We start from the raw sequence: 72,089 nt of genomic DNA, 5'->3' as shown, positions 1-72,089 counted from the left end.
TATACATGTTGAGTCTATACCTTGTTATACCTGATTATAGAGCCGATCAGCTCTATACTTGATAGTCTGTCACTGAGAGTACTGCAACGACGGAGACATATATGTCTGACTACTCTAGTGTACTAGATGAGTGTGGTTGCACCCAGAGGTTGATCCGCGAGGTTACAACACTCATGTGGCGCTTGTACTGAGCATGACTTATCAGATGACCCTTTACCAGTCATCACGGTTGCATGCATCATATACATATGTTTACTCATGTTTATGTACTGAGCATTAACGCTCACATCCTAGTTATTATCTTGGACATCCCATTCCACGGGGCAGGTCGCAGGATGGACGGAGCTGGTGGTTCAAGGCAGGGCTAAGGAGCAGGAGCCTTGGGTGGATCTTTTATCAGCAGGACTCTTTATAACTATATAAATGTTTTAGATAGTTTACTTTTAAGTTATTTCGATATAGTTGTATCACTACAGTATTAAGCCTTGAACTTTTGTACTAAGCTGTTATGTAAATTATGGGTTATGTTTCTGCACGTTTTTCTCTGTTTAGTATTTATGCTTTAATTATGTTTAATGCATGCCATAGTTTTCAGTTAGTAGGTGATTCAATGCTGGGTCACTACATAGTGTTGGTGCCCAAGTCCTCGGGCAAGTGGCGTATGTGCGTGGACTTCCGAGATTTGAACAAAACATGTCCAAAATACTGCTAGCCCTACACCAAGTAGATCAACTTGTCGACTCTATAGCCGGGCATGAGCTGGTTAGCTTCCTGGATGCCTACCAGGGATATCACCAAATTCCCCTGGCCAAGGAGGACCAGGATAAAGTGAGTTTTGTCACCTCCACAGGGACTTGCTGTTATGTGGTAATGTCATTCGGACTCAAAAATGCTAGCGCTACCTATCAAAGGTTATTGGAAAAGGTATTATTGATTACCATGTATCAGTCTAATTACAGTTTGTTTTAATAAAACATGGTTTTCTGTTTCATATTGTTATCTTGATTTGTCTTTAGAGTTTATTTCGCGGACGAAATATCTAAAGGTGGGGAGAATGTAGTAACCCAAAGTTCATTTTAAGATAATAATATGATAAACATGTTGGAAAACGCGGCTCTCAGATCAATCACGATTGATACCCGGTGCAGCGGAAGTTTAAAAATTTTATTATGGAATAATTCCATAGTGTGAGTATCAACCGTTTAACGATTAAATTATAAGTGTGTGTAAAATTAAATAACTATTATTAAATTTTACCTTCAATCTCGAAGCGAGATTATTGGACACCACACAGATTTCTCTGCGCTTCTTGTATCTCCCTGGAACTGATGAACAAGCTTTCCTTCAATCAGGTCCACGAATAGAGGTTTAATCCCTCTGATAGATTGCACTAGAAAATCTATCAGAAGTTTTCTACGAAGAGAATAAACGAATTTGATTCGCTATTTCAGACTGCAATTCAAAATCACAGACCGGAATTTCTCACGCAGAGAAGGGAGGGGGCGGCCGAATTTGAGAGAGAGGAGGCTAGGGTTTTCGAAAAACCTGTCTCAAATTATGACCTGTTGTATGTAATTTCTGTACTGTAATAACTTATTTATAATGCAGGCCACTAACACCTTAGGGCCCATTAGTCATAAGTTGAGGCCCGACAAGCAAAGCCCGCATGTTCAGAAATTAATATAAAATTCATCGTGACTCCGATTGATAAACCGATTTTACCAATGTGCACAGAAACCATTTCTGCACATTTTAAAGTCAAGATAAATTTTCCTGAATCCGAATTCAGTGGTTTCCAAAAATGTACATCCCTATGTCATTTTAGGAAATCCTACTCCCTTACTCTTATTTAAGAAGTCCAACTTCTTTATTCATTAAATTTAACTCTTTAAATTTAACTATCTCAACGGGGATTAAAAACTCCATTACACTGTGTGACCCTCAATGGTTCAGGGATACAGCTAGCCGTGGGCTCACAACTCCTTGTGACTCGGAACAACGATTTCCGACTTGCCCAACGAATCATGGTAAAGCGCCTAGCAACATCTCCCCATGATTCCCTAGGTATCACTGATAGTGCCTACAAGAACCAGTAGATTTTGGTTAGCGTACAGTACGGTCCCTTCATCCATATATCCCGATCGAATCAACAACCATTGGTATATCGAGAGTCGCTCAAGATTCGATAACTATGCAATACATCTTGAAGATCAAATTAGTGACATCGCATGTGCTACTAAGAAACCATTTCTTAAATCACATCAAGTACTCTGGCCAGAGATTTGTCACACTAATACCTCCTCAGATCGCATAGGATATCCACACTCGCAAGTATGTGGTGAATCCTTGACAACAATGCATCGACTCCTATATGTGTTGTAACTGTACCCAATCCCGACACCTGATGACCCCCATAGAGTCGGTAAACGAGTCAAAGCACAGTACTAGCATATAGAGTCTCCATGATGTTTCAAGTAGTAAGGACTAATGGTGTACAACCAAAACCGCGGACTTTATCCACTCGATAAGTGATAACCACTTGGAAAGTCCGGATAGGGTAGTTCGATTATTCATCCTATGAATATCCATTTGCATGCTTCGAACATCTCCATGTTCCCTACCAATGAAACGTGGTACTCCGCATCGCAAATGCTAGTCTCAAACTCGAGCGATCCTTATCCTTATTATCGGATGGCTCAATCGACTAGGAACAGTTTAGAATATACAGTGACTATAAGATGTATTTCATGATAGACATCCCCATGTTCTACCACATCTTACATACACTATAGTATATTCAAGGTCTTTATCAAAACAACAATAGTATATCACAATATAACAATATGAAGAAAGATAAAGTCATTGCCATTAATAAAAGTGTAAGTTACATTAAACAAAAGATCGTTTGTACAAAGAGTCATCAAAGCCCATAGCCACAAGTTGGCTCACTGGGCACCCACTCTTTCAATCTCCCACTTGCCCTATAGCCAACTAGTCATACTACGTAGACCCATTGCTTCGCGATGTTTGTCAAACAATGGTCCTGGCAAGGGCTTAGTAAGCGGATCAGCGATATTGTCTGCAGAGGCCACTCGTTCGACAGTGATGTCTCCTCTTTCCACAATCTCCCGGATGATGTGGTATTTCCTCAGTACGTGTTTGGATCTTTGATGAGACCTTGGTTCCTTTGCTTGAGAAACGGCACCCGTGTTGTCACAGTACACCGGGACTGGACCAACAAATTTAGGAATGACGCCCAACTCTTGGACGAACTTCCTCATCCAAACGGCCTCTTTAGCAGCAGCTGATGCTGCAATGTATTCAGCCTCAGTGGTGGAATCCGCTGTGGTGTCCTGCTTGGAACTCTTCCAAGAGACAGCACCGCCATTGAGCATGAACACAAATCCAGAGGTTGACTTCGAGTCATCCACGTCACTTTGGAAGCTAGAGTCGGTATAGCCTTCCAATTTCAAATCTCGTCCTCCATATACCATGAACATATTCTTAGTCCTTCGTAAGTACTTAAGAATGTCCTTCACGGCTTTCCAATGCATTTGACCAGGATTAGCCTGATATCTGCTCGTGACACTCAGAGCAAATACTACATCCGGTCTGGTAGATATCATCCCATACATGATACTACCTATAGCTGACGCATATGGTACATGTGTCATATTCTCTATCTCTGCATCAGTCTTGGGACACATAGACTTGGATAAAGAAACTCCATGACACATGGGTAGATGTCCTCTCTTGGACCCATCCATTGAAAACCGTTTCAATATGGTGTCGATGTAGGTTGATTGAGTGAGTCCTATCATTCTCTTAGATCTATCTCTATAGATCTGTATCCCAAGAATGTAGGATGCCTCACCCAAATCCTTCATCGAGAATCTACCTGATAACCATATCTTTGTTGACTGCAACATCCCTACATCATTCCCAATGAGTAGGATGTCATCAACATAAAGTACTAAGAATGTCACAGCATCCTTAACTACTTTCTTGTACACGCACGGTTCCTTCGGGTTCTTGATGAAACCAAAATCTTTTATTGTTTCATCAAATTTCTGGTTCCAACTTCTTGATGCTTGTTTTAGACCATAAATTGATCTCTGAAGCTTGCATATCTTATGCTCGCTTCCCATGGATGTGAACCCCTCAGGCTGCCTCATATAGATTTCTTCCTTAATGTCTCCATTAAGAAAAGCAGTCTTCACATCCATTTGCCATATCTCATAGTCATACCATGCAGCTATGGCAATAAGGATTCTTATGGACTTGAACATTGCAACTGGTGAAAAGGTTTCATCATAGTCAACTCCTTGTCTTTGAGTGTAACCTTTCGCCACCAATCGCGCCTTGTAGGTCAATACCTTACCATCAGGCCCAAGCTTTCTCTTGTAGATCCATTTACACCCTATTGGAACAATTCCATCGGGAGGATCTACTAAAGACCAAACTTGGTTTGTATGCATCGAATCTAATTCTGACTGCATAGCTTCAAGCCATAAATTTGAATCCGTATCAGAAATTGCTTCCTTGAAGTTTCTTGGATCACATCCAATGTCAGGTTCATCTTGATCCCCTTCAAGAAGAAGACCATATCGAACAGGAGGTCTAGAAGTCCTCTCGGATCTTCTAGGTTCAGGCGTGTCCAGTAATGGTTCCTGAGGCGTAGGATCGTTATTTTGTATTTCGGGTTCTTCTCGAACTTCTTCGAGTTCCATCATCTCGCCTTTCTTATCCAATAAGAACTCCTTCTCCAAGAAGGTGGCATTCCTAGAAACAAACACCTTTGTTTCAGCAGGATAATAGAAATAATATCCGATTGAATTCTTTGGATACCCTACAAAATAACATAAGCTGGATCGACTATCCAACTTATCTCCCACTGTCTGCTTCACGTAAGCAGGACATCCTCAAATCCTTAAGTACGAATACTTAGGAGCTTTGCCATTCCATAACTCGTATGGTGTTTTGTCCACTACTTTAGTGTGGACGTTGTTCAACAACAATACCGCCGTTTCAAGCGCATAGCCCCAAAACGAAGGTGGAAGTTCAGTGAAGCTCATCATGGATCAAACCATGTCCAACAAAGTTCGATTACGACGCTCCGATACACCATTAAGCTGTGGTGTCATAGGAGGAGTCCACTGAGAGAGAATCTCATTCTCTTTTAGATAGTCCAAAAAATCGGTACTTAAGTATTCTCCACCTCGATCCGATCGAAGTGCTTTAATACTTTTACCTAGCTTATTTTCTACTTCAGCCTTGAATTCTTTGAACTTTTCAAATGCTTCATACTTATATTTCATTAAATATAAATACCCATACCTTGAATAATCATCAGTAAAGGTAATGAAGTAGGTGTGGCCATGTTGAGTCCCAACTCTAAATGGACCACAAACATCTGTATGGATCAAATCCAACAGATTTTGACTACGCTCAGGTTTCCCCTTAAAAGGAGATTTAGTCATTTTCCCTTTTAGGCATGATTCACAAGTAGGTAGAGAGTTAATATCAGACATATCAAACATGCCCTCTCCCACTAGCTTGTTCATCCTCCTTGAGGAAATATGACCTAGTCTAGCGTGCCAAAGGTTTGCCGGGTTTTTGCTATCGATTTTCCTTTTGTTTGTTGTTGCCGGTTTATCAGCATAATTTATTGGAACGTCTTTTAGTTTTAAGTTGTATAGATCGTTTTCAAGTTGTCCATTTCCAATCAAACATTCATTCTTGTAAATATTGCAAATCCCATTCACAAAATTGCAAGAATAACTATCTCTATCAAGCATAGAAACAGAAATAATGTTTTTAATCAAATCTGGAACAAATAAAACATCTCTCAAAAAAAACTTAAAATTGTTCTGCAAAAATGTCTCCTATAGCTTTGGATTTATCTCTGGAATCATTCCCGAGCCTTGACTGGGTCTCACCCATCCTTAGCCTATTACTTCTTGTCATCATTTGCAACTCATTGCAAATATGAGATCTACATCTGGTATCCAATACCCAAGAAGTAGTAGTATTAAGAAAAACATTTTAATGTAAAACATACCCTTTGCAGTTCGCAACTGCTTGAGGTATTCCTTGCAGTTACGTTTCCAATGACCGGGTTTCTTGCAGTGATGGCAAACTTGTTTAGACTTGTCCAATTTTGCATGTAATATTTGGCCTTGAGATCATGGTCCAACCATTTCTCTAGTTCGGCCAACCTTTCGGTAGTTACATCAGCCGGGGCTGTTTTCGGAGAAGCCTTTTCTAACACTTTAGAAAATCTTTTCCGAACTTAGGACAATCTTAACTTATGGAATCATTCTGTATTGTTTGCGCCAATAAGTTTGTTTTGTTGGAGAATAGAAACATGTGGATTACTGAGATGAAACAGACAATTATCGATGATTGTTTAAGCAATTTACTAAGACATAAAATAGGCGAATTTAATTTTATGAATCTCACTCCCACTATTTTAACGATTTCACTACCCTCTAGTGAAAACGGGAAACTTTTTCCTTAGTGAGAACATGGAGTCCAATTGACAAACTTATGGTCCCGAATAATATCAGCCAACCATAATTCTCAAAAGGTAGAGCCCAATTGCTTCCAAAGCAACCCCCATGTATTTACCTCATGTCCAATAAGGGCCCAATAATATGACGCCGTTTATAGTGACATGTCAAGATGACCCATCAATATTAAGTTGTGATGGACGGTCGCCATGTGGATCCCCCAATAATATGAGCCGATCCCATGGGAGTTCCACCCAAATTACAACATGTGTCGATCCAATGTACAGCTTTCCGACGGACGGGCCCCCCCAATAATATGACCCGAACCGTATCCGCGGGTAGCATCACATACATTGACCGTTGATGGAAGGTAGGAACATTTAAACAAATTTAAATTTCCTTTATTTATCTTGATATCAATTTTAAATCATATTTAAAATGAGGGATTTTTAATTATGAAAATTTGTCTCATCATTTTTCAATTTATTGTATGCTTGCCGGATTCATACAATTATGTCTAAAACATGCATACAATCATAATATCATATATTATATATAGGATGATCGATTCCATTTCTAATTGACTCGTGGTTGCCAATCACGAGTCTTAGTCCAATCCTAGGTAATATGCAGTATGCAATGCAATCCTATTACATTAGCTTCCAATTTACATTTCTTCGTCTTTATTGTCTGCTGGGCCCACCATCTTCAAATCTTGATCTCCCACTAAATCTAATGTATTTACAATAAATAGCAATGACAAGTAGGGGATACATTTTAGGGGTGGGAACGGGCCATAAACCAAGCCCACTTTTATTACATATGACATTCATATTGGGCCATAAACCAGGCCCATTAATAAAACCAACAACAATAAAACAAATGTAAATTCCTAACATACACCTACAAAATTGGTCATGGCAATCGATCATCCTTATCCAATTACATTTAATTCAAAATTAATTTATTGGATATCATGCATATGGCAATTTAAATTTAAACAGGATAAAATCATATTTTATATATAAAATCATATTTTACATATAAAATCATATTTTACCTTTTATTAAATAAAATCATATTTTATCTACAGAATCTAATTTTATAGATAAAATCATATTTACTTAATATATACATAAGATCAAATCTTATCATCAATTGTACCAAAAATAATTGATTTCAAAATTCAATTTAAGGATAAAATATTAAAATTTTCCAAAAATTCAAATTTATCCAAAAATCAATTTTAAAATTTTCGGACTCGAACAATTCGATCCGATGCCTCGTGAACCAATCAAAAACAATTTTTGACCGGACCAAAAATAAAATTTTAACACATTAAAATTAATTTAAATAAAAAAATAATTTTTCCCGCGGGCCGCCCGGGACACTCCCGGGCCGGCCCGCACCCGGGGGCGCGGGCCGGGGCAGCCCGGCTGCCCCTTTAGGGCAGCGACAATCGCTGCCCTGGCGGCGCCTGGCGCCGCCTCTGGGCGGCGCCGTGCGCCGCCCTGGGCGGCGCTGTGCGCCCCCTTTGGGCGGCGCCGTGCGCCGCCCGGGGCAGCGACCGTCGCTGCCCCACCGGGCAGCGATCCAATCGCTGCCCGGGTTTTGCCCGGAAAAAAAAAATTTTTTTTATTTAAAATATTTATTTTGTTTTAAAAAACCAAGACTCAAAAATTAATGTACAATCGATTAATTTAATAGTTTGATCTGAGCAACCTGGCTCTGATACCACTGTTGGAAAAAACGCGGCTCTCAGATCAATCACGATTGATACCCGGTGCAGCGGAAGTTTAAAAATTTTATTATGGAACAATTCCATAGTGTGAGTATCAACCGTTTAACGATTAAATTATAAGTGTGTGTAAAATTAAATAACTATTATTAAATTTTACCTTCAATCTCGAAGCGAGATTATTGGACACCACACAGATTTCTCTGCGCTTCTTGTATCTCCCTGGAACTGATGAACAAGCTTTCCTTCAATCAGGTCCACGAATAGAGGTTTAATCCCTCTGATAGATTGCACTAGAAAATCTATCAGAAGTTTTCTACGAAGAGAATAAACGAATTTGATTCGCTATTTCAGACTGCAATTCAAAATCACAGACCGGAATTTCTCACGCAGAGAAGGGAGGGGGCGGCCGAATTTGAGAGAGAGGAGGCTAGGGTTTTCGAAAAACCTGTCTCAAATTATGACCTGTTGTATGTAATTTCTGTACTGTAATAACTTATTTATAATGCAGGCCACTAACACCTTAGGGCCCATTAGTCATAAGTTGAGGCCCGACAAGCAAAGCCCGCATGTTCAGAAATTAATATAAAATTCATCGTGACTCCGATTGATAAACCGATTTTACCAATGTGCACAGAAACCATTTCTGCACATTTTAAAGTCAAGATAAATTTTCCTGAATCCGAATTCAGTGGTTTCCAAAAATGTACATCCCTATGTCATTTTAGGAAATCCTACTCCCTTACTCTTATTTAAGAAGTCCAACTTCTTTATTCATTAAATTTAACTCTTTAAATTTAACTATCTCAACGGGGATTAAAAACTCCATTACACTGTGTGACCCTCAATGGTTCAGGGATACAGCTAGCCGTGGGCTCACAACTCCTTGTGACTCGGAACAACGATTTCCGACTTGCCCAACGAATCATGGTAAAGCGCCTAGCAACATCGCCCCATGATTCCCTAGGTATCACTGATAGTGCCTACAAGAACCAGTAGATTTTGGTTAGCGTACAGTACGGTCCCTTCATCCATATATCCCGATCGAATCAACAACCATTGGTATATCAAGAGTCGCTCAAGATTCGATAACTATGCAATACATCTTGAAGATCAAATTAGTGACATCGCATGTGCTACTAAGAAACCATTTCTTAAATCACATCAAGTACTCTGGCCAGAGATTTGTCACACTAATATCTCCTCAGAACGCATAGGATATCCACACTCGCAAGTATGTGGTGAATCCTTGACAACAATGCATCGACTCCTATATGTGTTGTAACTGTACCCAATCCCGACACCTGATGACCCCCATAGAGTCGGTAAACGAGTCAAAGCACAGTACTAGCATATAGAGTCTCCATGATATTTCAAGTAGTAAGGACTAATGGTGTACAACCAAAACCGCGGACTTTATCCACTCGATAAGTGATAACCACTTGGAAAGTCCGGATAGGGTAGTTCGATTATTCATCCTATGAATATCCATTTGCATGCTTCGAACATCTCCATGTTCCCTACCAATGAAACGTGGTAATCCGCATCGCAAATGCTAGTCTCAAACTCGAGCGATCCTTATCCTTATTATCGGACGGCTCAATCGACTAGGAACAGTTTAGAATATACAGTGACTATAAGATGTATTTCATGATAGACATCCCCATGTTCTACCACATCTTACATACACTATAGTATATTCAAGGTCTTTATCAAAACAACAATAGTATATCACAATATAACAATATGAAGAAAGATAAAGTCATTGCCATTAATAAAAGTGTAAGTTACATTAAACAAAAGATCGTTTGTACAAAGAGTCATCAAAGCCCATAGCCACAAGTTGGCTCACTGGGCACCCACTCTTTCAAAACATGATTGAGGGTTAGTATTTAACCAATTCAATGGCTTAATTGGGCTTCATAAGTAAGAATTGGACTTCCAAAGTTTGGGCCTAATCGGACGGTCCGAACCCAGCATGATCGGAATCTCCGATTTTGATTTTATTACTTCGGAGGAAAGGCAGGATCGGACGATCCAATCCAAGAACGAACTGTTCGATCTTCCCCCGGCCAGCCAGTCAAGATGACTAAGCCTTGATTTTTGACATGTGTCCAAGATTCAGCATATCGGACGGTCCGATCTCGAGTTCGGACGCTCCGATCGTCCCACGTCATGCATGCAGAATTCGGACTCTCCGAACTCGAAACGGAGGCTCCGAACTTGGCCGAGATTTGACTATAAATAGGGGTCTTCGGAGTTTATTTAAGAAAAAGAATTTCGAGTTTCCTTCTTCAGTTATATATAATGTGAGGTATACACTTGAGGGCCCTATCGATTAATAGAGAGGTTCTGGAATAACAAAGGTGTTGTTATAGTCCTCCAAAGGGCTTACTACGGACGAAGGTATGGTCCGGGAATCTTATTAAGTTTTGGGAGTATTTATTAGCTTAGTTAAGAGTTGTAGAATTTGTGTAGTGATATGGTGAACTTTTGAATATAGGCTTGGAACCTAGGTCTTACTAGACTTGAACTAGCCTAAAGGTACGTACACATTGACTGAGATTTTCAGCGAGTATACATGTTTATATGTTGCATTTACTTGGTATTATCATGTGGCATGATGTATGTTTTACTGCATTCTATATTCATATATCATATGCACATACAGGTTGAGTTTATACCTTGATATACCTTGACTATAGAGTCGTTCAGCTCTATACTTGTATATAGTCTATCACTGGGAGTACCGCGACGACGGGGACATTTATGTCTGATTACTTCGGTGTACTAGACGATTGTGGTTGTATCCAGAAATTGATCCAAGAGGTTGCAGCACTCATGTGGCACCTGTACTAAGCATGACTTATCAGATAACCCGTTACTAGTCATCACGATTGCATGCATCATATACATATGTTTACTCATATTTATGTACTGGGCGTTAATCGCTCACGTCCTAGTTATTATCTTGGACACCCCATTCCATGGGGCAAGTCGCAGGATGGACGGAGCTGGTATTTCGTGGCAGGACTAGGAGCAGAAGCTTTCAGTGGGCATTTCATACAGCAGGATTCGATATAGATGTATAATGTTTCAAACAGTTTTATTTTAAGTCTTTTCGATATAGTTGTATCACTACTAAGTTTAAGCTTTGAACTATTGTATTAAGTTTAATATGTAAATTATGGGTTATATTTCCGAATGTTTTACTCTGTTAAGTCATGATTATGTTTTAATTAAGATTAATGCATGTCATAGTTGTTAGTTAGTACGTAGGTGATTCAATGCAGGGTCACTACACCTGTTATCCCAATCTTTTCATTTTTCTTCAACACCAATTCATAACCCTGTCTAACACTATGATCTCTCAAAACCTCCCTAAATTCTTGTGCACTCTTAAATATCATGCCCACAAAAATTGAAAAATTCTTCATATCTTGTCCATCTTTGAAAGTGGGATGCTTAGGTTACTCTTCGTCAGATCCCTTCATACTTAGGTCATCATCTTCCTCATCTACCTCACTACACCATTCAAAGTCAGCTCTGGTTTCACTTGTCTTCCTCCTTTCACCTACTTTACTCTTTACTCTTTTCCTTTTTCTCAATTCTCAATTTGTTCTTCTTTGAGAACCCATCACCCTCAGTATTCAAACTCTCAACAAATATATCTTCATCATTGCTCGATTGAACATCCTCCAAACCTCCAGATGATGCAGCTGAATAACTTTCATCTGTCTAGAATAAAAAATGCCATCATCTCCACCACTACAAACATTAGGAGGATCAGGGTTATGGGGGTTTGGATTTTGAAAAGGAAGAGTTTGGTGATTACTGTCAAAAATATCATCAAATGAGGAAAGGTCTTGATTCAAATATTGGTCTGAAGGATCAAATTCAGAAAAAACAAGACTAGAACAATCATATATTTCAATAGTATTCATATCATTTTGATGCCCATGGTTCAAAAACATGAGTTTCAAAATTAGTTTGATTACAATCATTCTCAAGTACTTGGTCAGAGGCTAGAATTTTAGGATCAAATTCATTCCCAAGTACTTGAGTAGAGGCTGGAATTTTAGGATCAAATTCATTCTCAATTACTTGAGTAGAGGCTGGAATTTTAGGATCTTTGTGTACAGAAGCATTCTCCAACTGTGGATTCTCTCAAATTCTATATGAACAGGTGAAGATTCATTTTTGTTAGCATCCTTTTATATTCAATATAACCCACGAGACCGGAATTAACAAATGCCTCAATAGGTACAATATTTCCTTATATTGGGTCTAACACCATTTCAGGTTCTAGCATTGTCTCTTCAATCCATATGGTTACTAAGTCTTAATCCTTATATAACAAATACATATTTGTCACATCCAAATCTCCATAAATATTTACCAAACCGTGTTCAATTACTACACTTGTAATTCTATATATATATATATATATATATATATTAAATTTAAAATTCATCTTATTTAATCATACAGCTTGTACAGAGCATATAAATCCAAAAAATTTAAACTTGTCGAAATTCACATTTTTAAACTCGTGCTTAACCCCTCCAACATAAATTATTTTCGGATACTTACTCTTCGGATTAACCTAAAACTTACCTCCATACCATACATTAAAATTAATCGACAGATCCATTGTGTAAGAGAAATTGAACCTGGAACTGTACCCAATTTGGGAGTAATAACGCCAAATATTGGCGATTGCGGTCACATTAATTTGGGGATTAGGGTTTCTTTCATATTGCGGTCACATTGAATTGGAAAATTGTGATATGCAAGAAATGTGTCAAGAACGATGACAAGAAAAAATAATAATTTATTGGGTTTTAAAATTTTAATTAAGGCAAAAAATTCTTTACCAAATTAAATATAATGATAAAATCTGAAAAATTAAAATGGGGCACGTGAGCCACTGATTTAAGAACAAAGGGTGTATTTAACTTATTTATTTTTAATAGAAGGTTTTATGTTTTTTTGATGTTTCACAAGGATAAAAATGCTATTATCTCCGGGCCCGTCTTCTTCCTTTACTTGGATATTTCTTCTATTTTCTCCGCCTTGATTTGATCTTGTACTATTAGAACTACTATGATCATGGAAAAGACCAAGACATTAGCTAAACACTATATATTCGAGTGATGTTTATATATCTTTTATATATTGACAATACGAGAACAAGTTCCAACGTCGTGTATCAAAATTGCGTGTTGGATTTGGTAACATCTTGTGGTTCATCGGTCTCAGGCAAGTTTTGAAAAGGACGATAGACTGTGTGCGTACGAAATTGATTATGATTCGTTTGAAAGATAATTTGGATGTTTGTTGATAATGAAAATTACGTGATACATATATATATCATCACGAAAATAACATTGAAAAATTCCAGATTTTATTTATATTATAGAAGAGAACCCACTGCATGACTAGTAGTACCGATCCCCCAAAACAGCATATGTACGTAGCACCGGGGACGTAGTCAGATATTTTTTTTTACCCAGTGATGGCTTTTCCGATTGAAAGCTAAAATAATATAAATTAAATATTTTAAAAATAAAATATAATAAAAAAACTAATGTATAACCAAGAAATACTTGCAAAACATTTAATGGTAAAAATATAAACTGCTGAATATACGATGTTTCAAGTGCACTGACTCCGAAAAATTCTTGGTGGTTGTAAAAGAAATAAGTTTCACATATATACATACAAAATTTTCCTCTTCAATCAATATCCTTACAATATACTCGAAAGAAAAAAATGATGTTTCAAGTAATATAGATTAGAGTATATAAAAAAAATCACATGTGAATGACTAAAAAAATACCTAATCAGGTATAATAAAAGAATGAAGAAATTTTCTTGTCAAAAAAAAAAAGAATGGAGAAATTTTAAAATGCAAAAATATTTGTTTCAAATGAAGAAAATGCAAAAATGACATATAAAATTATAGAAAATAAATCATTTCAAAAAGATATATATCAGAAAGTTTGTTTCACAATTATTTTCTAGAAACCAACGATTTCACACATTAATTAAATTAAGCGGTTAAAAAAAACAAAATATAATTTAAAGAAACACAAAATTCCAAATAAAAAATTAAACGTTAGGAGGGAGTGAGTGAGAATAAACTTGAATGGAAAAATTAAATTAAGAAGATGTGTTTCATCTGCTTAATTCGCTTTTTTTTGAAAAAAGAATTTATAAATCAAACAACGCATCTCCCACAAATATATTTCAAAAAACTAGTTGAACCAAGTCTACACAAATATGTTTCAAAAAATAGATTGGACCAAGTATTGGGCTAAACAAAAAATTTAGGATCGGCTGATATTACAATATAATCTTAAATAATTAAATATAAAATATAACTAATAAATTTTTTTTTTTAACAAGGCAGGAGACCCATCTCAGCCTTTGGTGTGGCTCGGTCCCTTAGCACTTGATCAAATTAAGAAAGCGAAAAAAGAAAAAGAAAAAACAACTAAAAATGATCAATCTATTGCTTCTCTTGATCTTGCCACTTCTTTTCTTCTTCCTCTTCAACAACCAGAAAAAACAACCAAGAACCCTTTATCCGCCATCTCCTCGGGGCCTCCCCATAATAGGAAACCTGCACCAGTTCCAGACCTCCAATCCTCACCTCTATCTCTTCAAACTATCCCAAAAGCATGGTCCTCTCATGTACATGAAGCTGGGGAAAGTTCGAGTTCTCGTGGTTTCTTCGGCTAAAATGGCGAAAGAAGTTTTAAAAACACACGACCTCGCCTTCTGCAGCAGGCCGCCTTTTGTTTCCTGGCACAAACTAACCTACGGTAGATTGGATATAGCTTTCTCCCCTTACAGCGATTCTTGGAGGGAGTTGAGAAAGATTTGTGTTCTTCATTTGTTCAGCAACAAACAGGTCCAATCTTTCCGGTCCATGCGGGAAGATGAAGTGTCCCGAATGATCAAGAATCTAGCAGCCTCTGCTTCTTCCGGTGAAGACAATTGTGTGAATCTGAGCGTCACCATGTTGAACTTGACGAGTACTTTGATATGTAGGATTGCTTTCGGCAAAAGATTCGATGAAAATGAATCGGAAAGGCGGAGATTCGACAAACTTATGATTGAATCTCAGGCTATGCAGGGCGGCTTCTTTGTTTCTGATTATTTGCCTTGGTTCGGTTGGGTGGATAAGTTATCAGGGATGCTATCCAGGCTTGACAAGTGTTTCAGAGACATGGATAGATTCTATCAAGAGTTGATTGATGAACATTTGGATTCCAATTACAAGGATAAATTAATGAATTCTGCAAACAATATTCTTGGTCTGTTGATTCAGCTGAAGGAGCAGAAGTTGTGTTCCATTGATTTGACTTGGGATCATATCAAGGCTGTCCTCTTTGTAAGCTATTCCTTCTCATTTTGTTTCCTGTTCATAGAGAATAATTAATTAAAAATGGAAAATGAAAAATGAAATTAAGACACACAGCAAGAGCAAGGGTTATATACTGTATCGTATCGAAAACAATATATGGTATCGAAACCAAGATATAAGGAAATATATCTATATCTATATATATATTAATATCGTATCAAAACATTCATTATGCCGAGTTTCGGTATACCGAAATTTTTGTGATATATAACTAACATATCGATTATATTGAAATTTACCGAAATTTTTTGTGGTATATCGAGATTTCGGTACAATATCAATATATACTACTTTATACTGAAAAAAACAATATATATTTTTTTAATTTATAGCTTTATTATTTAAAAATATTATATATATATATATAATAATAATAATAATATATCTTTTAATTTAATTTATGTATATTATTTCGATATTTCAATATATATAAAATATTTTCATATTTTATACTATTGTCGGGCCGAAAATTTTGGTATCACTGCGGTATCGTAATGAATTCTTCGGGATATTGAAATTTTCAATAAATTCTATATATATATATTTTATTAAGATAGACTCAATATACAAATAATTTCGTGTTTTTGCTCCATCTCCTACTCTCTCAAGGTTCTGAGACGAAGCTTAACAAGTCACTCTCCCATACACGTGTCATATGCTTTTTCATTTTAGTCAAGTTACCAAATTATATTACTCATCACTTTTTGCAAAATTGAAATAAATTCCAAAATCAGTCAAATAATTTGGCCTTTTGTTTTTGACCCTTGCATTTGTCGACTTTGATTTTTAGAACAATGAATTTGCTTCTTTCCCATTTTTTTAAGTATTTTCCATTTGAATGTTGATATGGTGTTTGATATTGTTGTGACATCCGAGATCATATCAACAATTACATTAAAAATAATAATAATAATAATAATAATAATAATAATAATAATAATAATAATAAAGTAGATCATGAAACATGATTTATTTTATTAAAACCTAACCAATTTGATTTATCAATGACCAAATCGAAATTTGACCAATTTGTAGGACAATTTTGTGAATTTCTACTTTCATATTAACCTGTAAAAACAAAAAGAGTTTGATATTTTTCGTTACATTTTTTTAAGGATATATTTGTTGCTGGAACGGATACAAGTGCAGCAGTGACTGTCTGGGCGATGACTGCTCTTATAAAAAATCCTAATGCAATGAAAAAATTACAAATGGAACTCAGGGAAACCATAGGAAATAATGGCTTTGTAAATGAAAATGATGTGCCTAAACTTCCCTATTTGAAAGCAGTCATAAAGGAGACATTAAGATTGTATCCACCAGCTCCAATTTTGTTACCTAGAAAATCTTTAGAAGAATGCATCATAGAAGGCTATACGATCCCACCTAAGACATTGCTTTACATCAATGCATGGGCTATTGCAAGAGATCCGCAGTGCTGGGAAAACCCGAACGAGTTTTTGCCAGAGAGATTCTTGAATAGCTCTATCGATGTAATCGGGCAAGATTTTGAAGTTATCCCTTTTGGAGCTGGAAGAAGGGGGTGTCCTGGAATATCCATGGGACTTGCCGCTGTGGATATCATGCTTGCAAATCTCGTTTATTCGTTTGATTGGGAGCTGCCTAAGGGAGTCAGTAAAGAAGATATTGATTATGATGTTTTGCCTGGGATCACCATGCACAAGAAAAATCCACTTTGCCTTTCACCAATAAATTATGTTTGTGCTTGAAGTATATTTTCATCATGTTGGATGACATTATTGGAGTATTTTAAGTTTATATTGTGTATTATCTTTTGTATATTTTTATATATCTTGTTTCCTTTCATATCTTATAACTTTTTTTTTAATTTCTTAGGTTATATATAAAAATGCATCTTGTATCATTCTTTGAAATATATGAAAATTATATTATCTCAATAGTTTCTATATGCTATCAGAGCTCCTGGCCTATGCTATTAATTATAAATCTAACCCTAGCTTTGAAGTTGTTTCCTCCCCCGCTCCTCCATATTTTTTTCTCTCTTCCAATGTCCCTATGGCCACCTCCACTATCGGTGCTACACCTGCTACTCTGATCTCCTTCAATGTTGCTGCTCATACGGAATTGAAGATAAAATCCTCCAATTATCTCTCGGGATGTCTGCAGTTCACAATCCTCCTTAATGGTCCTAATTTGCTTGGATTTTTTGATATTTCTCATCCATGTTCGGCCAAATTCAACACTGTCTCCAGAAGTGAGACGATTAATCCTTTGTAACCCTCCTGGATCTGCCAAGACCAACTCATATTAAACATCGTCATTGGATCGTTGTCTTTAATTTGAATCCATTTATTGTGACTGCTCACACATCTGCAGATGCCTAGAACATCCTTGCTCTCACCTATGAAAAAACCCACTCATGGCCGCATAACGCAACTAAAAACACAACTTCGCAATCCGGTCAAATTAAAGGTTATCAATCCATCACCGAGTTCATGCAGGTTATCAAATCAAAGTTTGATGAACTCAATCTCATGAATGCGCCCATTGATGTTGAAGACATCACCATCAAAGTTCTTAATGGTTTGGACGATGATTATAAGGAGCTTTCTCATGTCATCCAGGCTCGGGACACTGTAATCTAATTTGTTGACTTGCATGAGAAGCTCCTCAATCATGAAGCTCCTATCACAGCTTGTCGGGTCTCAAGTCTCTCTTTCGGCCACCGATCATCATCCTACGCAAAAATCGCTGGAAACTACCACCTGCTACAGCCCAATTGTTGCAACCACATATTAAGAACTCAATTATATTTCAAATAAAATAGAAATAATTCCGAAAGATAACCTATGTGCATATACCCTAGTCTAAGCTATTATTTCCCTAGCCAAAATGCTAGTTACAATATACAAAAGAGAAATAACCTAATGAGAAAATAACTCCCTGCCTCACGAATGTATGTATTGCATCTCTTTTTGGATTTTCTAAGACTTTATAACTAATGGGATTGTTTTATTCTAGGCCCACCATACATAGTATCTTACAATACTCCCTCTTTGAGAATAGCCTTGTCCTCAAGGTTATGTCTTGGACATTGACTCTTGTTCTTTTCTTTTGAAAAAATATTCTTGGAAGCACTGGGTTATCCTCTTTCAAAGATAGGGATCGACCAATCTAGCAAGATCTTTTAGTAGAATAGTAGTCTTATTTTTTTCAACCAATCTTGGTGTCTTATCTCCAATTCATACTTAGTGTCACACTCCGAAACTGGGCCTATTTTACATCGACGTTATTTAACGTTTTCACATTAAACAAAAAACCTCGGTTTTCAAATACCAGTCTATTCATTCATGAAAATTGAAATGCATTGTCGTTCATAAACTTAATTTATAATTTCTTTACAATTCATAAACGAATAACATAATTCGATCCATAAGTGATCAATAACAGAGTCTTAATGCAGCGAACGTAAAATGAATCTAATTAGTATTCTTATTCTTATTCACCAGCCCCAAAACTGAATTTTCTCATCTTCATCTACTCTTTTCTCGTTCTTATCTGAGATGTTTTTGGGTGGGTGAGTGATATAATCATCACTCAGTAAATGAGAGAAATCATCCAAGCTTTTGAAATCATTTTAAAAGTAATCTCATATGCATAAACATATCAAAACAGAAGAGAGAATACATAAATTTGGTAATCAGTAATAACAGTAATCAGTGTTATGATGCACTAAACTGGCTTATCGATTCATGGCTAACTGATATCAGTCTTTTATATGTTAACCTCTAAAGGGTGAAATCAATAATCAGTAATCGGTAGTATTTAGAATACACATTCCTACCACCAATTCACAAGATTAAGTGCATCAGAAATCAGTAGTTCAGTTTTTGTAAAATCAGAATTTTGAATACAATAACACGCTGGAATCAGTTTTAAAACAAATAAACAGAAATTCGGTACTATAAAAATGCCCACTTATAGGATATTGCTAAAATATTTCGGTTTCCTTGGAGTTTTTCTTCGCTTACCCAGCTGAACGATCAATTGGAGTCCCTCAATTGAATATCTTGACAGCCTACTTTCTCGTTTTATGCTGTGTTTTTTGTTAGAGTTTGTGTAATCTTTTCTCATAATCTGAATGCTTATAAGCAGAATTCTAACTGTTAAGCTTCCTATTTATTGCTCTTAATTACCATAATTTTGAGTTAATACGTCGGTTACAAATCTAAGTAACTGCCATCTGGGATTTCAATCTAGCTACTCATCAGTCTCGTGGAGCTGAACTGGTCTTGATCAACTGGTCATTTCAGTTCACCTCAATTCAGTCTACTTCATTTCAGTTTACCTCAGTTCAGTTTACCTCAATTCAGTCTATGTAATGCCCCAAAAAATACTCAATTAAATAATTTATGAGAATTGGGATTAAATTTCTAACTTTCATAAATTAAAGGACTGAAATTGAAGTTTGGAATAATCAGGGACTGTATTTCAAATTTGGGAGAGTTTTAAGGACTAAAATGCAAATTGGCTAGACAATACACTTAATGCGAATTAAGTGTTGTTTCCAAATCATTCCCATCTTCACAACTTCACCGAGAGAGAGAGAAAGTCATAGACAAGGCTTTTCAAGCTTTTCAAGCCCCGATCCAATAAAATCCAACCGGTAGAGATTTGATTTAAGAACGGTTTTGCGATCCTCGCAACAAGAGCTACGTTTCTACGTAAGTATGATTAAATTCTATCAAGTTCTAATTTTGAGATGTTGTTGGATTTGAATTTTAGTTGGATAAATATGTTCTTGAGATAATAGAGATGATATATCTAAGATGGTTTGAGAAAATACCAACGTTTGAACATGTTTTTTATTTTCAAAAATTTTTTGGAATTTATGGAATTTTTGGTTAATGATTTTCGAAAATTAGAGATGATTTTGATGATGATATTGTGATGGAATTGTAGTAATATTGATGTTGAGAATTTTAGAAATACCCGATTTTTAGACGTTATGCCGTCGGATTGAATCTTGAAGAAATTGTTAAATAATTATTTAGCAAGAATGACAAGAAATTGATACGAATTTCATATTGATGTAGCTTTCAAAACTTCAGCATTTCGGATTTGGAATTGAGGTATGGATAGACAATGAAGAGCTTGGGATTGAATCCTCGAGAAGATTTTGAGATTCTCGAGCTCAATAAAATCACACTTATTTGCTATATTATTTGAATTATATGAATTTATTGAATAGCATGAAATTATGAATTTGATTTTACTCGTTCATTATCGATATATGATTCATGCTAATGATTTGATATATTTGATGAGATGCTCTGATTGAGCAAAGATTTTGATATATTGAATTGCATCATCTCATTCATATTGAGCCAGATTTGTTCAGATTTAATGGCAGACTTGTCTAGATTGCCGCGGACGTTTGGGTCTATATTTGATTGACATGGAATGTAGAGCAAATTTCATGACCATAATACTCTATATAGTAGTGCCAAATTCCGGGGTTGAGAAGCTCAACACCCACCCCGATTGGAAGAGTAGGTGGTGATGTTGTGTTTTCTTTTCCCTTGGAATTCCTAAGACCGAGATTCAGACTGAATCAGAGAATTGATAACCCCAGATTCTTGAGCATGCATTTCACCCATGCATTATCCATTTGAGATTACTTATGGATTTATATTGATATCATTGAAATGTTTAAATGTTCATTTGTTTCTGTCATTCATACTGGGTTTTTATACTCACCGGTTTTCCGGCTGTTGCTTTGTCTTGTGTGTGTGCATTGCAAAAGGAGGTTCAGGGTCAAGCTTTAGAAGACCTTAAAGATTTGAAATGAGAGTATAAGTGGAGCTCGGGTCTAGCAATCGAATGATTTTAAATAAATGTTGAAAACTTGTTGAATATTTGGAAGTTTCAAACTTGTTACATTTTATACTCATTTGAATGGTTTTCGGACATCTCTTTATTATATATTGTGATCAAGACTTTGAGAGGTCACCATTCCGGGTCTTTGGAGCAAGAAAAGAAGAAAAAAATAGAGATTTTCGAAGCCCTAGCGCGCCCGCGCATCCAGTGCGCAATTTTGTGCAACGGAGGCGCGCTCGCGCGCCCTCCTCCTACTCTAAAATATATATATATATATTTCTTTCTGCGACGCGTTTTTGCGTCGCCAAATGTTTTATTGATTTTTTTTTAAATATTTGCACCCGAGGTCTTTACATTAGGAGCGTTTTTGCATCGCCAAATGTAAGGCATGCGTCGCCAAATGTGTTATTGGTTTTTTTTTTAAATATTTGCACTCGAGGTCTCCACATTAGGTGGTATCAAAGAGAGGTTGACATACCTTGTGTACATTGAAGACTGAGAGCGGGGTAGATCGAGTCCTCTTGATTTGATTTTCGCATGAGATTGATTACATTGCATGCTTATATGAATTCCATGCAAGCATGCTTAACTACTTTAATATTATGTTACTACTTGACTCTTTGAATTAGTTGTAAAGCATGGCATGATTGAACAGTGAATCAGAACGATTCCCTTTGAGAATTTCAAGAACGAATCAGAATGATTCTAGATAAGAAATTGAGCATGATTGAATTGAAATAACAGAAAATGAGAGATATTGAAATGATATTTTTGATATCTTAACTTTTTATGCATTTATATTCTATTATCAGAGAATGGCTCCTCGTAGAACAAGAAACAATCCTAGTACAGAGGAAGCACCTCAGACTGGGGAAGTCCCACGAATAGTAGAAATACCTCAAACTGAACAGGGCAGTGCTGCAGCCGACCCTATGGATTCTACTCCTACACCAATGGTGGTATTACTAAAGAGATTCCAATCCTTTAAGCCACCAACTCTGAAGGGAACAGAAAATCCCATAGAATGTGAAAGTTGGCTTGAATACATCGAGCAATTATTTGATTCATTGGAATATTCTGACGAACATAGAGTTCGACTGATTTTTCACCAATTGCTTGACGTAGCCAAGAGTTGGTGGGTGACAACTAAGAAAGCCTTGGAGAATCGAGGTACCGTAATCACTTGGAGTGTGTTTAAAACTGAATTTTACCTGAGGTTCTTTCCTACTTCTTATAGAAAAGACAAAGGGGCAGAATTTGCCAGTCTGAGACAGGATGAACTGAACATCGAAGACTATGTTGCTAAGTTCTCGATCTTGCTGAGATTTGCTCCTCATATTGCTGAGAATGAAGAGGCTAAGGCTGATCAATTCATAAATGGCCTTAATCCTGACATCTTCACCTTGGTCAATGCTGGGCGACCGAATAATTTTGCTGATGCCCTTAATAAATCCAAGGGAGCATAAGCGGGCATCATGAAACAGAGAGGGACTTCATTCATGCTTCAGTCCTTGAGACAGACACAGCCACCCCCTCAACCGCAATTCCAACAACATAACAGATATGAAGGAGGTGGTAGCAGTGGTGTTCAAAAGGACCGATTCAAGCCCAAAGGAAAACAGTTAAAGAGACGGGGAAATAACTCATCGAGTTTCAGTGGACCGAGATAGTCTGGTTCGGTTCAGAATTCAGGGTACTCAGATGGGTATTGTAGCAAATGTGGTGGAAGACATCCTAGTTGTAATGCCCCGTTTTTATCTTAAATAAGTTTATTTGAGTTAATAGGAGATTACGGAGTTCACGAGCCGACTTGATTTTGATCAGGGTCTTTTTTGCAAATTTTGGAAATTTCAGGGACTAAAACACAAATTTAGGATTTTATATATTATCTACACTTGTTTTGACTTTTCTCATCATCCTCCTTCCTCCTCCCAACCGAGATACTCCATTAGAGATGCCCCATATCTTGCTCAAGCTTCCTGATTTCAGTCCGAGCTTGATCCAGCCGTTGGAAATTATTTCTGAAGGCAGATTAGTGATCACTGCAGTGAGAGCTCCGTTATACCGTAATTATTTCTCTGATCGGATATGTTTTGTTTTTCGGAGGTTGTTAGAATCGATTTAGATTCTAGTATGTTGTTCTTGGTGGTGTTCTGATCGTTTATTATCTGTCGGTTTTGAAATAGAGCGACGTTCGGAATTGTTATGATTTTTGGAAACCATTTTCGAAAATGTGGGTTTTGATATTTGTTGGGATTGTCTTGTTGTTGTTGTATTAGCATTGAATTGAGTTGATATCGGTAATGAACTGCTGTCTGCGGTTCCGATTTGTTCAGTTTTTAGCCGTTATGCCGTCGGTTTGAGTTTTGGGATTTCGAACCATTTTTGAGTTGTTGAACTTGGCTTATAAGTTGATCATGGTTATTGATCTTTGATTTGTATCTGAACAGATTCGTTTGGAGTTTGTCAAGCCCAGGGTTAACAGCATTTGTTCGTTTCAGAGATTTGGACGAAGAACAGTATAGAGAATTACCTTGAGCCTTGTTGTTGTTTAGATTGGTTAGACTTTGATACAATCTTTTGTTGTAGCTTCCCAGAAGTTGGAACTACTGCCTTGAAAGGTAAAAGCAGTAATCGATAGCGGGATAGCATACTCGGGACAGTTGGTTCTCGAGTTTTCCTTAAAAGCACATACTTGCATCTACACTTGTTCTAGCATGAGAAACTTGTGTCTTGTTGATTTGCTTGAGCTTTTATTATATGGCTATGTTTTATGTTCTGTTATGCATTCATCTTGAGCCTACGTTGATTCAGCGGGCAGAACCGCCCTTTTTGTTTGGACGTTTGGGAACTATGATTGAGTGGCCTAGGTCGTAGTCGTATCGCCTAGTGCTAGCATACTCATTATGGTTGCTCAAAGTCTAGAGGAGTGAGATATGTGGCACCACCTCGATCGGGAGAGTCGGTGAGTCATCACATGATCTCATCCTCGAGATCCCAAAAGCACAGCAGCAATCCCTCGTTTATCAGATTTGATATCCCGGTTTAAAGACATGCATTTCGTTTCATTGTTATTGCTTACGTTGTTGTCTTGAAAGCATGTTTATTGTTGTATTACTTGATATGTTGCTTTTACTGGGATTATCATTCTCACCAGTTATCCGGCTGTTTCTTTGTTTTGTATGTGTACTTGGCAATAGGTGGGTCAGGAACAAGTCAGAAGAGGCATGGTTAGCTTCGAGGGAAAGATGTAGAAGTGAGACTCGGTTTAGAAGTCGATTTCAACATGTCAATCTAGTTATGTTAGAACATGTCTAGCTATCAAACTTCATCGTTATATTGTTGTTGCATGTTCCCGACTTTGGTTTGGTTGTTGAACTCCAGAACTCATGTTTTAAAGTGAGGAATCAAGTTTGTAACGCATGTTTATGTTTTGAAGTATTGTCTGGCTTGATGTTTTTGTTTTTGGTGAGTTATAGCACCGGAGCAGCCAGGGAGGCGCGCCCGCACATCCTAGCGCGCGCCCGCGTGCCTGCGCCCCCTCCCCGGCAGGGCGTCATGCGCGCCCGCGCCTCGGAAGGGCACGGCCGCGCATGAGCCAGGGCGCCGTGCACGCCCGCGCCTGATGAGGCGCGGCCGCGCGGGCCTTGTTAAAAAAAAATGTCTTGGCCTTTCCTTGCTTGTTAGTTAGTTTACTCCTTTATTAGATGTTTAGAACCGAGGTCTCATATTAAGTGGTATCAAAGCGTTAAGATTCTTGGTTGAACTAGAGTGAGCGGGGTAGTTCAAGTCTGCATGTATTGGCTCCTCGCATGTGTATGAGTTATTCGATTATTTATTTAATACCATGCGAGCATGCTTTATTATTTAAGAATTAATTTAATTACATGATTTTGTGATTTAATTTATAAAGCATGAACTACTTGAGATATAACTGCTTCTGTTATCGACTGGTACCCGGCATTCCAAGCGGTTGTAAGGGCACTGAATCATAGCGATTGAGTATCTCATGTCCTAACCTTTGATTATCAGATGGGTCCTCGTCGAGCGATTAACAGAAACACACCGCCAGTTATCCCTGCGACTGAGCAAGCTAGCATTGAAGTTGATCAGTTGGATGCTTCAGCGACACCGATGGAAACCTTGCTGAAGAGGTTTTAGTCGTTCAATCCGCCGTTATTGATGGGTTCAGAAAATCCAGTTGACTGTGAGAGTTGGTTGGATGATATCGATCAGCTGTTCGATTCCATTGATTACACAGATGACCGCAGAATCAGGTTAGTCATTCATCAGCTACGTGGGGTTGCTAAGAGCTGGTGGATCATGATGAAGAAAGCAATGGAGAGTAGAGGTACGGAAGTTACTTGGTCTCTTTTTAAATCTGAGTTTTATAAGCGGTTTTTCCCTATCTCGTATCACAAAGATAAGGGAGTAGAGTTTGCCAATCTGAGGCAAGGGAATCTGAACATTGAAGAGTACATAGCCAAGTTTGATAGCCTGTTGCATTTCGCAACGCTAATTGCCGGAGATGAGGAAGCAAAGGCTGATCAGTTTATCAATGGTTTGAACCCCGATGTCTTCACGTTGGTGAACACCAACAGGCCTAACAACTTTGCGGATGCCATGAATCACGCAAAGGGAGCAGAAGCAGGCTTGTGGAGGCAAAAAGGTAATCAGGTGGCACCTCAGCAGCAGAGGCAGTATCAGAACCAACCATCTCAGTATCAGAATCAGCCACCTCAGCATCAGAACCAGCAGCAGAGGTATGAAGGTGGTAGCAGTGGGGGAAACAGAAAGGATCAGTACAAGGCAAGAGGTAAATAGTACAAAAGGCAGGGGAACAGTTCGTCTAGTTCCAGTGGTTCCCGACAGTTTGGTTCAGGGCAGAGTTCTGGATCATCGTCCTTGTACTGCAGCAAGTGTGGAGGAAGACACTCACCAGATCAGTGTGTGGGAGTCTTTGGTAACTGCAACACCTGTCAGCAACCGGGACACTTCTCTAAGGTGTGCCCTCAGCGTAACAGAGATAGAGCTCAGAGTGGGAGTTCGTCTAGACCTACAGCTCAGCCTGAGAGGCAGTCTTCTGCAGTTCACACTTTCCAACCTCAGCAGCAGCAGAACAGACAGGGAGGTAATACTAGTGCAAACCATCCTCTGAGACAACAGGCACGAGTCTTTGCTCTGAGAGAGGATCAGGCTCAAGCAGCACCTGACAATGTTATAGAAGGTAACTGTTCAATTTTCAATTATTCTACTCATGTGTTGATAAATACAGGTGCTTCCCATTCCTTTATCTCTGAAAAATTTGTGTTATTGCATGCTTTGCCTACCGAGTTGTTGCCTACTGTAGTAGCTGTTACTTCACCCTTGGGTGGAGGAATTTTTTCTGTCAGATTAGTCAGGAACTGTGAACTGTGTTTTGAAGGAAATTTGTTAGAATTCGACTGTATTTGTAACGACCCATTGTATCAAGACGGGTCTTTTCAGCGTGCTTATGTCCTCACTCACACGCACCCTGAAAAACTTCCCAGGGGGTCACCCATCGTATAATTGCCCCAAGTCAAGCACACTTAACTTTGGAGTTCTTATGTGATGAGCTTCCGAAAAGAAGATGCACCTTCTTGATATGAGCAGTACAAATGAAATCTTTTAAGCCCTCCTCAACTATGTAGTCCCATACCTACACAGTCTCAGAATCCCCTCTCATTCCGGCACGGGATCGGTTCATTCATGTCTCCCTCCGCCTAGAAGCCTACCAGAAGCCGTTCATTGTCCGTGAAACCTCTTGGCACCGGTGATCACTCCCTGCCTCTTCAGCCCCGGGCGTCACATGCCCACCAGCTTCCGCTTGGTTCGTCCCCGAACCATACCGTACTAAGAGAGGTCGGCTCTGATACCATTTGCCACGACCCATTGTATCAAGACGGGTCTTTTCAGCGTGCTTATGTTCTCACTCACACGCACCCTGGAAAACTTCCTAGGGGGTCACCCATCCTATAATTGCCCCAAGTCAAGCACGCTTAACTTTGGAGTTCTTATTTGATAAGCTTCCGAAAAGAAGATGCACCTTCTTGATATGAGCAGTACATATGAAATCTTTTAAGCCCTCCTCAACTATGTAGTCCCATACCTACACAGTCTCAGAATCCCCTCTCATTCCGGCACGGGATCGGTTCATTCATGTCTCCCTCCGCCTAGAAGTCTACCAGGAGCCGCTTATTGTCCGTGCAACCTCTTGGCACCGGCGATCACTCCCTGCCTCTTCAGCCCCGGGCGTCACAGTATTGTACTTGTACTGTCAGATTTTGATTGCATTGTCGGTATAGATGCTTTAACCAAGTACAGGGCAACCGTTGATTGTTTTTTGAAAGTTGTCAGGTTCAGACCTGAAATGGCAGATGAGTGGAAATTCTTTGGTAAGGGTTCTCGATCTAGAATTCCTTTGATTTCAGTGTTATCTATGACTCGTTTGCTACAGAGAGGTGCAGAAGGATTTTTGGTGTATGCAGTTGATGTACTGAAATCTATCCCAGCTTTGGTAGATTTACCAGTGGTTAGAGATTTTGCTGATGTGTTCCCGGAATATGATCCTGGATTTCCACCTATTCGAGAGATCAAATTCAACATCGATTTGGTGCCAGGTACTCAACCTATTTCCAAAGCTCCTTATCGTATGGCACCTATTGAACTGAGAGAGTTGAAGGAGCAGCTTGAGGATTTGATTGCCAAGGGATACATCAGATCTAGTGTATCGCCTTGGGGTGCTCCTGTTCTGTTTGTTCGGAAGAAGGATGGTTCTATGCGACTCTGTATTGACTACCGTCAACTGAATCAGGCTACAGTCGAGAACAGGTATCCTTTACCCAGAATAGATGACCTTTTTGATCAGCTGCAGGGTTCTTCTGTCTATTCTAAAATTGATCTGAGATCAGGTTATCACCAGCTGAGAGTGCGAGAGGAAGATGTTCCTAAGACCGCATTCAGAACGAGGTATGGTCATTTTGAGTTTATCGCCATGTCGTTCGGTTTGACTAATGCTCCAGTGGTTTTTATGGGTTTGATGAACCGTATCTTTCAACGTTATTTAGATGAGTTCGTCATTATCTTTATTGATGATATTCTTATCTACTCGAAGAACCGTACTGACCATGCAGAGCACTTGAGGACCGTATTGCAGATTTTGCGAGTTGAGCAGTTGTTTGCCAAGTTGTCTAAATGTGAATTCTGGTTAGATCGAGTTGTCTTTCTCGATCATATTATTTCAGGAGATGGGATTTCTGTCGATCCCAGCAAGATTGAAGCGGTTATGAATTGTCCTAGACCGACATCAGTACCGGAGATCCGAAGCTTCATGGGTTTAGCTGGTTATTACCGTCGTTTTATAGAGGGTTTCTCGTCTATTGCCAAGCCAATTACCCAGCTGACTCAGAAGAATGCGCCTTTCATTTGGACTCCAGATTGTGAGGCTAGCTTTGTTGATCTGAAGAGGATACTGACCAGTGCTCCGATTCTTTCTATTCCGAAGGGTACTGGAGGTTTCACAGTCTATTGTGATTCTTCTAACCAAGGCTTGGGTTGTGTCCTTATGAAACATAAGCATGTGGTGGCGTATGCATCAAGGCAGCTGAAACCGCATTAGACTCGTTATCCGGTTCATGATCTTGAACTAGCTGCGATCGTCTTTGCTCTGAAGATCTGGCGTCACTATCTGTATGGTGAGTCTTTCGAGATCTTTTCTGATCATAAGAGTCTTAATTACTTGTTTTCACAGGCAGAGCTGAATATGAGGCAGAGAAGATGGTTAGATCTGTTGAAGGATTTCGACTGCGAAATCAAGTATTATCCAGGAAAGTCGAATGAAGTTGAAGATGCCTTGAGCCGAAAGCTATGTTCTTTATCTCTTTCTACTATTGGTGTTTCTCAGTTGATCGATGATTGTTGCACTTCTGGTTTAGAGTTTGAAACAGATAGGGAGACTATCAGAGTGTTTGCTATTCGAGCCGAACCGGAGTTGTTTGTTGCGATCAGAGAAGCACAGAAGTCTGAGCCGAGCATTCAGGTTTTAGTAGAGAAAGTCAGATATGGGCATCAGTTTGAATTCCAGGTTAGAGATGACTTTTTGTTTGTGAATAACCGTATTTTTGTGCCTTATATTTCGGAGTTGAGACAGCGTATTCTCCGAGAGGCTCATTGCAGTCGGTTTAGTATTCATCCTGGAGGTCGTAAGATGTACAATGACCTGAAGAACCAGTTCTGGTGGAAGAGAATGAAGAGCGATGTTGCGAGGTTTGTATCTCAGTGTTTGAACTGTCAGCAAGTTAAAGCAGAACAGAAGCGACCAGGAGGTCTGTTGCACAGTCTATCTGTTTCTGAATGGAAGTGGGATCACATTTCCATGGATTTCGTCACAAAGCTACCACGATCCGTTCGAGGATGCGATGCCATTTGGGTAGTGATCGACCGATTGACAAAGTGTGCGTGTTTTATTTCGTACAGGATGACGTATCGTCATGATCAGATGGCTGAGTTGTATGTTAGCAATGTTGTGAGATTGCATGGTGTGCCGAAGTCGATCATTTCAGACAGAGATCCTAGATTCACTTCTCACTTCTGGCACAGTCTTCAGGGGGCACTTGGTACTCGATTGCATCTGAGTACAGCTTATCATTCTCAGACCAATGGACAGTCAGAGCGAACTATCCAGACGTTAGAGGATATGCTGCGAGCTGTAGTGCTAGACTTTGGCACTAGTTGGCAGGATTCTTTGCCTCTTGTCGAGTTTTTTTACAACAACAACTTCCAAGCAAGTATCGGTATGGCGCTTTTTGAGGCTTTGTATGGTAATAAGTGCCGATCTCCGCTGTTTTGGGATGATTTTGTTGGAAAACTGTGTTCAGATCAATTAGAATTGATACTCGGTGCAGCGGAAGTTTAAAAATTTATTTTATTAATATGGAACGATTCCATATCTGGGTATCAAAACTTTATGATTAAATTTGTGTAAGTAAAACAAATAATCACTATTAAATATTTTACCTTAAAATCTCGAAGCGAGATTATGGACACCAACAGAATTTAATCTGCTCTTGTTGTATATCCCCGGAACTGATGAACGAACGTTTCTTCAATCAGGTCCACGAATAGAAAACAAAACCCTCTGAATGACTGCACTAGAAATCAATCAGAAGTTTGCGTAGAGAATAAACAGATATGATCTGTTAATTCAGATTGTAATTTTTCACAAAAACACAACTCGAATTTTCTCCAAAAGGGACAGAGGATTTCGAAAATCCCCTTGAATAATATAGGCTGAAATTCGAAAATTGCAAGACTGAAAGCTTATGGAATTTTTGAACACTGCAGTATATTTATAGATAATTTCTAGTTATAATTGTATCAGGACTCTAACTCCTTAAAGCTCACAATCCATAACTTAAGCCCAACAAGCCAAGCCTGTTGTTATAGAAATTAATATAAAATTCATCGTGACTCCGATTGATATGAGCCGGACCGTATCCGCGGGTAGCATCTCATACATTGATCGTTGATGGAAGGTAGGAATATTTAAATAATATTTAAATTCCCTTTTTATTAATCTTGATATCAATTTTAAATCATATTTAAAATGAGGGATTTTTAATTTTGAAAATTTGTCTCATCATGCAATTTTTGTATGCTTGCGGGATTCATACAATTTAGTCTAAATATGCATACATCAATAATATCATATATTATTTATGGATGATCGATCCCATTAACTAATCGACCCGTGGTTGTCAATCACGAGTCTAAGTCCAATCCTAGGTGATATGCAAGTATGCAATGCAATCCTATTACATTGTGCTTCAAATTTACATTTCTTCGGTCTTCATTGTCTGCTGGGCCCACCATTTCTTCAAATCTTTGTCTCCCACTAAGTCTAATAAATTTACAATAAATTTCGATGACAAATATGGGATGCATTTTTAGGGGTGGGAACGGGCCATAAACCAGGCCCACTTTTATTACATATGACAATCATATTGGGCTATAAACCAAGCCCATTAATAAACACTAACAACAATAAGACAAATGTAAATCACCTAACATACACCTAAAATATTGGTCATGGCAATCGATCATCCTTTTATCCAATAATTAATTCAATAATTAAAATAATTGGATAAACATGCAATGACATCATAATTAAAAGATAAAATCATATTTTATCTTATTCATCCATAAGATCATATCTTATCATCAATTGTACCAAAATAATTAATTTTATAAAATCTAATTTAACGGATAAAATTTATAAATTTTCCAAAAATTCAAATTTATCCAAAAATCAATTTTAAAAACTTCGGACTCGAACAAGTCGATCCGATGCCTCGTGATCTAATCAAAAACAATTTTTGATCGGATCAAACACTAGAATTTCAAAAATTCAAAATTTTTTTTAAAAAATAAAATTTTAATTTTCCGGGCTGCCCGGGACAATCCCGGGCAGCCCGTGCCCCGGGCAGCCCGTCGCTGCCCATTGGGCAGCGATGATCGCTGCCCGTGTTTTGCCCGTCAAAATTTTGATTTTAAAAAAATTTGTTTTGTTTCAAAAACCGAGGCTTAAAAATTTTGTACAATCGATTAATTTAATCGTTTGATCTGAACAACCTGGCTCTGATACCACTGTTGGAAAACTGTGTTCAGATCAATTAGAATTGATACCCGGTGCAGCGGAAGTTTAAAATTTTATTTTATTAATATGGAACGATTCCATATCTGGGTATCAAAACTTTACGATTAAATTTGTGTAAGTAAAACAAATAATCACTATTAAATATTTTACCTTAAAATCTCGAAGCGAGATTATGGACACCAACAGAATTTAATCTGCTCTTGTTGTATATCCCCGGAACTGATGAACGAACGTTTCTTCAATCAGGTCCACGAATAGAAAACAAAACCCTCTGAATGACTGCACTAGAAATCAATCAGAAGTTTGCGTAAAGAATAAACAAATATGATCTGTTAATTCAGATTGTAATTTTTCACAAAAACACAACCCGAATTTTCTCCAAAAGGGACAGAGGATTTCGAAAATCCCCTTGAATAATATAGGCTGAAATTCAAAAATTGCAAGACTGAAAGCTTATGGAATTTTCGAACACTGCAGTATATTTATAGATAATTTCTAGTTATATTTGTATCAGGACTCTAACTCCTTGAAGCCCACAATCCATAACTTAAGCCCAACAAGCCAAGCCTGTTGTTATAGAAATTAATATAAAATTTATCGTGACTCCGATTGATAAACTGATTTCACCAATATGCACAGAAACCATTTCTGCATCTTTTAGAGTCAAGATAATTTTTCTGAATCCGAATTCAGTGATTTCCAAAAATGCTCATCCCTATGTCATTTTAGGAAATCTCACTCCCTTTAGTTAAGAAGTCCAACTTCTCTTTCATTAAATTTAACTCTTTAAATTTTACTATCTCTACGGGGTTTTAGTAATCCATTACTTGTGTAACCCTCAATGGTTCAGGAATACAGCCAGCCGTGGGCTCACAACTCCTTGTGACTCGGAACAACAATTTCCGACTTACCCCTCGAATCATGGTAAGAGCGCCTAGCAACATCGCCCCATGATTCCCTAGGTATTACTGATAGTGCCTGCAAGAACCAGTAGATTTTGGTTAGCGTACAGTACGGTCCCTTCAACCAAATATCCCGATCGAATCAACAACCATTGGTATATCGAGAGTTGTTCGAGATTCGATAACTATGCATAACATCTTGGAGATCTATTAGTGACATCGCATGTGTTACTAGGAAAACCCATTAACCTAAATGACATCATGTACTCTGGCCAGAGATTCGTCACACTAATATCTCCTCAGATTGCATAGGATATCCACACTCGCAAGTATGTGGTGAATCCTTGACAACAAAGTATCGACTCCTATATGTGTCGTAACTGTACCCAATCCCGACACCTGATGACCCCAATAGAGTCGGTAAACGAGTCAAAGTACAGTACTAGCATATAGAGTCTCAATGATATTTCAAGTAATAAGGACTAATGGTGTACAACCAAAACCGCGGACTTTATCCACTCGATAAGTGATAACCACTTGGAAAGTCCGAATAGGGTAGTTCGATCATTCATCATATGAATTTCCATTTGCATGCTTTGAACATCTCTATGTTCCACACCAATGAAACGTGGTACTCGGCATCGTAAATGCTAGTCTCAATCTCGAGCGATCCTTATCCTTATTTGCGGACGGCTCAATTGACTAGGAACAGTTTAGAATATACAGTGACTATAAGATGTGTTTCATGATAGCCATCCCCATGTGCTACCACATCTTACATACACTATAGTATATTCAAGGTCTTTATCAAAACAACAATAGTATATCATAATATAATAATATGAAGAAAGATAAAGTCAATGCCATTATAAAAGTGTAAATTATATTAAACAAAATATTGTTTTACATAGAGTCATAAAAGCCCTTAGCCACAAGTTGGCTAACCGGGCACCCACTCTTTCAGATTTGTCCGAGTCACCAGATTTGGGACCGGATATGCTTAGAGATATGGCAGAGCAGGTTAAGATCATTCAGACCAGAATGAAGTCAGCTCAAGATAGACAGGCGAAGTATGCGAATGTCAGACGTAGACCTCTGAGTTTCGAGCAGGGAGACCGTGTGTTCCTTAAGATTTCTCCTTTCAGAGGCACTGTCAGATTCGGTAAGAGAGGGAAGTTATCTCCGAGATTCATCGGGCCGTACGATATTATCGAGAAGATAGGCGATCTTGCCTACAGACTTGCACTTCCTCCGTCTTTATCTGGTATTAACGATGTTTTTCACGTCTCTATGCTGCGGAAGTATCATTTAGATCCTTCTCATATCCTTTAGCCTGATGAAGCCGAGTTAGACGAGACTCTGAGTTACTTTGAGCGACCGATTCAGATCCTTGATCGGAAGGAGAAACAGCTCAGAACCAAGTTGATTCTATTGGTGAAAGTGCAGTGGAGCCATCACGGAGTCGAGGAAGTGACTTGGGAGACAGAGTCTAACATGAGACAGCATTTTCCAGAGTTATTCGGATGATGTGAGTTCTTCTTACTGTCTATAGTTCTTTATTCTATCTTATGAGTTGTGGTTCTCGTTGATTTCGAGGACGAAATTTTTTTTTAGTGGGGGAGAATTGTGATGCCCCGTTTTTATCTTAAATAAGTTTATTTGAGTTAATCGGAGATTACGGAGTTCACGAGCCGACTTGATTTTGATCAGGGTTCTTTTTGCAAATTTTGGAAATTTTAGGGACTAAAACGCAAATTTAGGATTTTATATATTATCTACACTTGTTTTGAATTTTCTCATCATCCTCCTTCCTCCTCCCAACCGAGATACTCCATTAGAGACGCCCCATATCTTGCTCAAGCTTCCAGATTTCAGTCCGAGCTCGATCCAGCCGTTGGAAATTATTTCTGAAGGCAGATTAGTGATCACTGCAGTAGAGCTCCGTTATACCATAAGTATTTCTCCGATCGGATATGTTTTGTTTTTCGGAGGTTGTTAGAATCAATTTAGATTCTAGTATGTTGTTCTTGGCGGAGTTTTGATCGTTTATTATCTGTCGGTTTTGAAATAGAGCGACGTTCGAAATTGTTATGATTTTCAGAAACCATTTTCGAAAATGTGGGTTTTGAGATTTGTTGGGATTGCCTTGTTGTTGTTGTATTAGCATTGAATTGAGTTGATATCGGTAATGAACTGCTGTCTGCGGTTCCGATTTGTTCAGTTTTTAGCCGTTATGCCGTCGGTTTGAGTTTTGGGATTTCGAACCATTTTTGAGTTGTTGAACTTGGCTTGTAAGTTGATCATGGTTATTGATCTTTGATTTGTATCTGAACAGATTCTTTTGGAGTTTGTCAAGCCCAGGGTTAACAGCATTTGTTCGTTTCAGAGATTTGGACGAAGAACGGTATAGAGAATTACCTTGAGCCTTGTTTTTGTTTAGGTTGGTTAGACTTTGATACAATCTTTTGTTTTAGCTTCCCAAAAGTTGGAACTACTGCCTTGAAAGGTAAAAGCAGTCATCGATAGCGGGATAGCATACTCGGGACAGTTGGTTCTCGAGTTTTCCTTAAAAGCACATACTTGCATCTACACTTGTTCTAGCATGAGGAACTTGTGTCTTGTTGATTTGCTTGAGCTTTTATTATATGGCTATGTTTAATGTTCTGTTATGCATTCATCTTGAGCCTACGTTGATTCAGCGGGCAGAACCGCCCTTTTTGTTTGGACGTTTGGGAACTATGATTGAGTGGCCTAGGTCGTAGTCGTATCGCCTAGTGCTAGCATACTCATTATGGTTGTTCAAAGTCTAGAGGAGTGAGATATGTGGCACCATCTCGATCGGGAGAGTCGGTGAGTCGTCACATGATCTCATCCTCGGGATCCCAAAAGCACAGCAGCAATCCCTCGTTTATCAGATTTGATATCCCGATTTAAATACATGCATTTTGTTTCATTGTTATTGATTATGTTGTTGTCTTGAAAGCATGTTTATTGTTGTATTACTTGATATGTTGCTTTTACTGGGATTATCATTCTCACCGGTTATCCGGGTGTTGCTTTGTTTTGTATGTGTACTTGGCAACAGGTGGGTCAGGAACAAGTCAGAAGAGGCATGGTTAGCTTCGAGGGAAAGATGTAGAAGTGAGACTCGGTTTAGAAGTCGATTTCAACATGTCAATCTAGTTATGTTAGAACATGTCTAGCTATCGAACTTCATCATTATATTGTTGTTGCATGTTCCCGAATTTGGTTTGGTTGTTGAACTCCAGAACTCATGTTTTAAAGTGAGGAATCAAGTTTGTAACGCATGTTTATGTTTTGAAGTATTGTCTGGATTGATGTTTTTGTTTTTGGTGAGTTCTAGCACCGGAGCAGCCAGGGAGGCGCGCCCGCGCATCCTAGCGCGCGCCTGCGCCCCTTCCCTGGCAGGGCGTCATGCGCGGCCGCGCCTCGGAAGGGCGCGGCCGCGCATGAGCCAGGGCGCCGTGCGCCCGCGCCTGATGAGGCGCGGCCGCGCGGGCCCTGTTAAAAAAAATGTATTGGCCTTTCCTTTCTTGTTAGTTAGTTTACTTCTTTATTAGATGTTTAGAACATAGGTCTCACACTAGTGATCAATGCAGAGAAGTTTCAGGTAGCTGTAATATATGCCATCAGGTGGGACACTTTGCTAAGGTGTGTCCTAAACGTCGTTCTGAGATGTTGCAAAGTATGGGTTCTTCAAGACCTGCCTCAAAATTCCAACCTCAGAACAGGCCAGATCAGAACAATCAAGGAGGAATCCAGAATGTGAATCAGCTTCCTAGACAACAAGCGAGGGTTTATGCACTCACTAAGGATCAAGCTCAGGCTGCACCAGATGATGTGATATCAGGTAAATGCTTTATTTCTGGTTATCCTGCTTATGTATTGATAGATACAGGTGCATCTCATACATTCATAGCTGAGAGATTTATTGAGTTGCATTCTTTACCCTCTGAGCCTTTACCTTATGAAGTTGTTATTTCTTCACCGTTGGGTAGAGGAAATTTATCTGTGAAATTTACTAGAGGTTGTGAACTGCAATTTGAAGGGAACGTGATAGAATTCGATGGTATAATTCTTGATCTGTCTGATTTTGACTGTATTATTGACATTGATGTACTGACCAAGTACAAGGCTACAGTGGATTGTTTCCACAAAGTTGTCAGATTTAGACCAGAGATGGCACACGACTGGAAATTCTATGGTAAGGGTTCTAGAGCTCAGATCCCTTTGATTTCAGTGTTAACGATGACACGTTTACTGCAGAGAGGTGCCAAAGGACTCTTAGTCTATGCAGTAAATGTACTGAAATCTAGCCCAGAATTAGCAGACATTCCAGTTGTGAAAGAATTTGCAGATGTGTTTCCAAATGAAATTTCGGGTTTTCCTTCAACCCGTGAGATTGAATTCAGTATTGATATGATGTCTGGTACTTTACCTATTTCGAAGGCTCCCTACAGAATGACACCACTTGTACTTAAAGAACTCAAAGAGCAACTTGAAGATCTATTAGCCAAGGGATACATTAGACCGAGTGTGTCACCTTGGGGTGCTCCAGTGCTATTTGTAAGAAAGAAAGATGGGTCGATGAGATTATGTATCGACTATCGACAATTTAATAAAGCCACGGTAAAGAATAAGTATCATTTGCCCCGAATAGATGATTTATTTGATCAATTACAGGGTTCTTCCATCTATTCGAAGATTGACTTACGATCTGGATATCATCAATTGAGGGTCAGAGAGGCAGATGTGCCCAAGACCGCATTTAGAACCAGGTATGGGCATTTTGAATTCCTGGTTATGCCTTTTGGAGTGACGAATGCTCCAGCTGTGTTTATGGATTTAATGAACATATTTTTTCAGAAGTATGTTGACGAGTTCATGGTGATATTTATTGATGATATTCTGATATGTTCTAAGAATGAGATTGAACATGCAGAGCACTTGATAATTATCTTGCAGATTTTGAGACAAGAACAGTTATATGCCAAGCTGTCCAAGTACGAGTTTTGGTTGGACCGAGTTGTATTTCTTGGTCATGTGGTTTCGGGAGAAGGGATTTCAGTCGATCCCAGTAAATTCGAGGCAGTGATTAACTGGCCTAGACCTACTTTTGTTCCTGAAATACGCGGTTTTATGGGTTTAGCAGGGTGTTATCGCAGATTTATTGAGGAATTTTCCAGCATTGCGAAGCTGATTACCCAATTAACCCAGAAGAATGCTCCGTATGTTTGGACAGATGCCTGTGAGAAAATCTTTGTTGAGTTAAAGAGGAGACTGACCAGTGCTCCTGTATTGACTATTCTATCAGGTACAGGTGGTTTTGTCATTTATTGTGATGCGTCTCACAGTGGTTTGGGTTGTGTGCTTACGCAAAGAGGCCATGTGATAGCCTATGCATCAAGACAATTGAAGCCACACGAGACCCGATATCCCATACATGATCTGGAACTGGCAGCCATTATTTTTGCCTTGAAGATTTGGCGCCATTATTTGTACGGTGAGACCTTTGAAATATTTTCTGATCATAAGAGTTTGAAATATCTATTTTCTCAGGCAGAACTGAATATGAGACAGAGGCGTTGGTTAGACTTGCTGAAAGATTTTGACTGTGAAATTAAGTATTATCCAGGAAATTCTAACGCAGCTGCCAATGCATTGAGTAGAAAGGTATGCAATTTGTCTTTATCTACGATGGGTGTGTCTAGATTGATTGAGAATTCTCGTACTTCTGGTTTGGACTTTGAGACAGATATGCAACCGATCAGAATTTTTTCAATCCAAGCAGAACCAGAATTAATGATGAGAATTAAAGAAGCACAAAAATCCAATCAGAACATCCAGAGTTCAGTTGAGAAAGTCAAATTTGGACATCAATCAGAATACCAGGTCAGTGATGATGGAACTTTGTTTGTGAATAACCGTATTATTGTGCAAGATATTTCAGAATTGAGACAACATATTCTTCAAGAGGCTCATTGCAGTAAATTCAGTGTACACCCAGGCGGTAGAAAAATGTATAATGACTTGAAAAGTCAATTCTGGTGGAAAAATATGAAAGCAGACGTGACAGAATTTGTATCCCGATGCTTAAACTGTCAACAAGTGAAAGCAGAAAGAAAGCGACCAGGTGGTCTATTGCACAGTTTAGCAATTCAAGAGTGGAAATGGGATCACATCACTATGGATTTTGTCACTAGACTACCAAAATCCTCGAGAGGATGCGATGCAATCTGGGTAGTCGTTGACAGACTGACTAAGTCTGTATGCTTTATTTCTTATCAGATGACATACCGACATGATAAAATGGCCAGCATTTACGTCAGAGACGTAGTGAGATTACACGGTGTGCCAAAATATATCGTTTCAGATTGCGACCCTAGATTCACTTCACACTTTTGGCACAGTTTACAAGAAGCTCTTGGTACTCGTTTGCACTTGAGTACAGTTTATCATCCTTAGACAGATGGACAGTGAGAGCGGACTATCCAGACTTTAGAAGATATGTGAGAGCTGTGGTACTAGATTTTGGTACCAATTGGCAAGATTCGTTGCCACTTGTTGAATTTTCCTATAACAACAGCTATCAAGCAAGTATTGAGATGGCTCCTTTTGAGGTATTATATGGTAAGAAATGTAGATCTCCGTTGTTTTGGGATGATCTTTCAAAAGTACCAGTGACTGGGCCAGATATGATCAGGGATATGTTAGATAAGATAAAGTTGATTCAGTCAAGACTGAGAGCAGCACAGGACAGACAAGCCAAGTATGCTAATGTCAGACGCAAGCCTTTGAGTTTTGAACCAGGTGACCGTGTATTCTTGAAGATATCTACTTTCCGAGGTACAGTTCATTTTGGAAAGAGAGGTAAGTTATCACCAAGATATATTGGGTCATATGAGATTCTAGACAGAATTGGTGACCTAGCATACAGATTTACTCTCCCTCCAGCTCTATCGGGTATTCATAATGTATTCCACGTGTCTATGTTAAAGAAGTATCAACCAAATCCTTCCCACGTACTTCAACCAGATGAGGCAGAACTGGATGAGACTTTGAGCTACTTTGAACGATTGATAAAGATTATGGACAGAAAAGATAAAAAACTCAGAAATAAGTTGATTCCTTTGGTTAAAGTACAGTGGAGTAGACATGGCATGGAAGAAGCAACTTGGGAATTAGAGCAAGATATGAGACAAAAATATCCTGAGCTTTTTATTTTAATTTTTTGCATTGTATTTTCAGCCCAATGATGTACTTGAGATTTCGAGGACGAAATATTTTATTAGAGGGGAGGAATTGTAATGCCCCGAAAAATATTCAATTAAATAATTTATGGGAATTGGGATTAAATTTCTAAGTTTCATAAATTAAAGGACTGAAATTGAAGTTTGGAATAATCAGGGACTGGATTTCAAATTTGGGAGAGTTTTAAGGACTAAAATGCAAATTGGCTAGACAATACACTTAATGAGAATTAAGTGTTGTCTCCAAATCATTCCCATCTTCACAACTTCACCGAGAGAGAGAGAGAAAGCCATAGCCAAGGCTTTTCAATCTTTTCAAGCCCCGATCCAAGAAAATCCAACCGGTAGAATTTTAATTTAAGCACGGTTTTGTGAACCTCGCAACAAGAGCTACGTTTCTACGTAAGTATGATTAAATTCTACCAAGTTTTAATTTTGAGATGTTGTTGGATTTGAATTTTATTTGGATAAATATGTTCTTGAGATAATAGAGATGGTATATCTAAGATGGTTTGAGAAAATACCATCGTTTGAACATGTTTTTGATTTTCAAAGAATTTTCGGAATTTTTGGAATTTTTGGTTAATGATTTTCGAAAATTAGAGATGATTTTGATGATGATATTGTGATGGAATTGTAGTAATAATGATGCTGAGAATTTTAGAAATACCCGATTTTTAGACGTTATGTCGTCGAGTTGAATCTTGAAGAAATTGTTAAATGATTATTTAGCAAGAATGACAAGAAATTGATACGAATTTCATATTGATGTAGCTTTCAAGACTTGAGCATTTCGGATTTGGAATTGAGGTATGGATAGACAATAAAGAGCTTGGGAATGAATCCTCGAGAAGATTTTGAGATTCTCGAGCCCAATAAAATCACACACTTATTTGCTATATTATTTAAATTATATGAATTGATTGAATAGCATGAAATTATGAATTTTATGTTATTCGATGATTATCGATATATGATTCATGTTAATGATTTGATATATGAGATGCTCTTATTGAGCAAAGATTTTGATATATTGAATTGCATCATCTCATTCATATTGAGCCAGATTGTTCAGATTTAATGGCAGACTTGCCTAGATTGTCGCAAACGTTTGGGTCTATATTTGATTGGCATGGAATGTAGAGCAACTTTCATGACCAGAATACTCTATATAGTAGTGCCAAAGTCCGGGGTTGAGAAGCTCAACGCCCACCCCAATTGGGAGAGTAGGTGGTGATGTTGTGTTTTCTTTTCCCTTGGGATCCCTAAGACCGAGATTCAGACTGGATCAGAGAATTGATAACCCCAGATTCTTGAGCATGCATTTCACCCATGCATTATCTATTTGAGATTACGTATGAATTTATATTGATATCATTGAAATGTTTAAATGCTCGTTTGTTTATATCATTCATACTGGATTTTTATACTCACCGGTTTTCTGGTGTTGCTTTGTCTTGTGTGTGTGCATTGCAATAGGAGGTTCGGGGTCAAGATTTAGAGGACTTTAAAGATTTGAAATGAGATTAGAAGTGGAGCTCGGGTCTAGCAATCGAATGATTTTAAATAAATGTTGAAAACTTGTTGAATATTTGGAAGTTTCAAACTTGTTGCATTTTATACTCATTTGAATGATTTTCGGACATCTCTTTATTGTATATTGTGATCAAAACTTTGAGAGGTCACCATTCCGGGTCTTTGGAGCAAAAAACGAAGAAAAAAATAGAGATTTTTGAAGCCCCAGCGTGCCCGCGCAACCCAGGGGCGCACCCGCGCATCCGGTGCGCAATTCTGCGCAACGGAGCGTGCCCTAAGGGCGCGGCGCCTCCTACTCTAAAAAAAAAATCTTTCCGCGATGCGTTTTTGCATCGCCACCCAAGGTCTCCACAGTCTACCTCATTTCAATATACCTCATTTCAGTTTACCTCAGTTCAGTTTTGTGACGCCCAGGGCTGAAGAGAGCGGGGAGTGATCGCTGGTGCCGAGAGGTTGCACAGACAATGAGCGGCTCCTGGCAGGCTTCTAGGCGAAGGGAGACATGAATGAACCGAGCCCATGCCGGAATGATAGGGATTCTGAAACTGTGTAGGTATGGGACTGCATGAGGAGAGCTTAAAAGATTTGATAGGTACTACTCATATCAAGAAAATGCATCTTCTTTTCAAGAGCTCATCATATAAGAACTTCAAAGTTAAGCGTGCTTGACTTGGGGAAATTATAGGATGGGTGATCCCCTGGAAAGTTTCTCATGGTGCATGAGTGAGAACATAAGCATGCTGGAAATACTAGTCTTGATATAGTGAGAATAGTAATCGAATCTGGGACGTTACAGTTGGTATCAAAGTCGACCTCTCTTAATACGATATGGTTTGGGGACGAACCAGGCAGAAGCTGGTGGGCATGTGACGCCCGGGGCTGAAGAGGGTGGGGAGTGATCGTCGGTGCCAAGAGGTTGCACGGACAATGAGCGGCTCGTGGCAGGATTTTAGACAAAGAGAGACATGAATGAACCAAGCACATGCCGGAATGAGACAGATTCTGAGACTTTGTAGGTATGAGACTGCACGGTTGAGGAGGTTTTAAAAGATTTGATAAGTATTACTCATATCAAAAAGGTGCATCTTCTTTTCAGGAGCTCATCATATAGGAACTCCAAAGTTAAGAGTGCTTGACTTGGGGCAATTATAGGATGGGTGATTCCTTTGGAAGTTTTTCAGGGTGCGTGTGAGTGAGGGCATAAGCACGCTTGAAAGACTAGTCTTTATACAGTGAGGATATTCGTCGAACACTACAAGAAAAATGCACAAACACAATACTTAAAAGACAACGCTTTTAACGAAAAGTGTTGTCTTTTTTTAAAAGACAACGCTTTTAGTGAAAAACGTTGTCGTTATATGTTTTTTTGTTCATCAAAGACAACGCTTTTTTTAAAAAGCGTTGTCAATAAGCATTTTTTTGGGGTCAAAGACAACGCTTTTAAAAGTGTTGTCTATGAGCGTTTTTTTTCCCATATATCACAACACTAAAGTGTTGTAGAAAAAATATTATTTTTATTTAAAATAAAACATAAAATAAATTATATTTCCTTAGCCAATTAGATCCCCAAATCTCAGACCCCTTCTCTCTCGATCGCGATTTCTTCTCCGAGCCCCCAAATCTCAGACCCCTTCTCTCTCGATCGCGATTTCTTCTCCGACCCTTTCTCTCGATCGATTTCTTCTCCAGATCCGACATATCCCTTAGCTCCTTTTTCTCTATTTCAATTCAAAATCGTAAAAGACTTTAATACGATCGCGAAAGATTCTCTCTGAAAATCCAGCTGCTTGTTTGAAAGTTGTTTTCTTTTCCTTTTTCTTTTGCGTTATCATTGTTTTCTTGTGGCAGAAAATTGAGGATCCGAAGTTCAATGCACGCTCCGCAGTATTATGCGCCGAAAAAGAGCTCACGCAGTGGTGTTTGGTCGATTAGGTATGTGTTTCTCGTAAAACGACGAGTTAAAGGTTTAACGGTATTGTTTCATAAAACTTATAATCCGATTGAGGGTGTATGTTTCTGATTAGCGGAAGTTTAAGTTGATTTACTGATTATTTTACAACTTTCATTGTTGCCTAAGAAAATTTATTTGAGATTTTGCTTTGGTCTCCGGGGTGAATGTGGCTCATACTCAAACAGAGGGAGCATTCTATTGGTTTCTAATAATGGAAGTCTGATTGTATTTAGGGATGACTTGCAAGTTCCATCATCACCGTACTTTCCTGCTTATGCGCAAAGTGCACAGGGTCCACCTCCAATGGTTCAAGAACGTTTCATGAGTGTTATCAGCCAGCTTTTTCAATATGTGAGGCAAATTTTGTTTGATTTGAAATGTCATTTAGGTTTATCAGTTACTACTAACTTTATCTTTTTTTGATGATAAAGTTGGAATCCATTGTATTTTTGTAGAGGATTATACGATGTGGAGGAGCACTAGATGATGATATGGCTAATATAATTGTGGCTCAGTTGCTCTATCTTGATGCTATTGATCCTACTAAGGTTAGTTCCTCGTTCTGTGTAACTTTAAATATCCGAATCCATTGTAGTTAAATTAAACTGCATGGTCATTGATTTGTAAAGCATGTGGAGTATCAGTGTATCACTTGCCCAAGCCATCAGCAATTTCTTTGATCGCTTCCTCTTTTGTGATTTCTTATTGTGGTACTGGTTGGTGTAGTGGCTGTAATTACCAAATTACTCTAATTCTTCTTTATAACAAGATCATTCTCATCTCCTTCAAGAAGTGGGGTTTTGGGCTGCCTGATTCTTTCCTCATGGGCAAACGAAAATCCACTAGAAGCCTATGCTACATCTTGATGATGCATAATCCACAGCTTTCAACTCTCTGTTGGATGTTGTGGATGTTGTGGCTGGGGTAATTTTTTAATGGATCTTTGATGTTTTCCCATTGCGACGAAAGAGTGTCCTTTATTTTCCCGATGATGAGCTTCGTGTAGTAGTTTAAAGATGCGAGAAGCATGCAAGGGGTGAGAAGGTTCTTATCTCGCCGGTCTAATTCTTTTTTCGTGCTCAGGGGAAAAGATCGAGGATTGCTTTGATTTATTGAATCTTTGAGCTATTGTGAGTTCATGTACTGAAATTGAAGTTAATTTAGCTTATTAATTAATAACTAAATTGGTGCATGCGATTTTTTCCATTTTATTTTTCTCTGTTTTGACCTGGTTTTGAAGTTGTGCGAACCAATTTCGGAACACTCATAATTCCACCATTTCCCGCGGTTATGACTCCCAATGGTACGTACCTCTTTCTCCGACTCCTTAATTAATTCCAGTATATTTATTTATTTATTTATTTATTTATTTATTTATTTTTTCCCTTTGGGCCGCATCAAACTTATCCCTCGAAAAGGCTGGCCTTAATTACTATGCATGTGTTTGGTTTAAGTTTTATATATTTTACAATTTGAGTTTTTTTTTTTTATGAAAAAAACTCACATAAATACAACGAGTTTGAGGATTTTTGAGTTCGTGTGTAAATGTTTTCGTCAATGTTATTTGTTTCCATGATCGAATTTGGGAAAGTCCAGTATGAAGAAATATTTTGAGCACTGGTGGCCGGTGAATATTGGTTCATTCATGCACGGTGATAAAACTAGAAAGTCGTACCTAATAAATACGAAATTGATATGTGTCTATACAATTAAGGTAATATATTGCTTTCTTAATCCTATTTTGTTTTAATGATACCATTATCTCAATTTATTTCCTTATCATGACTCTGTAATGTCAACTTTTATGGGAATTTTGCTTTTGTCCTTGTCATAATTAACCCCCCCCTCAAACGGTTGTATAATGGAGACACAACTCTGAAAAGGCCGCTGATCTTTAATTATCTTTTTGAAATTCAATATATATTCACGTTCAAAACAAATAGCTATAGCTGGCCAGAGAATTAAATTAAGGAAGATATATATATAAATACATAATTCTAGCTCATATATATGGGCTATGAAGTGTACGGCCTTGTTAAACTTCAAATATTTAAAAAAATTAAATATGGTGCAAATTAAGGAAAAAACCCCAACATTAATTAAATGGATGAAAATGATTCGTTGAGTAATGTAAATTTTGTGTTGACAAAATAAAAATATTAATATATAATCTTCATCGATCATCAGGTTTCTGGTCGGAATGTGTGGCGTGGTGGCCATTCATTCATTTTGTCAAATGTGCATAAAATTGGGGGGAATGTTGAGCAAACCTCCCATCATTCCTTCTAGGAAAAATGGATGGACCCTTTTTGCTGCAGATCTGGTATGGTAAATCCTCCCATGCACACAAATGCATGTACATAATTATATTTTTTCTAGTTCATGTACCTGTATTGTCCCATGCACACAAATGCCTAGAGAAGACACTATTTTCCGATTCTGTTTATGTACCTGTATTGTCCCCTACACATATAAAATCGATTAGTCCATTTAATACAAGCTGCTGGGTAAATGAGCGCGAACTTTAGCCTACGATTGTTTTCTAGTTTGATTTGTCAGAAGCCACCATGTTTTGATAACCGAATTAGTCTATCAAAACATCTTATTCTAATGTTTGGTATGATTCCAGTATGCTCACCGTAAATGCGTGCAAAAGTGGTGCAACGAGAAGGGTGACACGATGTGTGAAATATGCCATCAGGTTGGGACTATCTGCGTGAACTTTGTTTCATTAAGTTTCAGCTCTTGCTAGGCTAATTATTGCATATGACTGTTTCAGCAATTCAAGCCGGGATATACAGCACCACCCCCTATCTTCCGTTTGAGGGAACTCCCTCTGAACTTCAGGTACTTTTCGTGCTTTCATCGTCGGATCTGGCACTCATTTAGCTTGTTACATGGTTGAAATTTACTCATCCATACATGGTTTCTTGTATTGCTTAACCGGTTTGATCTAAGCAGGGGAAATTGGCAAATTACTCGAGATTCAAACAATCCTCGCCTTATTGCAATGGTTTCAACAGATCGCAGTTTCTTTGATCCAAGCTATGAGGAGCGTGCTTATTCAACATCAAGAAGTGTCATTTTCTGTCGCTCAGTCGCCATAATAGTAATTTCTCTATTTCTGTACAAGTAACACCCAACTTGGCTCTATGCTGATGGGTAGAATTTTGAACAGCAATTCAAGTTCAACTTTATATTCATAATCTGTTTTTGCAGTTTATTGTTCTCCTAATTTTGCGGCATGTCCTTCCGATAACCGTTAGTCGAGCAGGGAACTTTTCTTTCCCATTTATGATGGTAAGATCATAGAGAGACTTACTAAATAAATGGAACTTATCGACAAAGATTTTTCCTAACATTTCTTTCAAAAATGACAGCTGCTGCTGCTAAGAATTGCTGGGATTATTCTACCAATTTGCATTATACTGAAAGCAGTAACTTCTATGCTGCAAAGGCGGCACCAGCAGGTAAAGAACGAATCACTGGAGAAGTTCATCTTCCAAGAGGGCCATAAGAAAAATCCCCTTGGTTTGATGAGGCTTCAGGATATAGCTCTGGGAATAGCCAAAGGGATCGAGTATCTTCACGAGGGATGCGACAAACAGATCCTTCACTTCGATATCAAGCCACATAACATCTTGTTAGATGGGAATTTCAATCCAAAGATCTGTGATTTTGGCCTTGCTAAGCTGTGCTCTAAGGAACAAAGTGCCGTATCAATGACAGCTGCGAGGGGGACGATGGGATACATAGCACCTGAGATGTTGTCTAGGACAATTGGCAGAGTATCCTATAAGTCGGATGTTTATAGTTTCGGAATGCTGTTGCTTGAAATGGTTGGAGGGAGGAAGAACGTGGATCATTCGGTAAATAACAGTCAAGTGTACTTTCCTCAATGGATTTATGATCATTTAAATCAAGGAGATGACATATTAATGCATGCTGTGGAAGAAGGTGATGAAAGTAAGGTGGCAAGGAAGCTTACAATTGTTGGACTTTGGTACATGAAGAATTCGATATTTGTTATATTTGTTATATTTGAATGATTTTTGTTATATTTGAATGATTTATAATTATAATATTGAAATATTGTATATAAGATTTAATTTTCAAAAATTTTGAATATTGAGTGATAATATTGAATATTTGTGAATTATATTTTTTTTTTGTTTTTTATTTGAGAAAAGACAACGCTTTTTAAACGTTGTCGTAGATAAAAAAAGCGTTGTCGTTACTAAAAAAGACAACGCTTAAAAAGCTTTTGAACTATGACAACGCTTTTTTGTGACAAAGATAATGCGGAAAAAGCGTTGTCGTTTTTAGATACGACAACGCTTTAAAAAGCGTTGTCTTTTTCAGAAACGACAACGCTTTTTTCGCGTTGTCTTTGAGCGTGGTCTTTTACAACACTGGCTACGACAACGCTTTTTTGGGGACATTAACAACGCGGAAAAAGCGTTGTCTTTGGCCGTTTTTCTTGTAGTGGAATCTGGGACGTTACAATTTTACCTCATTTCAGTGTACCTCATTTCAGTCTCGGGTTCTCACATCCCTCCCTCCTTATAAAAATTTTTGCCCTCGAAACTTGATTCTTCCAGTGACTTGAAGAGATAAGAGTATCTCTTACGCACATCTTCTTCTAGTTCTCATGGGTCTTCGTTGAAATCTTAAGTTGTTTATATGGATACTGATATCACTGTATACAGTATGAGTTTCTAAAGTTCGACTTGTAGAAGTTGCTATTCTGTATGGTTCATCTAAGTTATCAGGTTGAACTCTTAATTCCTTAGCATATCTCTTAATCAGACATGAATGTGTAGCACCACAATCAAATAACTCTTAAGTAGGCATCATATTTATTAGAATGGTACCTGCTACAACATCATTGGAATTATCTGCCTCCACTTGAGTGAAAGCATAGACTCGTGTATTTGGCTTATTCTCCTTGGGCTTTCTTGGAGGTGTACCTGCTGTTGGACCATTCATTTGATCTGGAAAATGGCACTGAGCAATGCGCTGTCCTATATTTTCACAACGAAAATAGGATCCAATGTCTTTGCGGTATTCACCAATGAGACTGAACCCACAAGTTTTACACTTGGGTCTATCTTGATTCAACTGTGCGGACTGGTTCCCTTTGGTTTGGCTGCTAGAAGTTGGGTAAATAGAGTACTTAGGATTCTTGAACTGTTGGTATTGTGGTTGTTGCTGGCTAGGCATAGGACGCTTGAGATTTTTCTCATCCTCACGCCTTTTGATGTCATTTTCCGCCCTGAAGGCAGCTCCCATCAATTCATCAAAGTTGTTGGGTTCAATAATAGCAGGGGCAGATTGGATCCGATGTTCCAACCTTTTTTGAAACGATGTATCTTCAACGATTCATCTGCCATTATGGTAGGTGAGTAAGTTCCCAATTGGAACTTCGATGAATACTCCACCACAGACATGTCTGGTTTTTTGTTGATAAGTACATTTTGTGTGCATTATTTTATGTCTATTTGGCATGCATTCATATGGTTTCATGTGTGTTTTTATATGTTTAATTTGTAATTAATCTCATGCATGTGCATTTTACTCTCCGGGTTAATTTTGTAGGAAAATGGGTTTTTGAAAAATGAATTACGGAGCAGTCTTGGTCAAAAATTCAAATTTAAATTTAGAAAGCTTCAAATCAAATCTCCACCGTCCAAATTACATTTCAGGATGTTTTAAAGATTCTGTCAAAATTTCAGCTCAATCCGACGGTTAGAACTTAATTTATGAATTTTTAAGAAATGTCGCGCGCTAGGAAGAAACAGATGCGCCCGAGCTGCAATTTATTGCAGACCGAGCGCCGCATCGTAAAAACAAGCAGAAAGAAGGCATAATTTTCAGCGCTTGGCCATCATTTTTTACCGATCGAGCGCCCTTGCGAAGTTGAAAATTTATATTTTGCGGGTGTTTTACATGGAAAAAACTTTTGGGCACTATAAATAGGAAAAATTATGACGTTTTAAGGAGAAAAACGAAAAGAGGGAGAAAACTTGAAGAACTCAAGAACCGCAAACACTAGTTTTCTCTTTTTTTTTTATTTTATTTGTTGGGATTTAGGGGATCCTACCCCCAAAACTATGTTTTGAGTTATTCTTGAAGATTGAATTTGGTTTTTAAGAGTTCTTGATTATATTATTGTGTTTATTGCAATTTTGGAGTTTGATCAAATTCTTATTGATTTTATGTGTTATAATTGATACCGAGAGGAGATTTTATGACATGAATGAGTAATATAATCCATGGATCTACAACTTTTATAGAGATATGAGGTTGGATACATGTTGATAGTCATAGTCCACCAGGTCGAAAGCTAGAGGATTACATAAATCGTTAATGCAATTGCATGGTTATTACAATTCGTTAATTAGATTAATATAGCTTGAGAGAGTATATTTATAGATTAGGGAATTCCGTCAAAAGCATGACTTTAGAATTAAAATTCAATCATTAGAGAAGAAAGGGGTAGGTGAACCGAGATCCTAGCAATCGTTTATTTATTTTCTGAGCTTAATTTATTTTTTTGCTTTTAATTCTTATTTTTATTTTAGTTTATTAATTTATTCTCCATTTATCGTTATAATTAATTAAAAAATCATACTTGAGGTAATTTTGTCATAAATCAATCTCTGTGGGACGATACTCGTACTCATGTACACTATATTATTACTTGACTCGTGTACTTGAGATTTATTCGAGCTTAATTTATAGACATATTTGAGTTGATTTTCAGTGGTAGTATTTGCTCGATCAAGTTTTTGGCGCCGTTGCTGGGGATTGAATAGACAATTTTTACTTCTTGTTATCTTTAGTTAATTTTTTTTATTTCTTTGTTCTATTTTATTTCTGCGTGATCTACCATTTTCTATTTTATTTTTACAGGAATTCATCTGGTGTAATACTTTGAGATGTTCCATCGACAAATATTCACGAGTTTTACCCAGCAACATGGATAGCCATTCTACGTAGCATGGGAGAGATACAATAATTTGGCGAGCACATTTCGGTATCATGATTTCTCCAATTATTCTCTTCTTAAATTTTTTTTAATGGTTTGGATGCAATGACAAGGAGATAGGTAATTAATGGAGCTTTTCAAACTGGTTGTCCACTATTTTGCCGAGATGATGACAGTGCGATATACATACTAGAGGATGTGGCAGAATTTGACTACCACGGGTATTGGGATCTTACACCACTTATTTGGAACCAACAAGACCCACAAGATGCTCATTACCCAGAATTTTCAGACCAACCATTCGAGCTTCAAGAATAGGAGGTAAGTTGTTCTCAATTGATGTTTCATTCACTGGAGGATATGGTGGACAAGTACGTGGCCAAGAACGAGCGAGCTATAGAAGATCTAATAAATTCTAGATGACACCTTGTGGAGACGATAGAGAATCTCAAAATGTCAATTCTCCATGAACACCAAGAACATGAAGTGGAGAAAAATACTCAAACATTGATCCCCCAAATTTGGTTCGATGATGATGACTCAGAGAACCATGATTTGGAGTGCGAATCAATTCATGTTGAAGATCTTGAGGTGTTTGAGTCTTCTCTTTCCATTGAACCTCAACCGAAAGGAGTTTTGAAGGAGAAAATATATACAGATACACCGTCAACACCGGTTTCACAAGAATTTGTTCTCCGAGAGCCCACAGAGATGTTCTCTTCCCATGTTATTGAACTTGTCTTTCATCGGTAGACACGAATTGGTGACGAGCTTAAACTGCATACATCTGGCCAATCTTGAGGGCACATGGAACAAATACCCATTGGTGATGTCATATGACACTTACTTTGGGCGTTAACCGCTCTTTGATGAGTGCTTCTGAAGGTCGATCCGAAGACTGAAAATCAAGCGCTATTTGGGAGGAAATCCAAGATTTTTACTTCATTTTTTTTTAGTGTTAGTTTTTATCTAGTTGTTGCTTTATATTGAGTTGATCATGTTTAATCCCTCAAAATTTTTGATTTGCAAGGTGGATATATGGGAATATTGATGTCCTAAGAAATGTGGTGCAGCAGCGGCAGATGGATATACACAACGATGATTGACCAGGGGAGTGTTATTTTGTTTTCATTGTGTTTATTTTTGTGTTGCATTTGTTTGTTTCTCATTCTGTTCATTGTTCTAGAGCATTGAGGGCAATGCTTTGGATAAGTATGGGGGGTGTTATTTAGTTTTGTTTCGTTCATCATTGTGTTTTTCATTCATATGGTTTATATTATTGCGTATAGTTTGTATTCATGCATATCATTATGTTTTGTGTTTTTGTTGTATGAATAAGTAGAATGATGAATGTTGGCCGATGATGATAGAGTTGTGAAAAAATTGTTTTTGAAAAAATGTTGTTTTTTATTGAACATGAGAAGCTGTTGGTTGAATCGTAAATCATATTAAGCACGCATGTTAGACTGGTGTAGTGTAGCAAAGTAATTGATGAAGTTCGTGTTTGTTTGACCATTGCACGACAATATATGCTTGTTGATCATGATAGTGTCTTTGGATTCTTGATGATTGTTAGACATTGCATATGTGATCTTGGGCGTACCTATAAAATTTTTGAAAAGAAAACTTTTGTTGAAAATTAATTTAACTTCATCCAGGTTACGAGCAAGGGATTGAAATCATAATCTCTTGTTCTTGACTAAGTATGCAAATTTCATGGGGTTAATAATTTTGAAATTTTAAAATAACAATTTCATATGGGCTTGGATAATGATTGAAATCCTAATCATTGTTCCATAGCTAAGTTTGCGGGTTAAATGGGATTGATGCTCCATCCGGGCTATAGATGAAGGGATTGAAATTTGAATCTTATCTTGGTTATAGCTAAGTTTGTGGATAATTATTGGGGCTTATAAAAAATATGGGGTACAAAATCCGGAGGTACGTAATTAATCTCAAAAAAGTGCATGTTTTTTTTTTTGGGATTGTTGAGATGACGGAGTGCTGGATTGTGATACTTGCATTGAATTGTCATAGGTCGCTAAACATTCATAGGATGGATTCTTTTGAAGTTGCACGAAACTGGAATAACATGGCACAAACACACGTTTACGTTAAACTGACGGTGTATTGTGAACAATCAGAAGTTTGTGGTTTTTAATTTTTGAAGTTGGACTTCTCGGAGGCTGTTCACGTTCATGATTCATCCTTGATTATGTTTAAGTTTGCATATTGTTTTGCATGTCTTGCTCGAGGGCGAACAAGATTTAAGTATGAGGGTGTTGATAAGTACATTTTGTATGCATTATTTTATGTTTATTTGGCATGCATTCATATGGTTTCATGTGTGTTTTTATATGTTTTATGTGTAATTAATCTCATGCATGTGCATTTCACTCTCTGGGTTAATTTTGTAAGAAAATGGGTTTTTGAAGAATGAATTACGGAGCAGCCTTGGTCAAAAATTCAAATTTAATTTTAGAGAGCTCCAAATCAAATCTTCACCGTCCAAATTAAATTCAAGATGTTTTGAAGATGCTGTCAAAATTTCAGCTCAATCCGACGGTTAGAACTTAAGTTATGAATTTTTCAAAAATTGTCGCGCGCTGGGAAGAAATAGGTGCGCTCGAGCTGCAATTTATTGTAGACCGAGCGCCGCATCGTAAAAACAGGCAGAAAGCAAGCATAATTTTCAGTACTCGGGCCGTCATTTTTTACCGACCGAGCGCCCTCGCGAAGTTGGAAATTTATATTTTACGGGTGTTTTACATGGAAAGAACTCTTGGGCACTATAAATAGGAAAAATTCTGACGTTTTAAGGGTTCCAAATATCAGAAACGCAGGAGGAAGCGGCGGCCATCCAAGGAGAAGAACGAAAAGAGGGAGAAAACTTGAAGAACTCAAGAACCGCAAACACTAGTTTTCTCTTTTTCTTTTATTTTATTTGTTGGGATTTAGGGGATCCTACCCCCAAAACTATGTTTTGAGTTATTCTTGAAGATTGAATTTGGTTTTTAAGAGTTCTTGATTATATTATTGTGTTTATTGCAATTTTGGAGTTTGATCAACTTCTTATTGATTTTTATGTGTTATAATTAATACCGAGAGGAAATTTTATGACATGAAAGAGTAATATAATCCATGGATCTACAACTTTCATAGAGATATGAGGTTGGATACATGTTGATAGTCATAGTCCACCAGGTCGAAAGCTAGAGGATTCCATAAATCGTTAATGCAATTGCAATTGTTAAATAACGCAAGGAGACTTGGTTATTACAATTCGTTAATTAGATTAATATAGCTTGAGAGAGTATATTGATAGATTAGGGAATTCCGTCAAAAGCATAACTTTAGAATTAAAATTCAATCATTAGAGAAGAAAGGGGTAGGTGAACCGAGATCCTAGCAATCGTTTATTTATTTTCTGAGCTTAATTTATTGTTTTGCTTTTAATTCTTATTTTTATTTTATTTTATTAATTTATTCTTCATCTATCGTTATAATTAATTAAAGAATCATATTTGAGGTAATTTTGTCATAAATCAATCTCTGTGGGACGATACTCGTACTCATGTACACTATATTATTACTTGACTCGTGCACTTGCGATTTATTCGAGCTTAATTGATAGACATATTTGAGTTGATTTTTAGTGGTAGTATTTGCTCGATCGGGATCAAACTCTCAAATTCTGACAGCTTTTGAATTCAAACTGCTGTCGAAAAGTACTACTTCAAAAATGCTTCACGGAACCTTGGCCAAGTGATAGATCCTGTTCTTAACATATCTGGTGAGACTCCTTCCCACCATTTGGCTGTTTTATCCACCAAGAAAGGTGTGATTACTTTCGCCTTGAACTCTTGTGGAACCTCAAGTAATCAGAGGTGAATCTCTATTTCCTTCTTCCAGTTCTGTCCAACTTCTGGATCAGAATTTCCATCAAAGTTGGGTACTCTTGCCCTTCGAAGGGACTCATAATGTTGTCTGTTCCCAATGGGTTGTACTGGAGGTGGTGGCAGCTAATTGGCATTGGGATTTATTAACCCCTGCAGCCACTGATACCAATCTATCCCAATCCTTCAAGTCCTCGTTTCTGTCCATCCATTGATACCAAGAATTTAATTTTCTTTCCATATGGAAGATCATTGCCTATAGGAGAAAATTTTATATATTGAGTCCTGAGCAAAATACTTCTCCACCTTCTAAATCCAGTTATGCACTCCTTCCCCATTAAATTTAGGCAAGTCAAACTTGAATCCCTTGATATGTGTAATAATCTCACTCCCCGATTATGCTCCATCGGCGTCATATATTGTTCCAGCATCTTGGTGTAACTTGCTAACCGAACTTGGGAGTGAAGCTTGAAATTCGTCTCCAGTTGTCTCATGCTCTCGACGATCTCTTCATTCCTCAAGCCTCATGATCTCCTGAAAATTCTCTCAATGAGAGCACCAAAAATGATACAAATTATGAAGGAAAAACACGCTCACGTACACTTTGAGTTTGTGCCAAACTCCCGATTGTATTTCACTAATAAAAGTTTTGTACCCATTACAATTCTTCTCGACCATTTTATATGCTTCTTACTACTATTTTGATGTCATAATTAAAATAGAAATCTCAACAGAAAATTAACAAAAAATGATGTAAAAAATGTGTACTTCTCTCACATGACGTAATCCTTCATCCATGCTTGTTTATTGTGCCTTCTCGATTCTTCTTGTGTGGAGGATTCCATTGATTCTTTTCCTTCTGCGTCATTGTTGCTTATGGGCTTTTTATCAAGATGTTCCTGGGTCATCTCTTCATTTTTTATAAGTCCTTTCGAGGCCTATTCTTTGAGTTGTTGGTCCATTGTTTGAGTCGATGCTTATGTCATTTAGGCTATCAATAAACAACTTCGAGAACGATAATAACTTAAATAATAATAAAAAGTTTCAAAAAAAAAAACTAAATTGTAAAAACTATATGTGACAATAAAATTGGTTATCAACCGGTACTCAAAGTATACGCTCATTATAATCATTAATCATTATCGAACCAGCCTTAGGTGCACCTCAAGTAATCGAATTTGAAACCAGTCCTAGCTAGCTGCACCTCAAGTAATTTAATTTGAAAGGGATGACGTGAAGAAATATATACATTCGTGACTATATATATATATATATATATATATAATATGTATCTGTGCGTATGTACAAATAACTAATTTTATTTTTTAAAATAGTTATTTTATAAATTTTATTTTAATCTTCACAATTGCGAAATTTTTTTTATTTTTATTTTTTACTTTTGATCTTGTTAACAATGAATTTACATTGTTAGTTCTTATAACCTGTATTTCTTTCTAATTTTTGGTCTTGTTACGATGAATTTTCATTTTGTTATGTAACTTGTAGGTTTTCTTTTATTTTGTTTCTTTTCATTCTTGGTTCTTTTCTAACTAAAATTTATCATCTTTACCGGATAAAAAATCTACAAATTTTTTTTTAAAAAAGGATAATTCTCAATTTAGTTCCTCGTTTTGTGATGCAGTCTTGATTTCGTCCCTCATTTTCAATTGACCCAATTTGGTACTTCAACTCTCTCTCTCTCTCTGATCGATTTCTTCCTCACTTTTCAAAATACCGTAAGTTTTCCTCTTCTTCATGTGTTCTCTTTTCTATAATAATTGTTACTTTCTTCTTGTTGATGTTGCATATTAATTTAATTTCAGATTTGTATTGGCTATATCTTTTATTTTTGATTTTTTGAAATTAAATTTTCTTTCGTTTCTTTGTATTTATTATTTGCTTGGAGAATATACCACTTTCGTTTTTTAAATTGTTTTCTTGAGGAATATGTTGTTTTCACTTTTGTATTAATTAATTTGATTTGATATTTTTATTTTTCATCAAACATTATGTTTTGAATTCGACTTTATATTTGTTATGCATAAATTGGATTGATTCTCAAGGTTTGATCGATTGATGTAAAACCGTAGCTATTTATTTTTCTGTTTCATGTGCGAATTTCCATTAAATTCACAAAATATAATGAAATATGTTTTATTCGACTATTGTTTTGTTGTAGTATTACAGTTTGTGTTTAAATTTAAAAATTCTAACTGTGGAATATTGACTATATATTATTCAGACATAGTTGGACTTGTTAAGGTGACTCATGTCAAAATGGTGAGTTGTTTGAAAATTTTAATCTTTCAATCTAAAAATGAAAAAAATACATTTTTAGTTTTTATACTTTCATATCAAAACGCTTTTAGTCCCTAATATCAAAGCAACTCTTTTATTTCTTAAACTTTGAAAATTGCAACACAGTTAGTCCTTATAATATATTTTTTATGGTTAAATATATTTTTTAAGAATAATTTATGATATTTTTAAATTATAAGGACCTAAAATAAAAAAAAATATCATGAAAAAATAAATACCAATAATAATAAGATATCTACAACATAAACATATTTATTCTTTTTTATAATGTTATTATATGTAAATAAAATTTATCACGATATTTTATTTAAACAACAAATATCTACTTTAGTATATGGAGTTTTTGCATAAAAATAATCTAATATATTTTCAAAATTAAAATATCATATAAATATTTTAATAAGAACATTTCTTAATGGATTTTCAAATAATTTTTTAAAATAAAATTTATTCATTATCATTGATACTAAATAACTGATTTGATATCAAATCTAATTAAATATTTATTTTTATTTAACGGTAAGCAACGAATTAGATACATTTTAATTTTCTTAAGATATCAAATATATATAAATATGTCATATACATAATTATGTTTGTAAATATTCAACATTAATAATAAATTAAAAAGACTAAAAAAATGCATATTGTACAAAAATTAATCCTGAAATTATATTTTAAATTTTAATTTTTTAAAAAAATTTCAATTTGAATATAAAAATAAAACGTAAATTTTTTTTAAAAAAATGAGAGTTTCATTTACTATTTTTATGTTTTATCTTTTCATAATATTTTTATTATTCATTTTATTCCTCTAAAATTTAATAATATCATAAATTAGTCCTCACAAATGTATTTAACTATAAAATATATGACAAGGACTATTTTTGTTATAATTTTTAAAATTTAAGGACTAAAAGTGTTGTGCTGAAATGTTTAGGGACCAAAAGTGTTTTGATATGAAAGTATCAGGATCAAAAATATATTTGTTTCTGCAATAAAAGCAAGTCATTCAATATGTCACTTCCACTTGCTAAACAAGTCATCTCGTCTATTTTAACAGTTTATTGGACGAAAGAATCGATTTCGGAAAGCGTTCGAAAATTGGAGGATCAAATTGGAGCAATTGAAAAAAGAGGGACGAAATCGGGACCACGTCAAAAAAGAAAGGACTAAATTGAGAATTATCACATTTAAAAAATATACAAGTTACATGACTAAAAATGAAAATTTACCGTAACAGTACCAAAAATGAAAATGAAATGCAAGTTACAAGTTTTGAATTGCAAATTCAATGTTAAGAGGAAATAAAGTGAAAAAAAATGCAAATTACATCACCATATTTGTAATTTTCTCGATCACAATTAGTATAATTAATTTACAATATATTTTATAATAACTCATATTTAGAAACAATAAATGTAATTAGACAATTTGAGTAAAATCTTTCCAAGGGATACACATTTTGTAGCGACCCGCTTCGAAATCACTTACTAACAGAGATTTTAAGCATGCAATTAAACTTAAACAAAAATAAGCAGAGATAACTGTTAAAAAACATACATCAAATACTAACTCGACAGAATGCAACCGGTTAAATCACAGAAACCTAATAGTGATAATAATACACCCCCAATCGAATGAATACAGAATAAAATCTTAAGCTAGAATCCACCGGCAACCCCTGCCTCCAAATCCTGGTCACCTTACCAACCACTGAACTCGCTCCTGATCCACCTGCAAACCTGCCCCATCGAATGGAGTGTCCGAGATAAAATCAAGGACGTGAGCGCTAACGCCCAAAATGAAAAGTACGAGTATACAAGTCTATATGATGCGTGCATCATGAAATAATGAATGCTCTGATATACTAGGATCAAGATATGGAATAACATGCTCAGAACGTAAGCGCCACTAGTATGTGCACGCTGCTCCGAAGATACAGTGGGACCACACATATTGAACCCTACCTTAGACCATCACCGTCCTGGTAAAACCGCATACGCTGCTCCGTCGATACAGTGAGTGTCACACGGTACCCGAGCGTATAAAGAAATCCCTAGGACTGAGCGATTTTAGAAACAATAGGCTATCTCGAAAGAATACACATGCTCAACATGATATGTCAACGCCGCATATAAATCATGAACAGTAGTATCATGCATCTCATGCCAGATAATAATGCAACACATAATAATGCAACATATACATAAACATGCATACTCAGCTGGTTATCTCAGTCAGTACTTACGTACTTTAACTACTGGTCTAGGTGACCACTTTATAAAGTTCAAGCCTACAAGGCAAGATTATACTACATCACCAATACTTATCTAAAAGTCTTAACTAAACTAATAACAACTTCCAATAGCTACTAAGAGTCCATACTTATACCTGCGTTCGTCGTAAACCCACTGATGTCGAAGGTCGTGACCCAAGAACAGCTCCCCTACAAGCCCCGTAGCACCTCGCTATCGTCCGACCCTTGAAAAGATGACTAAAGCACTAAGAAGTATACACTGAATCACTCAGCCAAACCTCCAAACACACACTAACTATGAAGAATTCGGTCCCTATTTATAGACCATTTTTGGACCAACCGATCCCCAGTTCGGACGTTCCAGTCGCTCTTCGGAGCTTTCGATCTCCTGATCGAGGCTTCCGGTCACTGTCCACCGAACACGTGTCCCTGATTGGACAAATCACTGCTACCGACGGAGTTCGGACCTTCCGATCTCTAGGTTCGGAGCTTTCGATCTGTCACGCGTCGAATCACCAATTAAAACCCATATCCTGTCTGACTGAGAGAATTCGTAACTTTCGATCGTGAGTTCGGAGCTTCCGAACTCACCCTCTACCTCCGAACTCATCGCCCCTTCCGATCACTTCAGAGCTTTCGAACTTCCTAGCCCTCAAGTTCGGACCTTCTGAACCACTTTAACCCTTGGAATCCTCTGGACCATTTTCGGACGTCTTGAATCCGATTTTTTTACTTAGTAAACCCAAATTAGGATTCTTGAATCATGTTATGACCATTTAAACATGTTTAGCTATTATAATTACTTAAAACAGAAATCGGGTTACTACACATTTTAAGAAGCAAATATTTGTTTGCATATCAATAATTAATCTAGTAATTCTATTTGATGTATTGCAAGATTACGTCAAAATAAATCACTGGCTATTGTTTCTTACTATTTAGCGTGTATCTCTTAGCTTTAATGTTGGATTAGATTAATAAGTTTTTATTTATTTAATTAGTGATCATTAATTATGCATAGGATGTTTGAGTTAATATATCGTTAAAATTTTTAAATTAATAAGAACTATTTGGAACTGAAACTGAAAGATGTATATTGTTCGAAATTGAAAGTAGCAAAGTTTATTTATGCCGCCGATAGAAGCTTCGTACCTCTTACAAAAATGCGTGGTCGTAATCTCTCTCCGAGCAGCGCGTCAACTTCACGCCTTACTGATTACATCGACGCACTGCCACCAGGTATCAACATTTCTGCATAACAACATCCTCTCCATGTACGCACGTTGTGGGTCTTTGGAGGACTCTCAACACGTGTTTGACAAAATGCCGCATAGAAATATCATATCGTACAACACACTGATTTCAGCCTATTCGCGTAGTCCCCAACAATCTCATCGGGCATTTCGTTTGGTTCACGAATTGGAAAACGAGAACCTGGTGGCAAATGACTCAACGTTCACTAGTCTTTTACATGCATTGTCGGCACCAGGAGACGAGGTGATGGGTTCCTTGTTGCATAGCCATTGTGTAAAAAGAGGATTTTGCAACAATTGCCTTGTTCAAACGTCTCTGCTTGGAATGTATTCAGGTTTGGGGTACATGGGTTGTGCTAAAAAAGTGTTTTGTCTTATGACGGACAAAGACACCACGGCTTGGAACGCAATTATTTCTGGTTGTACGAAGAAAGGAAAAGTAATGGAAGGCCTCAAGCTTTTTCAGAATATGCTGAAGGATGAGGTGGTTCCTTCCCAATTTACATATTCATTGGTTTTAAAAGCTTGTGCTACGATAGGAGATCATGTGATGGGGAAACTTGTGCATGCTCAAGTTCTTGTGTCGGAAATTGATATTGATTTGCCTTTGCAAAATGTGTTGCTTCATATGTATTGTAGCTGTGGTGACATAAATGCATTGTTTAAGGTTTTTTGGAGAATCGAGAATCCAGATTTGGTTTCTTGGAACTCAGTCATTGGCGGGTTTTCAGAGGGTGGAGATGGGGATACGACAATGGTTATGTTTGTTAAGCTGAGGCGACTATCACGTGTTAAACCTGATGAATATACTTTTGCAACGGTTATATCTGGTACAGGTGTATACCCTGCTGCCAGATGTGGGAAACCGCTTCATGCCCAAATTGAGAAAGCTGGATTCGCAAGAAGTCTTTATATTGGGAGCGCACTCATATCCATGTACTTCAGCAATGATGATGGCAAGTCATCGCAAAAGATTTTCAGTGCTTTTCCAAATAGAGATGTGGTTCTTTGGACTGATATGATCGGAGGGAATGGTAGGATTGGGGAAAGTGAGATCGCATTGAAGTTCTTCCGTGGGTTATGTCATGAAGGTTTCAAATTAGATAGCTTCGCTTTAAGTAGTGCTTTAAGTGCGTGTGCTGATCTGGCAACACTAAAACAGGGGGAGATGATTCATTCTATGGCATTGAAAACTGGAAATGACACTGAAACATGTGTTCATGGATCCTTAGTAAATATGTACACAAAAATTGGGGAACTTAAAGCTGCTGAGTGTGTTTTTTCTTCCTTGCCCAATCCTGATTTGAAGTGTTGGAACTCAATGCTCGGAGGTTATGGTCACAATGGTAAAGCCAGCGAAGCATTTCAATTGTTTGAAGAGATTCTTAAAAATGGCCTTAGACCAGATCATGTGACTTTCATATCTATACTAGCTGCTTGTGGTCATTGTGGCTTGGTGAATGAAAGTCGGTTTTTCTGGAACTACATGAAAGAAAGTGGTTTGAGACCAGGACCAAAGCATTTTTCTTGCATGATAAGCTTGTTAAGTCGAGCGGGATTAGTGGAAGAAGCTGAGAAGTTGATAAATGCATCACCTTTTGCTGATGAGTATCTAGAACTATGGAGAACGATTTTGAGTTCTTGTATCGAGAACAGATATTTGCGAGAAGGTATCCATGCTGCGAAACAGATTTTAGCCATAAATGCCGAAGATATTGCTGCAAATATACTACTTACGAAGCTATACGCTGCAACAGAGAGATGGGACGATGTCGCGGAAATAAGGAGAAATGTGAGAGAAGTTGCGTCGGATAAAGAACCTGGACTAAGCTGGATAGAGGTTAGCAAGAATGTTCATGTTTTTTCTTCAGGGGATCAATCACACCTGCAAAACAGTGAAATACAACTTGAGCTGTGTAAACTTCTCGGGAACTTGATTCCCGTTGTAGATGAATTAGATAACATTGACATCGTTCCAACTTCATACACATGCCAACTGCCCTGCTCTTATTAAATTTGCGAAAATAATTAAATCGATTTGTCATAGAATTCTATCATATGGTATAAAATTTCTTCATACGTTTCTTAAAATTTGACATGGCATCGAACAATAGAAATAGGAATTAGATTTTCGTTGCAAGAAGAATAGGGGGCATCAGTTATGGCGATCAATGCCGAGATTCGGAGGACCGTGGCCAAATTGCTCAAAGAGGTTCCTAAGTTGCAGAGGTTAGCTGTTAAGAAGGTTTGGCATTGATTCTGGTTTGTTAAAACTTGCTTTAATTTGACTTTTCGGGATGTTTGATTAACTTCCTTTTTTTTAGCATTTGATTATATGCATTGACTTGTCCTGATTTTTACGTTGTTGTACTAATCATACTTCAGTTTCACATGACGCCTCTCCAATCTGTTTAGCAAACGAAGTAAATGCTCTCTTATATGAGTTCCATTTATTTCTTTATAGTATCTATTTCATTTGTTTAGCCTTTATTTATGGTTATTTTGGCTTGAAGCTTGTGATAATCCAAAGAAGTGGTCTTGAACTCTTTATTGCATCACCAATCTGAAGATTAGAATTTAAATGAGAATACTTGTTCCCAACTAGAGATTGTTTTATTGTTTGCTTTAAGATGGATTACGAATCGAAGAGATGGTAATATGTTGGTAGTTAAAAGTTGATCTTCTTATTCTTGAATTGAAGATCTATAATGCTTCTTATTTTTAGCACAATTTTTTGTTGATACATTTCTTGTAAATATTAATGCGCCTTTTTTGCTGCTTCTCTACGTGCTGTGTGCCAAATAGAGACTATAGAAATACTGTACTGCCCATTGCTCCTTCAGCTACAGATGCAAGCGATCAGGTAAATATTTTAAGTTGAAAAGTAGAGATGGTAGATTTTGAGTCGTGCTAATTCCATCTTATGCAGTTCTTTGATGATGTTATATGTCTCCCTTATCAATATTCAATCAGTAGTTTGAACAATGCGGTGTCTCCGCATGAACAGGGTGGCTGCAAGCCGACGTGAGTAGACTTGGTGGCCTTTTCAGCAACCTCACTCACCAGTTTAATTTCTTTGGCTTTTTCAGGAGAGGATTGTCCTTGCTGTACAAACACGGGTCTAAAATCAAATTCTTTAATCATATACTATCCGAATCATGGTATCAACCAGAATTTAATGCACTACCGGGCTGGAGTAGATAGAAAGCTGGCAGGACAAGCTCCATCCTTGGCTTGTGTGTGAAGGTGCAGGCCATTGTACATAACTAAACCCACAAAACATAAGTTGTCATAATTGATAGCTTTGTTTCCATGTTACACCTCAATGTGATTTGGAACTTGGAAGGGTGGACGTGAGAAAATATGCATACATAAGTGACAATAAACAAACCACAAATTTATTTTTTAGAATACGATATTTCTTGTAATTTCTATTTGATGTATAGCAAGGCTACGTCAAATACGTTTACATAACGTTGTTTCTTAATATTTAGTATATCTTATGTTAAAAAAGTATTTAATATATCTTAGTTATAATAAACGGTTAAAGAATTAGCTTTTAATCTATTTAGTTTGTTAATTTGATGTAAACAAAAAATGAAATCACTCGAATTATGTTGACAGAGTAAGAAGATCCAATGTAATTGGTAAATTGCAAACTAGTTAAACTAGAGTAGGAAAATAGGATTGGCTCATAAAAGGGTCCTGGTATTAGCATACTAGAGTAGGAATATCCAACTGACTCGCAACGAGTCCATGTAGCTGATAAACAGCAAACTTCGTGGGTTGTTACATACGTCACGAACAAACATCAGAGGCATCGGAAAACACTTCGATGCTCGAGTAAGAAAGCAACTCAAGGATATTCTCTGAAAAGTTAGAGAGCTCAAGCATGAAAGAATGAGTGTGTATATGTGATATTGAGGTGTCTCTCTGTTTATAGATTTGTTCTTTTGAAAAGTTACATGCTTACCTAACTAATAGGGGGTACAAATCTTGTCTTTTGAAAAGTTACCTTTTGGGCAGTCCAGTGACCAGCTCTTGCTTACTCAGATTGGCGATCGATTTGAAATTGAGCTGATTTAGCCGTTTGTGCTACTGCCACTATATATCACACTGAGCAACAAAACAAGTAGGAAAGGGGAGTCGATCAACTTCTCAGTTTATCCTATAAGTGTTTTGTTCTCTTATACCATTAGCATAACATCACCTTTTCTAGATTTGATTGTGCAAGTGTGTTGGTGAAACTCAACAGAGTAACCATTATCACATAACTGGCTAATGCTAGTCAAGTTATAGTACATATTCTCAACAAGTAGTACATCATTGATAATGACGTTACGATGGATAATCTTACCCTTACCTACGGTTCTACCTTTGGTGTTTTCACCAAAAGTGATTCTCGATCCGTTGGTTTCGATAACTTCAGTGAGGAGTTCTTTATTTCCAGCCATATGTCTTGAACATTCGCTGTCTAGATACCATGTGTTCTTTTCAACAGTCCTACCTTTGCGTAAATGTCATCAAAAAAATGAAAGAACTTTGGTAATCATATCTATTTGGGTCTTGAATGGATTAGCTCTTTCGGGACCCACACTTGAATTATCCTTACGGGCCTAACCGTGCGTGTGTCTAGAAATACTACATGTTTAACAACCTTTTGTTGCCATGCAGTGTTCTAGAGTTAACCATATGTTGTTCAGGTTGTTGATCATTACAGTTCAGTCTGTATCTTTTTTGAACTGGTCTGTAATTGAAAATCTGTCTTGGTTTTCCCCTCTGAATACTTGATGTGGACTGGATTGGCTTCAGCCGAGACTAGTTGGGACTTAATTGGTTACCCTGACTAGTCCCATGAGGTCTTGGCTTAAACCAAGTCTTTCCAGGTGAAGTATTCTTAGGTTCCACATAGCCAGTCCTCTATGCTTGACTTTGTTATCATAAAGTACTTTCCGATTTGTATCAATCTCAGGCTTATTGTAGTAGCCCGGTTCCATTTTACAAGATTAAGTGATTTTAAACATGTTAAAAAATGACATATAATTTTAAAAGTGTCAAAACATGTTTAAGGAGTCCTTATTTGGTAAAAATAAGTGTAAAATCAGATCCGGAACGTCCGAAAATAGTGGGGTAGGTCCCGGGGGTCTTGGGGGCCCAAAACCAGTTTGGAAACATGAGAAACAGTTCGGAGCTTCCGGACAGATCGGAGCTTCCGATCCTGAGATCGGAGCTTCCGATCTCAACCAGAAACAGGTGTCAAGGAGATTTAAACACGTGGCCAGATGCAGGAGATCGGAGCTTCCGATCTCGGCCGTCCAAAACGTGGCAAACATGCACCGATCGGAGCTTCCGATCAGGTGATCGAAGCTTCAGATCGTGGCCTATAAATAGGGGTTCCGAGGGCCACAATTTCACACCAATATCACATCTTCTCTCTTGGTTTTAGAATATTCTAGGTGTTTTAGGGGTGATTCTAGCCTTCCTAGGCTTGGTCCGGAGGTTGGTGAGGCGCTCCAGGGTTACGGTGGAGTGGTGCCCAAGTTCTGGGGCAATCATCATCAGTGGGCTGACGACGGACTCAGGTATAGCTCTGGCTCCTTATAGTAAATAGGGAGTATTCTATAGCGTAGTTAAGGCTTTTAGAATAAAGTGGTAATGCATGAGTACTTTGCATTGTAGTGCGGACTGTAGGCTTGGACATAGTGCTGGTCTAACTTGCCTAGTGTATGAGGTACGGAAGTATTATTCGAGATATCCAGATTGAGTATGCATGTATTATGTGTTTGCATGGATTATGTGATTGCATGTTTTATATGCCTTTATATATACAGCATGTCATGACTGTATGTTGCATACATGAGCATATTGAGCTTTTACCTTAGAGGTATCCTGTAGTAGAGCGCTCACCCTACGAGTTTGTGGATGGTTGGATACGTAAGTCTTGTGTCAGGTCACCTTATGGTTGGACACATGTACTAGTATCAGGTCACCATTATCCACTGGGTATATGAGCCACCTCCTGATGCGACGGCGCAGCGTGCTATATACCCTGGGCCGGTCTATGAGCTTGTTTCTTGACCTAAGAGTCTTGGTTCCCAGTTCACTTGCATACATGCACACATAACACCATATACGCATACTCTCGTACTGAGCTTATCATGCTCAAGTCTCGTACTTTGTTGTATCTGGACACCCTATTCCATGGGACAGGTCTGCGGCTGGACGATGCGGGTGGTTCCAGGAGAGCTTAGGCAATGGAGGACCAGCAGGGTTATTGTCTAAACTTTTGTTTCAGTTGTATTTGGGTTAATACACTGGTTTTATTCGATATGGTTGTAAACAATATTTTTATTATTGTTTAAGTTTCCGCTGTTATTTCTGATATTTTATTTGATTAAGTTAAATGCATGCTTAAGCTTCTGATTAGTAGGTGATCACGGTGCGGGTCACTACACTTATCATGTTCATATATCGTATTAGATTTGACAAAGTTTATCGAATTTGATTTGTCATTGGCCAATTGTGATTGAGTACTTCTCTCAGCATGAGGGCAATCATGTGAGCCAAAACCTAGGTCAGTCTTGTCACCTGCTTGTTTTTTTTTACTTTCGTGCATCTTGCTCAATGAGATAGAAGACTTGTTCAAAGAGTTGATAGTTTGAAGTAATTTTTATTTTCATTTAAAATGGCGTGGAACATTTTTCTCATATTGACATTCTTAATAGCCAACAGACTGAGCTTCACCTTGAGACTATCGAGTTCCTTTCGTTACAGGAAACTGGATTCACTCGATTTATCTTTAAGGTTATTTTTTTCTGCTTTTACTTCCTCGAATGATTGAGAACGATTCTGGTTGTGGTAGTCCGGTTTCATTTTACAAGATTAAGAGATTTAAATATGATCAGACGAACCAAGGATTTGGGTCCAGAATGCCCGAAAAATGGCTAATAGGCTTCTTGGGCTCGGGTAGATCGGAGGATCCGAACTGGGTTCGGAGGATCCCAACCATGACAGTTCGGAGGCACGATCAGAGTTCGGAGGAGGGTAAGATCGGACGATCCGATCTAGGGATCGGACGGTCCGAACTCTCCCAGGACAGATGTCAAAAGGAATTCAACAGGTGTATCAGATGTAAGAGATCGGACCGTCCGAACTTGCATGCATGCAACATGGAAGTCATGCATAGATCGGACCGTCCGAATCGGGGATCGGACCGTCCGATCGAGGCCTATAAATAGGGGTCGAGTTTGCCTCATTTTAAATCGTTCAATTCCTATCATATCCCGTTATGCCTTTATTTTAAGAACTTCGGAACTCTTTCTTTAAGAGTTGGAGTAAGAAATAATATTTTTATAACGCACAGTGTCCGTAGTAGCGGCCAGGCGGCGGAGCTCTGGCGAGGTGTCCAGGGGTCGTTGCTAGGCTATGCCCAGGCTCTGGAGCATGTGACATCAGCGGGCTGACAACGGACGAAGGTATGACTCTGGTTCCCTATAGTAAATAAAGAGTAGGCTATAGTTTAAAAAAGGCTTTTAGAACATGATAGGTGATGTTTGACATGCTAGATAATACATGGTATTTATGTATTGTAGTGCTGCATGATAGACTTGGACCTAGAGGGGAGCTTCTAGGATCTGCTTTAGTAAGGTACGGAAGTATTATTCGAGATATCCATATTGAGTATGCATGTATTATGTGTTTGCATGGATTATGTGATTGCATGTTTTATATGCCTTTATATTCAGCATGTCATGATTGTATGTTTGATACATGAGAATATATTACCTTAGAGGTATCCTGTAGGAAGGCGCTCACCCTACGAGTTTGTGGATGGTTGGATGCGTAAGTATGGTGTCAGGTCACCATGATGGTTGGACACTTGTACTAGTATAAGGTCACCATTATCCACTGGATATATGAGCCACCTCCTGAGGCGACGGCGCAGCGTGCTATATACCCTGGGCCCGGTCTATGAGCTAGTTTTTTGACCTGAGTTTCTTGGTATCCAGTTCATTTCCATACATGTGCATATAATAGTGTATACTTATACTCTTGTACTGAGCGTGTTAGGCTCACTTTCGGTTATTTTTCTGTTATCTGGATACCCCATTCAATGGGACAGATGCAGGTTGTTACTCTTGAGGTCATGTAGATTAGGTGGTGACCAAGGCTGGATGGCAGGGTTGACCACTTAGATTTATTTTTCTGATATTGGTTTATTTAAAGTTTTGCATTTACTCTTATTAAGGTTATTTAATGTTTATTTGCATGCTTAAGTTTCTGATTAGTAGGTGATCACGGTGCGGGTCACTACATTTATGGTATCAGAGCATGCAATAAGATTCTTTGGGACATAGTATTAATTTTGGGTTATCTTTTGTAGGATTTCGAGTTGGATTCAATAGCAGTATCAGGAGTTGGAATAGCAGGATACCTAGGCTTTTCCAAGATCGTCATTACCAAGGTCGGCAGCAGTAGTTCATATTATGTGGATCCCAGCAGGATGGAGCTGGAAGAGAAGATCGAGTTTTCAACGCCAGGCGCTTCTCAGGATTGAATGGAATGTGTGACATGTAGTCATCCATTCAGCTTCGACCGAGGAAGCCACTCCAAAAGACTCTTCACTAGTAGTTGGAGAGATTGTCAGAAAAATCTTGTCTCATCTACCAGATAAGGAACCCAACAATATTGGAAAGTTCCTGTATATTAGCTAGATTTAATCTTTTAGATCTTGTGAGGAAGAAGGTCTGCTGACATGATGCTTTAGAGTCTGGCAGACGAGAAACCTCATGTTCAAGATCAGTAGTCAGAATGAATTAGAGTCTGGATTGGAAAGTTCCTGCAGAATTTAAATACTGTATTTCAATTGTAATCATATGTATTTAAGATTTCAGTTATTGTTGTATTGTACATATTTCAGTATAATATTTTGATTAAGTTATGTATTACATGAGATTGTAATAAAGATTGTATTAGAGCCTGGATTGGTGGTTCAAGTATTGTAATCTTTAGGATTATCTTGATTGTATTAAATAAAGGATCAGTCATTTGTTTAAACATGATGTGTATAATTAGGATTGAATTATACATGTTTTCAGTTGTTTAAGTACTAGGTGTTTTTCCTTGGATAACCTAGTTATTTGATTGACTGTGGATAGTGCCATGGGTGATGCGATTCATCAAGGGGCACACATGTTTGTTCTAGGAGGATTTCCTTAGAACAGTTGATTGTTTTGACCTTTTAAGGTTGTTTACTTGTGATGATGAATTGTCATCAGAGTTTCTAGTCAAGTAATACCAAGATTTGTGGACTGTGACCGGGACTAGACATGAGAAGGCGCGACCCTTAGTCGGTATTGCTCTAGAAGTTTTCATAATTTAGAGGTTGTTTGGAGGCCTTTGTGCTCCATGGACTATATAGGGAAGACTACTCATTCTGGGTATTTGACAACAGTCACAGTAAGGTATGACTTTGGATTGGATAGATACCAGGTGTGGTATCAGGGTTTAGTTATCGTCTGTTTTTTGTTAGAGATACAAATGTTCTGGTGTTAGAATTAGTCTTGAAAGAGATTTTCATTGACAAGTAATCATTTTGAGCAGATAAGTTTCGATCTTTGATTTGGGATTTTGGGATTTAATCCAAGAGTTTAGTTGAATTGGTATTCAACAGGATTGAATTTTCAGATGCTTGCAGACTCCAAATTTGAGTTGTGCTTCTGTGAATTATGAAAGTTTTTCTTGACCAATGATTTTGGTCCGAATAGGAATCTTTTTCAGTAATGATTTATCAAAAACTCAGGGATGAGTTATGCTAGGATGCTAATGACTGTCGGGTTTTGAGATGGTATAGTAAGTGCGACCTTATGTCGGTGTACTCTGGAAGGATTCTTCTATTCCAGTTTGGCATTTTAGGAAGACTTACCTCAGTCTCGATGTATGCACAATTATAGCAATAGGTATAACTATCAGGAGAATATTCAGATTTTATTTGAATCTTCTTTAGATTATTCTTGGTGTTGGGTTAGTGCCAAGGGATGTGATGAGTTATCGTCTGACTTCATCAGAGATACAAATATTGATTTTCGTGAATAGAATAGTCTTATAAAGGATTCCTTTGACAAGTGAATATTCTGGACGGATAGTTTTCGCACGTGCTATTGGGGGAGAACCAAGAGGTTTTACCAGTATTATCTGATTCTATCAGGAAGTAATTAATGATCAGGAATGTGATAATCATGATAAATTGGGATTCTAAGTGATGGATTTACTTAGATAAGTTTCCCTGCAAGGATTGGAATATGATTTTTGGATTGTCAAGTAAATACAAGTTTTCATCAAGACACCGAGATGATTTATACTGAGAGACATGAACTGTGATCAAGACTAGACATTTTGGAGTATATTTCCAATGTTATTCTGGAAGTCTTTTGTACTTCAGAGGGTTATGAAAATTTACTCAGTCTAAAGATCATTGCAACAGTTATGTTCTTTTGCATAAAGAACGATTGGAATTGTTAATTACATGGAGATTTGGAACTGAACTGTAAGATTTCTAATCATTGAAAGAAAATGATAGGATAAGTATAGTACTCAGATATTCGGTTCTAAAAAATGTTTCTGCAATATTTCTGGGATTTCATTGTCAAAAATTGATCTATCAAGTATTTGAATTTCAATGGGTACTAACAAGATAACATCAAGTGTTTAGACATGGGAAAAGGACAGCAATTGAGATCTAAAGTTACCAGGTGTAGCGGGATTGTTGTCATTGATTTTTCGAGATGTCTATTGGATGCGTTAGGCGATTGATATGTCTGATTCAATGAGATCGAGTCAGTGGTTAGCTAGATTGTTTTGATTTAAGGACTTTGCCAAAGAGGGATGAAACAGTTTTGTTCATCTAATAGCGCAAGTCAAAATTTTGAAAGTAATTATTATTTTCCGTGGCAGGATAATTAGTATCCTTATTTTCAGATGTTATCTCAAGTTATGAGATAGATGTCATTATATTAGTACAAGAGATTGTACTAATCGACTTGTGATTCAACAAAATAAATATATTTCCAAGAAAAAAACCTGAAGGGTTCAGGAAATTAGAAATCGTGGACAACGACGTTGTCACATGTGTTATGACAAGTTTTAGTCATTAGTATGAGAATTCTTTAGGTGTACAAGGACTTGTGTACTCAGTTCAGGTGAAAAGGTATTAAACACTTTGTTTATCAGTATGTTTCCTAAGTATTGGGTGTATCAACAGATCTAGATTGAACATCGATAACTTGAAAGTTTGTATCATAAGTAGCCGATTCTTGAGTAGAAATGGGAGTTCTCACAATGGACTTTGTGACCCATTTTTTAATATTCTTGAAGAATTATAATCTTATCAGGGTTGTGATGTATCGACTCACCGAGACAACATGTTTCACTTCGTGTAATCGAGATTTCACTTTTGACAGTTGTGATTGATTATACATTCGGAAAAATT

The 72,089-nt window shown here is 37.5% G+C and overlaps 3 protein-coding genes across 6 annotated transcripts; all 3 read left to right on the top strand.

The window, feature by feature from the left end:
- Positions 1 to 14,607: 14,607 nt before the first annotated feature.
- LOC140890930 (6,7,8-trihydroxycoumarin synthase-like) lies at positions 14,608 to 17,583 on the top strand. The gene is made up of 2 exons (XM_073299105.1): positions 14,608 to 15,652; positions 16,801 to 17,583. Exons 1-2 carry the CDS (start codon positions 14,756 to 14,758, stop codon positions 17,413 to 17,415), a joined length of 1,512 nt encoding a protein of 503 aa, XP_073155206.1. The 5' UTR covers positions 14,608 to 14,755; the 3' UTR covers positions 17,416 to 17,583.
- A 25,911-nt stretch (positions 17,584 to 43,494) lies between these two features.
- Positions 43,495 to 48,038, top strand: LOC140889962 (uncharacterized). Its single transcript, XM_073297708.1, has 10 exons — positions 43,495 to 43,863; positions 44,116 to 44,233; positions 44,338 to 44,430; positions 45,123 to 45,185; positions 46,070 to 46,205; positions 46,512 to 46,583; positions 46,662 to 46,729; positions 46,844 to 46,991; positions 47,102 to 47,182; positions 47,263 to 48,038. The coding sequence occupies exons 3-10, from the start codon at positions 44,411 to 44,413 to the stop codon at positions 47,929 to 47,931; spliced, it is 1,257 nt and encodes a 418-aa protein (XP_073153809.1). The 5' UTR covers positions 43,495 to 43,863; positions 44,116 to 44,233; positions 44,338 to 44,410; the 3' UTR covers positions 47,932 to 48,038.
- Positions 48,039 to 60,345: 12,307 nt separating this feature from the next.
- LOC140888619 (pentatricopeptide repeat-containing protein At3g50420) lies at positions 60,346 to 64,046 on the top strand. 4 transcript variants are annotated; one of them, XM_073296316.1, is made up of 3 exons: positions 60,346 to 62,846; positions 63,407 to 63,464; positions 63,691 to 64,046. In XM_073296316.1, the coding sequence occupies exon 1, from the start codon at positions 60,477 to 60,479 to the stop codon at positions 62,613 to 62,615; it is 2,139 nt and encodes a 712-aa protein (XP_073152417.1). In that variant the 5' UTR covers positions 60,346 to 60,476; the 3' UTR covers positions 62,616 to 62,846; positions 63,407 to 63,464; positions 63,691 to 64,046. The 4 variants fall into 4 exon arrangements, with proteins under 4 accessions (XP_073152417.1, XP_073152416.1, XP_073152415.1 ...); XM_073296315.1 differs by having other exon boundaries at positions 63,407 to 64,046; XM_073296314.1 differs by having other exon boundaries at positions 60,346 to 63,464.
- The last annotated feature ends 8,043 nt before the right edge of the window (positions 64,047 to 72,089 follow it).

The sequence above is a fragment of the Henckelia pumila genome, chromosome 3 (genome assembly GCF_033568475.1).
Source record: "Henckelia pumila isolate YLH828 chromosome 3, ASM3356847v2, whole genome shotgun sequence".
Taxonomy (NCBI): Eukaryota; Viridiplantae; Streptophyta; class Magnoliopsida; order Lamiales; family Gesneriaceae; genus Henckelia; species Henckelia pumila.
This window is presented reverse-complemented; position numbering and strand designations above follow the sequence as displayed.

Coding starts and splice junctions, on each gene's coding strand:
- LOC140890930 (XM_073299105.1), top strand. CDS start 14,756: ATGATCAATCTATTGCTTCTCTTGATCTTGCCACTTCTTTTCTTCTTC. Junction 15,653..16,800: donor ATATCAAGGCTGTCCTCTTT/GTAAGCTATTCC, acceptor CATTTTTTTAAG/GATATATTTGTTGCTGGAAC.
- LOC140889962 (XM_073297708.1), top strand. CDS start 44,411: ATGCTATTGATCCTACTAAG. Junction 45,186..46,069: donor CGCGGTTATGACTCCCAATG/GTACGTACCTCT, acceptor ATCGATCATCAG/GTTTCTGGTCGGAATGTGTG. Junction 46,730..46,843: donor GAACTCCCTCTGAACTTCAG/GTACTTTTCGTG, acceptor TGATCTAAGCAG/GGGAAATTGGCAAATTACTC.
- LOC140888619 (XM_073296316.1), top strand. CDS start 60,477: ATGCCGCCGATAGAAGCTTCGTACCTCTTACAAAAATGCGTGGTCGTA.